Source organism: Dromiciops gliroides, chromosome 1, assembly GCF_019393635.1.
Source record: "Dromiciops gliroides isolate mDroGli1 chromosome 1, mDroGli1.pri, whole genome shotgun sequence".
NCBI classification, from domain to species: Eukaryota; Metazoa; Chordata; class Mammalia; order Microbiotheria; family Microbiotheriidae; genus Dromiciops; species Dromiciops gliroides.
Genome location: NC_057861.1, coordinates 692294216 through 692366304, shown reverse-complemented (window position 1 = coordinate 692366304; position 72089 = coordinate 692294216). Strand labels below are relative to the sequence as shown.

At 33.6% G+C, this 72089-nt stretch overlaps 1 protein-coding gene across 3 annotated transcripts; it reads right to left on the bottom strand.

Annotated features, from left to right (window-relative positions):
• Positions 1-18212: 18212 nt before the first annotated feature.
• Positions 18213-56103, bottom strand: VSTM2A (V-set and transmembrane domain containing 2A). 3 transcript variants are annotated; one of them, XM_044003866.1, is made up of 5 exons: positions 55501-56100; positions 53376-53542; positions 52371-52421; positions 47160-47496; positions 18213-19343 (listed from the first exon to the last, which is right to left on the bottom strand). In XM_044003866.1, exons 1-5 carry the CDS (start codon positions 55574-55576, stop codon positions 19255-19257), a joined length of 720 nt encoding a protein of 239 aa, XP_043859801.1. In that variant the 5' UTR covers positions 55577-56100; the 3' UTR covers positions 18213-19254. The 3 variants fall into 3 exon arrangements, with proteins under 3 accessions (XP_043859801.1, XP_043859818.1, XP_043859810.1); XM_044003883.1 differs by having other exon boundaries at positions 19202-19598; positions 55501-56103; XM_044003875.1 differs by having other exon boundaries at positions 19202-19465; positions 55501-56102.
• Positions 56104-72089: the final 15986 nt, after the last annotated feature.

Genomic DNA, 72089 nt, shown 5'->3' with positions numbered 1-72089 from the left:
AATATAGCAACACTAAGAATTTCCTCTTATCAGTTATAGAATAATCACCACATATGTTCTCCAGCAATAGCTATCAGATTTACAAATAAGTACTGTGTATTCCACTACATACACTGAGGTTACTTAGCTTTGGGTGACATCTAGCTAAATTACTCCTTTGGAGAAGAAACAGACTATGCTGAGGGCAATTATTCTTCCTCTTATTCATCCCCAACTAATGGCCAAAGCTATAGATGGTTTTTGTTGTTATTTAGTACAACCCTATTTTTTCCTTTGCCAACCTATGGATATTTGAGGAAAGAAAAAATCAAATCAGTGATGTTGCATTAAAATATTATTCTGTTGTTTCATCATGGTGGAGATGTGACCCTGGATTCCTGAAGTTCATATTGGTAGAGTAAATTCTATGATAGGGATTGCTAATCTGTTATCAGCTAAAAGATTTGACATGGCAAAAAAATACCTGTGATTTTCATACAGGAACCGGCTTAGCTAAATGAAGACTCATTACTTAAAATGTACAGACACACACACACACACACACACACACATATATATGTGTATATATATATATATATATATATATATATATATATATATATATATATATATATATTCACACACACAAAGGTAAATAAGAAATAATTTGGAATGCGAGAGTACTAAAAAACTAGAAGATCAGGATAGGTATTCAGTAGAAAGTAACACCTGAGATAAGCTTTGAAGAAAACTAGGATGTTATTGGAAGATATGAAGAGGGAATTCTAAAAATCTAGCCATTTGACAAAGGAATGGAGGTGGGAAATAATTCCCTGAGTTCTAGGTATAGCTAGTAGACTAATTTGCCTTAAAAGTAAAATGCATGAATCAGAGTATATCAAATAAGAGTATATTAGAATGTCTGAAAATATAAGTGTCAGTCAGATTGTGGATGGCTTTAAATACTCAACTGCAGTATGTAGATTTTATCCTAAAGGTAATATGGAGGCCCTAGAAGTTTTTTGTTCAGTTGCATGACAGTTAAGTTTTTTAGAAAAAAAGTTATTTTTTCACCTTAATGGGTTTTGGATCAAAGACTGGAAAGATATTACAAGAAAGCAGACCAATTGGAAAGTTATTACAATGATGCAAGTGTGATATTTTAAGAGACTGAAACTGAATGATGTAAATATATATAAACATGTAGGTATATATGTGTGTGTGTATATACACATACATATATTGCTAGTGAAAACATAACCAGAAATTCTCCTTTAAAATAATAAAAGTTTAAAGGAAATATTTTTAGAGAAGAATATTTCAGAAAGATAGAGACATTTCAGTTTTTATTGTTATTGTTATTGTGTTGTTGGTGGTGGTAGTTTATTTGTTTTAAATTTTGGAATCAGTAGGCTCAAGCTTTTAGCTTTCTTTTATATTCAGTCAATCCTTATCCACAACCAAATAAAAATTTTTGTTGCTATTGTCTACTGATCTCCTGAACATCCTCTTTCTTTCCTTGATGAGTCTAGTGTGTCTAACTAGAGAGTCTTTCTCTCCTGCTCAACTACTGCCCTTATACTAGAGGACATCATCATATTCATTCATACTCCCTCAGAAAGGGGCACTAAGTTTACAGTTCCTTAACTTACTAATTCCATAATGTCTATTTTTTTCATACCACTTCAGGCACACACAATGATGGCCATATCCTTGATCTTACCATCACTCACAAATGAACTACTTCCATATTCATGAATCCTGAAATTTCTAGTGTTACATTCCAGTACTAATATTCTTTCTCTCTGCCTTGCAACCTCATCCCTGTTGTTTTTTGGACACCCTGATCTCCAATCCCACAACCCCTCAGTTCTTGATTTCTTTGGTGAATGAGTTCAACTCTACACTATTCTCTACATTTGAGTGACTTGAGACATCTTAAACTCAACACGCCAAACTGAACTCATTATCTTTCCTCCTAAAATCTCCACTCTTCCTAATACCCCTGATCTTGTTGAGGGCACTACCATTTTTCCAGTCATTCAGGCTTGCCACATACCTGTTACCCTGTTGTAAAAGCTTGTCAATTTTAGCTTTAAGAAATCTTTTTCATATCCCCCCTTATCTCCTCTGACACTGCTACCACCATGATTCAGGCCTTCATCACTTCATGCCATATCATCATTTCAATAGTCTAATGATTGGTCTGACTTCTGCAAGTTTGTCCCCACTTTAGTCAAAACTCCTTTCAGCTGGCAAAGTGATCTTCCTAAATTGCAGGTCTTATCATGTCACTTCCTTATTCATTCACTTCTAGTGGCTCCCTCTCACCTCCACAATGATATATAAAATCTTTTGTCATTCAAAGGATTTCTCTCTGTGTCTCTCTGTGTCTCTCTCACACACACAGACACGGACACACACACACACACACACACACACACACACACACACAGCTTTCCTGTCTTCTTACATGTTATACCCTTCTGTGTGCTTGGCATACAATGGGCATTAGTTTCCTTGATGTTTCTTTTCTTTCTTTCTTTCTTTCTTTTTTTTTTTTGCAGGGCAATGAGGGTTAAGTGACTTGCCCAGGGTCAGACAGCTAGTAAGTGTCACGTGGCTGAGGCTGGATTTGAACTCAGGTCCTTCTGAATCTAGGGCCAGTGCTTTATTCACTGCTCCACCCAGCTGCCCCTCCTTGATGTTTCTTCCACAAGACAATCCCATCTACTGAATATGGGAATTTTTAGTATCTATGTTCCATGCCTGGAATTCTCTCTCCTCTCTGTCTCCGGGTATTTTTAGCTTCTTTCAAATCCCAAATAAAATATCCCCTCCTACAGAAAGCCTTTCCTGAGCTCTCTTAATTCTAGTGATTTTTCTGTTTATTATTTCAAAGGTATTCTTTTTATAGTTTTTTTGTATATAGTTGTTTACATGTTGTCTCCCCCATTAAACTGTGAGCTCCTTGTGAGCAGATACTGTCTTTCCCTTCTTTCCTATTTTTTGGTAACTCCAGCACTTAATATAGTGTCTGGCATATAGCAGGCACTTAATAAATATGTACTGAGTGACTGATTGCTCTATATCTGCCATTGACTGTAATATTTATACCTATGGCTGTAAATGGGATAGATTCAAAATTTGACTGTCACTGTGCTTTTCAGAAGGAGGCAAAGCTCTCTTTTGGGGTCACAGAAACATAACTGACAACCTTTCCTTTTCCTCACAGTAGACTTACATATTTGCTAAAATCTGATGAATTTTCTGTACATTAGCCAGACTGTTCAAGGCTGTCTTCACTATCATGTACTGAAATACAGAACACTCTCCCACTGTTCTTAATCATTGCTGATTTTAGCTCTGTGCTTTAGCTCCTTCAGATATGATCTGACAAGGGGCAGAGTACTGTGTTACTATTACTTTCTTATTCTTGGAAACTCTGCCTCCCTAAGGCAGTCCAGTATCATATTAGCTTTTTCTTTTTTCTTTTGGTCTGGCATATCAGACTATTGATTCATTTTGAGCTTATAGCCCCTAAAATCCTCTACTGTTCATCCCCCAATCCCTCCCCCAACAAAAGAGAAAAACAATATATGCTAACCATTGTTCCATTTTATACTTGTGAAGATAATTTCTAGACCTAAATTATAAGAATTAGCATTTATTCCAATTATATTTCATCTTATTAAGTTAAGCCATGTAAACAAGCATTTATTAAGTACCTAATATGTGCCAAGTGCCATGCAAAACACTAGATTCAACTCAATGTTCTTGAATATAATTTTTTAATGCATTTTCTGTCATCTAACATGTTAGCTATTTCTCCTATCTTTCTCTGGCAAGTATTGTTTATTATTTTTGTTTTTGTTTGTTTGTTTTAGTAATCTCTAATATGCAAATCCCTGCCTTCTTCTTCAGTGACTTCACCATCCATATTAATGGATTTTTCAAAACATTGGCTATACTACACCTTAAAGTTCTCAATTATAGTCATTATATCACTGTCACTTAAGTTATCCCAAGCTAAGGTCATGCTTTTGATCTCATTGTCTCTCAGAAGTGATTTACCTCTAAAATATATAATTCCAAAATTCCACTTTCTTACCCTAGATAGGTTTTATTTTGCCACCTTTTCCATTTCCATATTCCAAGTGAAGCTCCTCTTTTCATTATCCTGAATTCCTATCTTTAGGTACTTCTTGATTATCCCAGGATCCTCCAGGATTCACTTCCTACCATCTCAATGAGCTATCATTTCACTGATAATCCCAGTAGCATCATAGAATCACTAGTTTGTTGTTGTTGTTGTTTTTAAATTTCCATTATATTCTAAATCTGGATAAAATCCATTGTCTTCTTTCTCGAAGTACTCTTCAAATTGCCATCAATTGTGAGAAGACAAAACAAAACAAAACAAAACAAAAAACAAAAAAACCTCATGTAACTATTCCTGAAGAAACTTATGTAACTATCATAAGCCATTCTTTAATTTGTGCTAACTGATATTGGAACCTTAATGATTCTTGGAAAATCAGTTAATCATTTCTAAGTGATTCACTGTCACCTTCTGTATGGTGGCTCTTTTAGATTCAATTCAGGACTTTTTTTTTTTTAAATCCAAAGAGAAGCACCTTGAGATTTCTTACATTCACAGTCTAGTGGAAAGGGAGTATAAAGTGCAGGACAAGAATAATAATAAAAATTGAAATGCGATTAGTGTCTACTGAGGAGGATAAACAGTTACTTCAAGGGTAGCTAGGTGGAGCAGTGGATAAGGCACCAGCCCTGGATTCAGGAGGACCTGAGTTCAAATCTGGCCTCAGACACTTAATACTTACTAGCCGTGTGACCCTGGGCAAGCAAGTCACTTAACCCCAATTGCCTCACCAAAACAAAACAAAACAAAAAACCAAAAGTTACTTTATAGACATCCTCTTTATTTCTAGTTACTCACCAACATAAAAAGAGCTCCACTAAATATTTTAGTGTTGTATGAGACTTTCTCTCCCTTTTATTTATTTTGGGTATTGGCTTAGTAATGATATAACAGAATCAAAGGTTATGCAACATTGAATAATTTTAAGGATTTACTTCTAAATTGCTTTCTAGAATGATTTATTTTGATCAACAAAGTGATCAATCATGAGTTTAGAAGACCAATGAAAAAAATAATTACCCACCTCCTGACACAAAGGTTATGAACTCAATATACAGAAAAAGACATATGTTTATTGGTCATGGCTAATGCGGGAATTTGTTTTGCTTGACTATACATATATGTTGCAAGGGTTTCGTGTTCCTTTCTCTTTTTCATTGGGAGAGGGGAGAGAGGGAAAGTAAATATTTGTTACTGTTTTAAAATTTAATAAAAAAACATTAAGCTATCATTTAATTCATTGTTTTGATATTATGTAACTGGAAGATGATGGTGAAATTATTTTGAAAGGGCACCAAAAGTAATATACTTCATAGTGAAGTGGGAAAAATTGTGGTTGGTATTACTAAATGTTTAATCAAGGTACATAGCAAGTTGTTGAAAATGTACATCATGAGGTGAGCTGAGGGTAAGAATGAGAGAAATAGAACTGTTTTCCTTGATACTAAATCCTACTATATCTCAACAAAGGATTTTGTATTTATTCCATTTTATTGATCAGATTGAAGCTATGAAAGATTGTTCCCATAACTTCCCTCCTCTTCAACTTAAGATGTCTGTGAATCTTCACACACATTTTGTCTTTCCTCTAACTTTAAGAGGGAGAAAAATGTTCCTATTCTCGAATCCTTGATTCCCACCCCCCCTCACTTTCCACATGAACCTTGTATATTCAATGATGACTCTTCTAGCTTGTGTTACTCATAGGCCACATTGCCAAGATTCTTTCCACAGATATTCCAATATTCAAAATGGTGTTCCCTTGAGAATAGTGCCCTTTCAAACTTTTGTATTATTTCTCTTTCCTTTCATCACCAAATTATTCAAAGCACTAGTCAGTATTTTTCCCCCTTGATTATTGTATTCACTTATTTCCTCTTTATCATCTTACCATGTAGATTCCCATCTGACTGACTCTACTATATAAAAATATTCTCTAAAGGAAACAAATCGTTAACTAATCTTAAACTACATGGTTTTTATCTTACTTCTAATTTTCTTTTACTTCTTGGCAGCATTTTATAAAATGAATCAATCTATCCTTTTGAACTTCTATTCTCCCTATACCTTAAATTCAGCACATTTATGGAAGTTTCAAGTCAGTTATTAATTGCCACACAGGTTCTAATCTCAGAATCATTTTCAAAGTGCTAGTCCTCAGAGGGAGATTTCAACCAAATATAAGGTTAAAAAAGATGATAGTATAAACTGAAGGTGGAACAGCCCAAGTGAGATTTGAAGAATCATTTAATAGCAAGGTATTAAATGAAAACTCCAAGTGTAGAAGACAACTGTAGCTTTCAACTCATTAATAAAATCCCAAGGTTCATACTCTGGGAATCTATCAATAGAATAAGGTGCAGAAGTATGCAAAAGTTTTAATATGAAGAACTAGGAATTGCAATCATGGAATTTACTAGACTTAAATGTCTTCTGAATGCAAGAATTATTTAGGCTTATAATTTACTATTTTACCCAGCCTTTTTATACTATGTCTAGAATATCTATGCTTTCATAGATAGAGGGAAATGGGGATAGTTAAAATTAAGCTGAATTTGTTAATTTGTTAGCTATAATTGGCAGTATCCATAATAAAAACAAACAAGCAAGAATATCATGAAGGTTCTTTTAAGAAGACCAATATCATGTATTAAGAGCATGACTAAGAACATGAATGTATCACATAAGTAATTAGTTATTTTTTTGGAGGCCTGAAGACTTCTACTTCTTATAGGAATCTCTGGCAGTAATCTAACAATTTCAAATTTTTCATATGTTCTATATTCCCAACAAACTGGTGTATTTGTTATTCCCTTTATACCACCATGCTTCTCTTATTTTTGTGTCTTTGCAAAGGCTATGCCTCAACCCTCCTCTGGACTTTAACTTCACTTTGTCGTCTCAAAATCACTAGCCTTTTTCAAAGGCATGTTCAAAGGACAATTCCTATATAAAGACTTTGCTAACAATCTATTAATTAATGTATCTGTTAATGCTTCCTTGCCATAAACCTTTCTTGTATTTACTTTGCCTGTATGTTTTATTTATTCATAAGTGCATATGGCATTACTGTCAGTAAAATAAAAATGATTTGAAGGCCTGGACTAATTTATTTTGTCATCATATCCCCACTCCTAGCATAAGTATAATGTTGTTAAATGCTGTTGAATGAATGAATGAATGAATGATTGAATGATTGCCTGAATGAACAACCATCACAGGAACAAAGTAAAAAGTTGCCAGCATATTAGACAAAAATCATAGATTTATTATATATACTAACAAATGTGTTTTCTCATGTAAATATACACTTTAACTAATGTAGAAACAGACATAGTCTGTGTCTACAAGTAAAAAAAAACAACCATAAATTTATGATCCATTTTAACAATATTTTTTTGAACATGGCTGAGTAATGCAACACAATTGACTAGAGTTAGACATTCATAGTATAATAACAATGAAATAATCTATTTTCATTTTCCTGAAAGTACAAATTTAATTAGGGATTAGGGTATTTATTATTGGTTACACTTTGAGAAGAAGTATATCTTTCTTTCTTTCTTTTTTTTTTTTTTTGAAATTGGGCTTGAACCAAATTGAAAATAGTCTTCAGTAAGAAAGCAAGGAACTAGACAAATCAGTAATCCATGTGCTCTCTTTGGCTAAAGAACTAGATTTTTATCATGTCAGTTTGTCATCAAAATTGATGTTTTATAAAGGAAAATGAATTGAATTCACAGTAGCAGAAATGGTTTTGCAAGAACAATGTACTTTTGAAAGTCCAGTTAGCTATTATTTAGGCTCAGGCAGATTAATATCTATGTTTCAGGTTTTACTATAGCAGTTCTCAATCTCAAATTTTTATTGACATTGCCATCTACAATGTCTAATTGAGTGATTTCTTTACATAAATAAGTTTGGTTTTAAGTATGCATATTTTTATTCTAACCCAAAATTACATGGAACTAAATTATTTTTAAGCTAAAACTTACTGGGCTTCTATATGAAAAGGAAGAAATCAAAAGTAAATACTTTCAGGGGGCAGCTGGGTGGCGCTGTGGATAAAGCACCGGCCCTGGATTCTGGAGGACCTGTGTTCAAATCTGACCTCAGACACTTGGCACGTACTAGCTGTGTGACCCTGGGCAAGTCACTTAACCCTCATTGTCTCCCCCCCCCCCCAACACACACACACAAAAGTAAATACTTTCCAGGACAAGAGAAGTTTTGTACCAGTAAAACTGAAGAGAGGAATTGGTTATACTTCAGGTACTTTTTTTGAAAATTGTATCTCTGAAAGATAATATTGTTCATATTCTTTTTAGAGCAGGTTAGACAAATTTAAACAACTTTGTTGATGGAAAGGAGTCATTAAATAAGAAGACACTGGTGGTCTGAATACTAGGAATCTCATGAACAGGGTAATAATAATACAACAAATAGGATCATCTGCTATTTTAATTGTTCTGGGGACCAAATCATTCTAGAAGATGTGACCATGACATGGTGGGGTAGGGAGGGATATCCAGACTTGTAGTGAATTGGATTTAAGTAAGGAAGGGCTGTGCAAAAGCACCAATCTTACCCTATTTTCCAGTCATCAGGGTCCAGTGGCAAGATATGTCAGGAGGACTGGAGGTGAACCCAGATGCACTGGGAGAACTTGGCCTTTTAAGCAAAGGCTTTTCACAGGTCTCAGTTTGCCTGAGGCAACTTCCAATCAGTGATTAAGGCTAGATAAGAAATGAGGCAAAGGAAGTCCTCTTTTACCTAGTCAAAAATAAAATAAATAGGTAAATGGGGGTGGGTGAAAGACCCTCTGGATTTCTGGCTAAAATAGAAACAATTGCTATTTATGCTCATTTCAAGCTATCAAGAGGCCCCCAAAAATGGCCAAATGAGGCCTGGGTTGTAACCAATTGTTGGTCAATCAATGAGAGCCAGAGTAATTTGGGTTTAAGAATTGATCCTTAGAAGAAATCTATCCCATAAACCTCAAGACATCTTGTGGGGTTGTGGCAATCAAAATTATATTCCTTTGGAAAGAGTGCTGACAGGTAAGGGTGTGTTTTTAAGGACCATGGAAGTGGTTCCATAAAAAGAGTATAAGCCACCTCTGGGACTCATTGATGTTATGATTTTCAAAGAGGTAATCCTTCAATTTACTGTTCACAAATGTGATTGAAAAACTCAGGATTTATCTTATACTGGAAGAAATATCATATCTAACCCTCTTATTTTGAGCAGCTAGGTAGTGTAGTGGATAGAGCACTGGGCTTGGAATCAGAAAGACAGGAGTTGAAATTCTACATAAGATACTTCCTAGTTCTGTAACCCTAGACAAGTTATTTACCCTTCTTTGCCTCATTTTCTTCATCTACAAAATGAGTTGAAAAGGGAAATGGCAAATCACTCCACTATCCTTGCCACAAAAAGCCCATAATAGGGTCATCAAGAGTCAAACATGACTGAACAATAACAAAAATAAAACACCTTGTTTTACAGATTAGGAAAATAGGATCCAGAGAAATAGGGTGACTTTATTCAAGGTCAAAGAACAAGTAATTAGAAAAGCTAATTTTCCTATATAAGTCTGCAAATTTTATATTTATTATTATTTCCATAACATTTTGGTTTATCTCACATAAATTAAAAAAAAAGAATAATCAAATGTAGTTGACCAATGCATGCATTTTAGGAATAATGTGTGTTTCCATATTTGGGGCAACCATAACTCAGATTAAAATAGGTCAAGCTCAGCAAGATGTTATGGTGGGAAAATGAGGTACGGGTTGGGTTAGGGATTGGGGTTCTTGGGAATTCCTCTTTAAAGAATTACACCCTCTTGCACACAAAACGTAGTTAGAATAAGGTGATAGTTTATTGAGGAACAAGGGAAGGGAAGGGTGGGGGGAGGGAAACCATGAAAGAAATCCTTAGACTTTTCATGGGGAGATTTGGCATAAAGCACATGGCTCAGAGGTACCAAATCTCCTCAAACAGGAGACTGGAAGGTACTTTTATAGAGGCCTGATGGGGGTGGACCATCTGCCTGTGGAAAGTTCCTTTAGTGAAGATGGACCATCCCCCACTGGTGGTAGCTGGGGGAATTGGGTGAGGAGTGGAGGACCATACCCCACTGGTAGTGACTAGAGGAATTGGGTGAGGGGTGGCTACGGATCCCTCTTCAGAACACAAAGGCCGAAGCCACACCCAAACTTATCTCCCCAGAGTAAGGGAGACCAGAATGAAGGGTAGGAATCCAAAGCTAGCTCAGTCTGGTTTGGTTCAGCTTATCTCTCTAGGAGTTATCTGTCCTCTGGTTTAGTTTCTCAAGGAGAAGATTCCTTGGTGTGCCCCAGAGAACTTCTGGGGTACTCTGCAACCCATGACATTAACTTTGCAAAGCCACCATGTTTACAGTCAATTATCTGGGAAAATCCTGTTTATGAATCTATTCCAAAGTCCACATTATATCTTATTCCTTCAATAGTCAGCAATTTCAATTCTTTTGATTTATTAATATCAAGAACTTATAAATTATATTTATGATAATGACATGCTTATCTATAAAATATTTTATAATTGATAGAATATAAGAATGCTTGTAAGGCCAGGTGTATATACAGGAAGAGAAAAATAATAATTAAAAAAACCAAACAAAACATAACCAATCTCTGTTATGAAAATGCAGTAGTGCCAATAAGATCTTTGTACACTGAAAATTTAAAGAGATTAAAAGACAGCAACATTGGGGCACATTGTCTCAGTTTCTCCTTGCCTTTAAATTCTTGTTTTCTTGGTAACTCAGTTGCTACATCCCCTATGTGGAGTTTTGTTTTTGTTTTTTTCAAATTGCTAAAGAGAGAAATGACTTACATATATTATAGCCAGATTAGGTTATTGAGTACTAGCTCTTTGAGTTCAGAGACTATGATATTATGTTTTTTTTGTTATTATTATTATTAGTCTTTTAAACTCCATTAACTAACACTGTGTTCCACAAAAAATAGCTATTTAACAAACCTTTCCATAACTCAACAACATTTAATAAACATTTCCTGAGTGTCTGTCATGTGAATGGCAATCTGGGGACTTAAAAAAAAAAAAAAGAACAAAAATTATAAGAAAATTCTTGCCCCCAAGTTGCTTAAATTCTAGTATGGCAGGCAAGAGATATATATGTACATACTATTCACACATATTTAAAGTTATTTGAGGTTTACTAACAACAAATTTTCATAAAAGTGTAGAGGAGAAGGTGCCTGAACTAATTCTGGAAGGTAGCTTGGTATTCCAAAAATCTAAGGTTAGGAGGCAGAACAATTCAGACATGGATTCCAAACTATTTAGAGAGTAGCAAGTTAGCTAGTGTAACTTTAAGTGCATGAGAGGAGAAAATCAAAATGTTTTCAAAAAGAGACTTAGTGATTGAAATAATTTGTAAAAGTATACCTTAAATATTTTCTTTCTCACCTAGTCATGTTTAACTATGCTTATGAGGCTGATTAACCTTTATCAATCTATATTAGAGAAAATGTGATTACACTGGCAGATCTTAATTCCTTTAGCTCTGTAAACAAAGGGCAACATTTTCAAGTAGTCTTGTCATTCAAATAAGATCACCTTGTGCTCTAAGTCACAAGATGCTTACTCTTAATCCTTTGATGGTTATACAAATTCATAGATAGCAATGTAAGGTACATGCAAATATTTCTTGTGAGGGTTGGAATAATGATCTTAATTTGATGAAAAGTCAGAATGTGATTAATACTTATTGGGAGAAAAATATTGACTCAAGTTCCACAGTGTTACCATTTGGTAAAATACTCTTCTACAGAACTTTGTGCTACTGTTCTGAAAGAGTTAATTTATATAACAAGGGATGTCTCTTTCAAAAAAGAACTCTGTTTATCTATATAAATAGAACAATCTATTTTATTTCAATATACTAATTTGGCTAACCCTCCAGTAAAATTCTTTATCATTATTCCTCTTCATGACTTTGTAATGATCCTTTAATCCCTTGAAATTTAAATGAAACATGAATGATGTGCAAGTTCTGTCAATCCTAGCAATCTGGCAGAGTTTCAAGTACAACCCTATCAATTGTATATATGTCTGTCATTTGAAAACAATCTAGCTAAATTTTGAAATATAAGGAGGATGCCTATAATGTGATAATTTCTTCTGTATACCTTCCCATCCTTCCTTTGTTCACTCTCTCATATAAAATTAAAAATAAATATACATATCTTCCTTTTTCTTGAGACAGCAAAAAAAAGAGATTGATCTTTTTCACTAAATGAGGCAGATAAAGACAAGTTTAGTAATTATTAGCACTTCAAATGTATAGATATTCATTTTACTACAGTTCATGAGGAAATTGTCTCTGCATTTTTTGATGAGTATGAATGAATTTGGTATTATTTTGGGGGATATAACAATAACTATATGCCTTTGGTTAACTAATAAACTAATGTTGACATTTTCCATAGTCTAGACTTGCATTGAAATCACTTTGTCTATTTAGGTCATCAAATTAAAATGGATATTAATGCCATTATATTTAAAGTAACTAAAGGTGAAAATATTAAATCTACTTTATTACTAGTCAACCATCCATTTTCTATGAGCTTTATATTATATGAATATATAATCTTTCTCCTATGGTGTTTTGTTGAATGTTATAGGTTTAGAATAATAATTTCTTTAATATTCCCTATAGTGCACATAGATTTTTTTTTCCATGTGCCATTACTTCTCACCAAAATATCTTAGAACTTAGGGCTTGACAAGATCTTAGGGATCACTTAGTTCAACATAATTTATAAGTAAATCAAGACAAAGAAAAAGGAAATATTTTTCTAAGGTTACAAGCTACTAAATTGCTAGTCAGAATTTGAACCCAGATAAATATTATTTTCACTATATCATAATTCCTCCATGTATATTTAACAAGGTTTTTACTTTTTTTTTCCACTTAAGTATCCTATAACACTAAGGCCAGGCATAGGATAACAATATATTTATTAAATATATCCAACCAATTTAATTACATTGAAAAGATGCTTACAAGCTTCTTTAAAATTCCAAACTATGAAAACACATTACTTTCCAAGATTATCCTATAAGTGACCTAAAGGAAAAAAATTAATTTAATGAATGCCTTTCATCTGAGGTAAGAAGATATTATAAAAGAACATTAGTGAATAGTTTTAGAACAAAAAAATAATTCCCAACTTAATTTCAAGTCTCAATAGAATAATATTTGCAGTTTTGTTTTTAGTTTTTCCACAGTAGACAGTGGGGATGTGTAGAAATGATGCATACTTTGTTCTAGGACTAGGTGTTTTTATTTGTAATATTGAAAGAAAGAAAAAAAACTTTGCATTCAATTTGTAATAGTTAAAAAATAGGAGAAAGAAAAAAAACTTTTAATTGTGAGGCAGTTGGTGTTACAGTGGGTAGAGTTCTAAGTCTGGAGTCAGGAAGAGGAGTTCAAATATGGCCTTTGACACTTACTATGTGAACCTTGGAAAGTCACTTAATCTGTTTACTTCAGTTTCTTCAACTATAAAATGGAACATTTACCTTACAGGATTGTTGTGAGGATAAAATGAGATAATATTTATAAAAGGGAATAACACAGTGCCTGGCACATAGTAGGCTCTATATAAATATTTCCCCCTTTCCTTCATTTAATTCTATAAATTAAAAAAAAAACTATTCAAAAAACAAAGTCAAAATTAAATTCAATGGGGCATTTTCAGTTTTGAGCAATAGAGGATGATATTTGTATGATATATGACATATTCCATATATAATAATGGGTAAATGACATTTTTCTCTTCATTTTCACTGTTTTCCTCTAGCAAATGAACAATTGTTTGTTTTTCTGTTTGGATAAGGCTACTTCATGAAAATCTTGTCCTTAAGATGTTTATATTTGGTAAATATATATGATAATAATAATATAACAAAAATGATTTAAATGTTCAATAGTTATTGAACATAATGCATTGGATCCCTCTTTTCTTCTGATCTCTGAAACCTTTATTAGCTTTTAAAAGAACATTTATTAACTACCATATATAAGGCACTGTGCTGGTCACTGGAAACATATTGAGAAAAACAGAGTCCCTTCCATCTAGGAATTTACTCCTCCTGTTGGAAGTGCCACATAAAATTCTAAGTATATACTAAATTCATGCCAAGTAAAATGTGGTTGGAGGGATGTTAGCACCTGATGGAAATTAGTAAGGAATTCATGGACCATGTGACATTTGAGCTGGGCTTTGATGAAATCTGGGAGTTCTGAGATGAGGACATGAGAAATGAGTGCTTCTCATGAAAAAAGAATAGCATATACATCATGTACAATCCTTGCAGGCCAGAGATGTATTGTGATGTTTAGGCAGTAGTAAGTAGATAGACTAGATGGAAAATTAGGTGCAGAAAGAAGAGTAAACTATAAAATAGCTAGAAAAATAGTCTTGAGTCAGTTACTAAAGAACCTTAAATGCTATTCAGAAAAGTTCATATTAAATCCCAGAAACATTGAGGTATTGAAGATATTCGGTAAGGAGGGGAGTGGTGACATGTTTAGACATTTTCCTAAGCAATATCAATTTTACCATGGTGCAGAGGATAGGTAAGAGGAAGGTGGAAGAAAAGTAAAATGTATTAGGAAGCTCTTATGATAATCTAGGTGAGAGATAATGAAGACAAGAAATAGAGAGGTGATAGAATGAGCCAAATGTAGATGTCATAGAGTTTAAGTCCAGGAGACGCGACAGCTGATTAGATATATGGGGTAAAGATGAGTAATTAAGAAGATGAGTAGAAAAAGATTAGAAGATGAACTGTCATGCCTGGAAGGATGATATTACCCTCTACATTAATAAGAAATTATTTAAGAGAAGTTGTTGTTTCTGTTGTTATTGTTATTGTTGTTTGTCGTTGTTGTTGTTTTGGGGGAAAGTATATAATGAATCAACTATAATTTCCAGATTCGATGATATTACAATCATCTGTCACTTCCTTATTTCAAACACAGTTAAGGATTAACTAGGAAAAATTTAAATTATTTTGATATCCTTTGGACTTATTCTTTATTAGGAGGTCCATTAAAGCTGTATTATCATATATGCAGTAATAAGATGGCTCCCTGAGAAGCCTAATTACTTTTTTTCTTTTCATAAGTGTTAAATAGGAATTCAAAGAGTTTTAATTTAAACATGGTGGAGTGTTTGTTTCATCATTTTAAAAATACTTTCTGTTCCAATATTTCTAGATTTGCACACCTACTCCCTCCAAAAAGTAACTGAAAACTCCAGAAACAGTATTTGGGCTAGTAATTGGTTTAGGAAGCATTAAATTAGTCTTATTTTTGCTGGTTTTACTTAGTAATTTATATTCACAGTCAAGTAGAGAAGTTTATTTAATGGGAGATATAAACCAGGGGATAAAAAGAATGTAGTTTCTTTATTATCTTGAGAAATGTTGAACAACTATTTCTCACTGAGAGACAGAGAGTTATTTAGATTCTCTCTATGCTATCACTGTAACAAGTTAAACCATGAGAAAACAAATCATGCATAAGATCTAACCTTAGTTCCTTTTATCATGAAATGCCTTTACCAAGTTAAGGCCATTTAATATTATGTACTAATCATTCAAAGATAAAAGAACTTCCCATCATAACACTCATCCTCCATCTTCCTTAAAACTGAAATATTGCCAGTCCCGTGATCCAACATGCTTCAGACAAGGGGAGGTTCCTTTAATCTATCTTTTGTTGCATACAATACCAAGAGAATATTTCATCTTTCCTGATGGATTTGCATACTTGATTTTTAAAGGATATAATATTTTTCCCTTTTTGATTAAGGAATAAATAAACTTTATGGCAAAATTCAGGCTCAAAAATTATAATGATAAACTCATGTGATTTTAGGGGTACTTTATTCTAATTTTTCCCTTATCTTTTCATTATTCACCAGTCAAGTTTTATATCACTGCTTCATCACATCATAAAAGGCACTCCAAGTTCTCAAAAGCTATGAAAGTAGATAACAATCTCTGGTGAATCCTAGAAAACTAAAGAAAACAAAAAAGGAATAATCCCTTTATACATGTATCTATTAATGGACTGTATATTAGCCATCTGAAAACCAAGTTCACTAAATGGTAAGATTATCCCCAGGATATTATTCACAAGGTAAATAATTTGGGCAGGAGAGGAGTCATAGCACCTCTTACAGATTGATTAGAGTATGTATCTGAGTAAGTAGACACAATATATATAGTCATGAAATGATGGATTTTTACATTGTTGTTATAAAATTAAATTAGAAGCCAACTTGAATCCTCTTAGAAACAGATACGGGATAAATATCCAATGAAGAATCCAAAATAAAAAAGTAATATAAAGAGAGCATGTGGGCAAATATATTTTGAAACTATTATCATTCCCTTTTATTGAAGCCAACACATGACCTCTGAAACCAATGTTGAGAAATTCAGATAGCAATGTTTTTCCAACCTTTATTTGTATTGCCATAATTATGGTTACATACAAAGTCATAGTCCCAGAAGGACACAATATGAGGCATAAAATATTTGAAGGCTTCCTTAACAAATTCTAGTCTCTATTACAATGTTTAAGATAGTTAATTGATTTTTAAAGGTTGGGACCACTATATGATGTGCAAATGATCTTTCAGGTAAAAAGGACCCTCTATAAGTGAGTAGTAGAGCTGATTTCACTAGATTTGGGCAAGGACAGAGTTATTTCTATTACTAAGTCCTTCCTGACTAGATAGCGTCCCTTGACACTAAAAACAAACATTTTAAAAAGGAACAGCAGTTAGGAAAATTACAAGTTTATGGGCTTTCATTAATCTTGACTAATCTCAGGGCTTGAAATTCCAAATAACATTTAAGTGTAGGGTTAGGGTAATTCTCCCTGTCCCCAATTCATTCATGTTGAATTGCTGAGCCCAATTCTGCATGGCTGGGTTTATTTATTAATCTCAGAGGGAGACTTAGGTGAGCATTCAGCAGAAGCTTTGGTCCTGTTTGTTTCGGGTAAAAACACATTTTCTTCTCATCTTTCCAAGACTTTTGTAAATGTAATTTTAAAGGAAAATATATTTCTGATAAATAAAACCTCCTAAAAATACCATTGTTCTTTTCTGTACTGGTGTAAATAAAATCTCTGTTTCTTTAGCTTTTCTTATTAGACTTTACAGGATCAAAGAACCAAGCAGATCAAGAAAGGAATAGAGAAGAAATGCATGGCACAAGACATAATTTTTCAGACAAACACATTCAAAACATTGAATCATGTTGCATTTTTCAGTATCCAGTCATAGAACCAGTCAATGCATTACCTGTAAACTGAAACATCCAGTAATTGAAAAACTTCAGCTCAGGTCCTCTGACTAAGAGTAGGAAGTGATGATAGTCCCTCTTCACAGGGAAAGAAAAATTGAACCACCAATATGGAAGGAAAGCTCCCATCATTCATATCTTTTTCCTGACACATATTCTAGAGCTTACATATACACAATTACAGTCATACCTATCTTTTTCCAAGAGAGAAACTAGGTACTGAAGAAGAAAAAAAAATAAAGAAGCAAGTAGGATACTCAGACATTCTCACTTCACCAAAGAAAGATAGACCCTCTACCTTCATGAGTCATTTTGATTTATCTTGTGCATATTATTTCCATACAATAACCAAAATTAATTTTTACTTTGGAGACAGAAAGAAATTTCATTAACAGCATATGACTGGCCAATGGTGCAATGGATATCCATGTTCAGTTATAGAAGGTAAAGTTCTCAGTGAACTTCAGAAATCAATGTGATCAAACTCCCTTCCCCATGGTCACATTACAAGCAAATCTTTTTGGAGGAAACAATTACTTTCCTTCCTTCCTTTCTATGTATATTCTGTGTAACAAAAAAGCTTATATTCTTCTGGGAAAAAGTCCCCCAAACCAACATAATTTTTTTTTAAAAGGGCACATATTAAACTCCAACACATTATACACACAACTGAAATAGTTCATTTTTCAGAGACCATTACAAATTTTAATGTGCATTTTACAGAAATTAGCAGACATCTGCAAGTGTCAAACCAGCGAAAGTGAATTAATGTATTACAAAATCCACACAATACTAAATTACAAATTAAAATAGTATGCTTCATCAAAAAAGGAAATAAAGATGTTTGTTGGTGGCACGACATACAGATATAGATATATATTATATTAAAAATTGGCTTGCATGAGGATCATATTATGCCTACTTTGAAGTTATATCACATGTACTGTAAGCAATTTACAGAATTTATGTCAGCTTTGCATATACAGGAATTGCAAAATTAGATTAAAAACACAATGAAATAGAGGACACTCAAAAAATGTATTTATAGAAACCTCCACGCAGTTAACAGGGATTGGCCTTAATCAGCACTTGCCACCATTGAACAAGAAATAGAAAGAAAAAGAAAAAAAAAAGAAAGAAATGAAAAAGAACCGCAACACAAGCGAAGAAAATTCTTTTAAAAAGTACAAAAAAATCACTTCATTCTTGTCCATGTGTTTATTTTTTTCTGCTTTAAATTAATGTTCTATACGTTGGCTTGTCATGTCAAAATTTTTGTTCCTCCCCATAAAGGCAAGTTTTAATTGATGTTTAAGGATATACTGTAGGATTCTATTTATTTATTTATTTATTTGTTCATTTATTTTTTTTTTTTGGTCTCTGTTTGCCTCCAGTGGAGAAACGGTGTTACCTAGTGGAAATCAAGGATATCCGCATCGAACACTTATACTGATGACTTACAGGCCAACCCCTGAGCAGTCAATGATACAGTGCTTCTACTTGCCGAAAGAAAAGGAAAACAAGTCTCGCCGTTACAAAATGTCCTATCACTTCACACCAGTCCTCTTGAACTAAAAGCTCAGTGGTCTGCCAAAGAAAATATTATTAATAAAACGTGGACAATCCTCTTCTTTTTTTTAAACTTTTTGTTTTAGTTTTTTTGTTTAATTTTTTTTTTAACTTCCTGAAGAAGGTGCTCCTTGTGTAGAGAATTAGAGTACATTGGGTGCAGAGTGGTGGTTGGAGTTTAGGGTCAACTTTGCTGTCCGCTCCGAAGATTTTACAGGCGATTTGCTCTTTGCTTTAAGAAGAGAAAGTGATATTGGAAAAAAGTCAGCACTTTAGATTAAAGCAAAGCACCCTTCACAAAGCCACAAACAAGAAGCAGGACAGAAAGTCCATGGCTTGTAGCTATCCTCGCACCTGCGGAAGAAGTTATAAGATATTCGCTCATCTTGCAGATTTCCAATGCTCCTTATTAGGCTGTTTTAAACACATACATATATATACTTAATTAGCTCGCCAGCTCTGGTGCTCATGAATGTCTTGGCATGCACTGCAAATAACAACACATACAAAGTATTTCAGTCCCATGAAGGCTGTCTTGTTTGTTTGTTTTGTCTGTTTTCAAACAATGTAATCCCATGTTCAGCACACAAGGAGGGCTAGATCAAAAACCTTTATCCTCTCTGTGCTCCTTGAGGAATTAGCCCTGAAGTCACTTTAGGGATTGCAATAATGCCAACTCCCAAATGCATCCCCCTTTTAACTAGCACAAGCATATAAAGACAAAAAGCAAGCTGAGAGCCATGGGCTCTGAATTGCTTTAGAGATGTATGCTAGGGACTTTATAGCTTAGTTTATATGTATATCAGCATCTGGTTTCCCTAAATAATTTTCCTTCTTTGAATCGGGGATTATAAAAGTGGCCCTGCTGAACCTATGAAATAGCAATTTTGGATGAACCCCTGAGCTTTATCAGTGGAAGATGGGAACTGTACTTTGTACATGTGGTCATATGATGAAAATCCACTTCAGGCCTATGAATCATGCATTAATGACAACCATCAGCAGGATGTTAAGAATTAAGGGCATATTAGATATGTCTTTTCTGGAAGTCATTTGGGTAGGGATTCTTATATTTTTATCTTCTTTTTGGTCTTGTTTGAAATTTTCAGCTTCTTAGAATGTTTTGCAGATTCATACAGGCCACATAGGAAATAGAGCTAACCTACATGTACATTCTGAAGAGAATGTAACTTCAATAAGGTCAGGGATATATTTTTTTTCCTTTGTAGCTCCAATACCTTCCACCTATGCCATGCACTTAGTAGGTAATTGAGTAAATATCTGTTCAATCAAATTGAATTGAAAAATGATCTTTATTAAATTAATGTCCTGCACTATGCAAATAATGGGTTTCTTATTTTCAGTTTCTCTTTGTGTTTGTGTCTATGTGTGAAAACTAGAAAATATTGTAATTAAATTTTCTATTTTATGCTTATGTGATACACATTTCTGACAGTAGAAAGACCATCTCCAACCAGAAAGAATACATAATGGGATGCTACAAGAGTGGTCATGAGCGAAGCTCAAGGAAACTGTTTGATTTTGGTTCCATCTTGGTTGTCATGAGTGAAAGGAGTCAAAGGTATAGCAAGACTGGAACCATTCCTCTGAAGATTGTTTAAAGAATGTTTTTGTAGCCTGTAAAAAAATCATGCCCCAGTTTCCCCCAAGTCTAAATACTCCATCATTAACAAATGAAGGTAATTGTTCTCAACCAAAGGCATTTTGGGATAGTCAAGTTCCTTCCACAGAAGGGTAGCTGAATTGCTGATGACATTAGGGCATTGTTATTTTGTTTCGTCTTTGGTTTTAGGTTTAGGTTTTGTTTAATGTCTGAGGTGCTGATGTTAAGAAACAAAGCAAGCAGGTAAAATAATTCACCCTCAAAATATGTCATGGACATTTTTTTAAAAAGTAGCAGTTTCCCTTCTGATGTCACCATTTCTTTCTCTCCCAGAAATCACTAAAGATTCAGATGATTTGGTTCACCATGTGGGATGCAAGGGCGTTTCCATATATCCACTTCCTGACACAAATTCTTCACTGAGAATGGCTCAGCTCCATCCCTCCCCACTGGATACTTAGGTAGCATCATCTCTGACACAACATTTTGTATAATATAATATCCAAAATGTGCAAGTTAAAGCAGAGGCTGAAAAAATGAGATCAAGTGTGGACATATACAACTATAAAAGTGCAAGGATGTCAGAATGAAACAAAGAAAAGGATTATGAATCTATTTAAAAATCTAAATTCCTCTTCAAGCATGTAGGACATCATTTAGTTCTTCTCAGAGGCATTTCTTTTTAAAATAATTCTTCCTGGCCAGACACATTTCTAATTTTTTTTTTTAGTGAGGCAATTGGGGTTAAGTGACTCTTTAAAAAAAAAAAAAACAGGATTTTTCCTTAAGTCCATATTATTTCATGTCAGATCTCCTTCTTTGTGTTTGCATGTGTTTGTTTTGAGAAAATATTATATATATATATACATATATGTAATGCTAATATTGACAATTTTTTCTTAATAATTAATGATGATGGCTAGGATTTATAAAGTCCTTGCTATGTGCCATGTACTGTGCTAAGTACTTTGCAGTTATTATCTCATTTGTTCCTCATAGCAAGTCTGGGAGATAGGTACTATTATTATCTTCATTTTATAGTTGAGGAAACTGAGGCAAAAAGGGGTTAAACCACTTGCCCAGGGTCACACAGCTAGAAAGGTCTAAGCCTGAATTTGAACTCAAGTCTTCTTGACTCCAGGAGTAGGATTTTATCTATAGATGAGCTGACTCTTTTAATACACAAGGCTTATATGTATTCTAGGTTGTCCATAATATATGTTATTAATACAAACTATTTATGTCTTAATATAGAGGTAGCCAGATGATTGAGTGGATAGGGTGCTGGGCCTAAAGTCAAGAAGACTCATCTTCCTAAATTCAAGTCTACTCCCAGACACAAGTGTGTAACGCTGGGTAAGTCACTTAATCATATTTGCCTCAATTTCTTCAGCTATAAAATGAAATGGAGAAGGAAAAGTTTGACACTAGTATTTTTTTTTTTTTTGCGGGGCAATGGGGTTAAGTGACTTGCCCAGGGTCACACAGCTGGTAAGTGTCAAGTGTCTGAGGCCAGATTTGAACTCAGGTACTCCTGAATCCAGGGCCGGTGCTTTATCCACTGCGCCACCTAGCCACCCCGACACTAGTATTTTTGCCAAGAAAATCCCAAATGGGATAATGAAGAGTTGGACATGACTGAACAAAAACTAACCGTGACAAAATAGCCTTCTTCTCATAAAGAGCATGAATGTTTCATCACCAAATTTGTGATTCATATCTGTAAAAAAACCAGTTTTCTAAACAATAGTCTCTGCTGTTGCTTTTAGGGCCCACAAAGACTGTCATTCTCAGTGAAGATGGAAATAATCCCTCAAGTGGCTTTGAAACTAAGTAAGCTATTGGTTGTTTGCAGCATACTTCCTGTTTCCACCTTGAAGGAATTAAAGCAATGCTGCTGTGAAACCTAGGAATTGTTTCTTTGTTTTTACTAGGTAGAGAAAATAATGTGTTACAAAGGTATGATGATGAATAATAACAGTATATAATAACAGACTTCAGCGAACTTTCAGTGGTGAAAATTAAACACACACACGCACACACACACACACACACACACACACACACACACTAGACACTCTTACATGGGAAAAACAATAACTATGGCAAGGCCCAAATTAGGTTGCAGTGATATTTTGAAAATATCTTTATATCTTTTCATTTAAAGAATCTAATTTGACCAGTTTGTTTTTGAGTAACCTATGAGCACTCAAAACAACCTGAATTTCACTGGATAAGCATGGCAGTGATAGAAAAGCACAGTTAGCAGTTTGATCAAATAGTTACATCTTCTTGAATATAAAATATTCTAAATTAATTTTATCTTTGAGGAAATCAGACATGAGAAAACGTGTCCAAAATAAAAGTCAAGATAGTGAGATTCAATTTCTCATTTTTCTTTTTGGTTTCTTTGTCATTTTTCCAGAAATATGTCATTTTCATCTCAGATTCTTTACAGAGGATTTGTGGCATGATTTTCTTTATCTGTCTTCTTCAATCTCCAATCTCGTTATATGTTCCAACATTAAAAAAATGAAGGTTAGGGAACTATGATGAAATTTCTGTATTTGTGTGTGTGTGTGTGTGTGTGTATGTTTCACAGTTTTGTTTTTCAACTTCAGTATACAAAGTAACAGTCAATAACCTAAATTTTAAAGTAAACTAACCCCATTATATGAAAATCAAATAGCACCCAAAGGTATTTTACACGCTGAACAAAGTTTATTTTACTTGATCTCTTGTCAAAAGACCCAGTTTCTAATCCTCTATCTGTCTTTTACTCCCTGTATGACCTTGGACAACTTATTTTCTTTCTGTAGGCTTCATTTTCTTTATGTATAAAAGGAAAGGATTTTGTTATTAATTATAAGGTCCCTCAAACCTATAACATTTCTTGAAGATTTTGTCTTAGAAACGGAGCAAATAATAAAACTCTTAGGATATGTGTATATTTTTATATATAGAAGCATGTAATTTGTATATCTTATTGGCATATATGCACACATCTATTACATATACCCACATAAATATGTCTATACATATGCATTACTTTTATATATCATACATGGGGAGTTCAATAAATCTCTTAAAATGTTTCACTATCTTGGCTGAAATATTTTGGCATCTATCTCTTAGCTTGGCTGTTTGCTTTTAAATAATTCATTTACATTTCTCTGCATATTTGTCTGGTCTAAACTGCAACTGCCATCTGTTCTTCACTCATCAAAATCCTTTAGAATTCCAATCATTTTCTTGCCTTTCAAATTGAAGACAGAAGGCTGAAAGTTATACTCACAAATCCCTGAGCATTTTGGGGAGATGGTATTTGTCATTCAACCTAGGCTTAATAAAATATATTATCACTCATTAAAAAAAGGATTTCCTTTCTGGGACGATTTTCTTTGGTTGAACTCTGTGATTTATTTTTCTTGATATTATTTAGTTAGTTTTGCCAGCAAAGTTTAGTGGAAAGGGTACTAGATTTGGAGACAAGAGAGATAAGCTTGAATACCACTGCTAACATTGATTTAACTCTATGACCTAGGGTCAATTATTCTACTTTTAGTAGTGGTAACTCACAGGATTACCCTGAAGTTTAAATGAGATAATGCATGTAAAGCATTTTACATGTTACAGTGGATAGAGGCATCAGGACTCCAAGTTCTGGAACCTACTACCTCTGACAGATTCTGGCTACATAATTCTAGAATGTCCCTTATTTGGCTCAATGTCCCAAGTAACTCTCTAAGACTATCATTTATGAACAAATGCATCATCCATATTGGTAGAGGGAGTGTGCTTCCCACGCTTTACAAATGAATGTCAGTATCCATCCACCTCACACACAAGAGCTATATATAGATATGAACTACTATAAATAGCTGCTATCTCCTTTATACCTGCTCCAAACATTTAACTGGACTTATGATTTCATTGGGAGAAGGAAGATCCTAATGAGGAACTTACTCTAAATAATATAGATGGGGCTGTTCTGCCTTTTACATATACTCTTAGAGATTTGCCTGGGTCAGAATGAGACTGTTTAAGAGCCAGGACTTGAAGCCAAGGTATTCCTGTCTGTGAAGTCCACGCTTTATCTGCCATATCACGTGGCCCTCTTGACAACTATTCTTTTTAGTACATCCAATGCATTAGGAAAGTTTGTCAATTAAAATACTGTGGGACTAGGGCAGCTAGGTGGCACAGTGGATAAAGCACTGGCCTTGGATTTAGGAGGACCCGAGTTCAAATCCGGCCTCAGACACTTCACACTTACTAGCTGTGTGACCCTGGGCAAATCACTTAACCCTCATTGCCCCACCAAAAAACCAAAACTAAAAACCAAAAACAATAAAATACTGTGGGATGGCACTGAGATGATATATGAGTGTAGTGTCTTCATTATGAAAGTAATTTTCACAATTGGGCATCAAATGATAGTGTTTGTGTGTTTCTGTGTGTGTGTGTGTGTGTGTGTGTTTTCTTAAAGGAGTTAATTCTAACCCAGAAATTAAGGAGAAGATAGACCTTGGCCAAACTACCAAATGTTACCATTCACAGTAAAGTAGAATCTAGGAGCCCACTGACAGAAGTATGACTTTTGAATTCATATGGTGACCAACAAAAGCTATCATTAAAAGATTTTGAGGTTTGGACCACAAAGGTCATCTAATTGATCTAGTTTTTTTTTTTATCTAATATAGATAAAGATGTCTTTGATTTTCAACCATAATGGCCATGATTGACAAAAATTATCTTAATAATTATGAATCTTACATTGTTATAAAATCTTAGAGAACTCCAAATTTTCATATCTATTTTTATTATTTCAGCTTCACAAAAATTTTATCAAGTAATCAAGGGAATGGCATTAGCTCTATTTTACAGATTAAAAAAAAATGTATGAGAGAGATTTAGTGATTTTTCCAAGGCAAGTGGCAAACATCAGATCTAGTATCAGAGTATCTATCTTTCTCTCTCTCTCTCTCTCTCTCTCTCTCTCTCTCTCTCTCTCTCTCTCTCTCTCTCTCTCCATCCATCCATCCATCCATCCATCCATCCATCCATCCATCCATCCATCCATCCATCCATCTATCTATCTATCTATCTATCTATCTATCTATCTATCTATCTATCTATCTATCTATCTATCTATCTATCTATCTATCTAACTATCTATCTATCTAATCTAGGTACATATAGTGATGTCTATCTACACACATGCACATATGTTTATATATGCATACATGTGTATACATGTATATGTATTGCCTTCTACTATTGTTGTTTTCAACATGAAAACAGAGTAACAACTACATTATGAACAGAAAAGCTACATACTAAAGTACAACAATAGCCACACACTTTTGGGATATTGGAAAAATTAGAATTTTTTCAAAAGTTTTGTTTTGTTTTAAATGTGTTCCATTTTACGATGATTGGTAAAATGCAGAAAACAACAAGTATTATTGGGGATATTTTTAGTGTTAATATACCTTATGTATGTGAAATCAGAATGTGGAGTATTATGTTGGATGTCATTTCATGAGACCTTTGTTTTCTATGAAAAGGCATTAGATTTATTAAGTCTCATCTTCCTCTTATATTCTATGTTTAATTGCTCCTAAATTCACAGGAATTTTGTTAAGGCCCATTGTTTTAAGTGAAAAGAACAATGGCTATAGAATCCAAGGATGTTCATTTAAGCCTGGCTCTTCTATTTACTACCTAAATGACTGGACAAATACCTAAATTTTCTGGATTTCATTTTCCTTCTCTATAAAATGAAAGGACTGAACTTGAATTGTGATGTTAAACTAAAATACTAACAGGTTCATTGTACATAAGGATTCTTGTGGGCTGCATATGGCTTTAGAAAACCACATATTATTAGTGTGTTATTGTATTGTCATTAATTTTGTTAAATATTTCCTAATTATATATATATATATATATTTTGTTTCCCTTTTTTTCTTTTCTTTCTTTTTTTTTTTTTTTTTTGCTGGGCAATGAGGGTTAAGTCACTTGCTCAGAGTCACACAGCTAGTAAGTGTCAAGTGTCTGAGGCTGAATTTGAACTCAGGTCTTCGTGAATCCAAGGCCACTGCTTTATCCACTGTGCCACCTAGCTGACCCTTCCTAATTATATTTTAATCTGGTTTGAATTGCACTCCAGAGTGTTGCAGGTCTCAACAGGTACATATCTACCATGCTAATTTACACTCTCATCACTTCTCACCTATATAAGTGTTATGTTTTCCTAATTAGTCTCCTTCCATATATATTGTCCTTTTTCCAAGCTTAACTCAATAGAGCTCCAAGAAAACAATTTTCATAAGGCATAGGTCTGACCATGTAACTCCTTTCCTCAAAAAATCTTTGACTCCCTAATAATTATAGGACCCAGACACTTTCAGTCCATCAATACCTTATTCTCACCTACCATTCATCCTTATTTCATACAATTTTATCCACATCTCTATATTTGAATGAAATCAAAATACCTGTTTTCTCCTGAACTTCATAGTCCCTTTCTTACCTAATGATATTACAAAAAAAAATCTCTAAAATGTACTCAGTTCTCAACTCAGAGTCTCACTACCCTTGATTTTGTTAAAGTTCAGACCAATTACCATCTTCTCTGTGAATTCCTCCCAAATCCACTCAGTCCTTGGGTAGTCCTCATTCTGGATCTCCAATGTACTAGACTTTTTATGTTATATGTTGTATTGCATTTATTTTTTGGAATATAGGCTTATTCCTTGAGGGTGATGGGTATCTTTTTTATGTCTTTGTATATACAGAGGCTAGCATTGTGCTGGGAATTTGGTAGGTGCTTGATAAATGTCTCCTTTTGAACTGAATTCACTTCATTTTCTACCTAAATTCAAACATTATAAATTTATAGCCTTCAATAGGACCTTTTGATGAGACTGCATGAAAGGATAATCAAGACTGAAATTGGGATAGTTTCTTCAAGTTGTATATTCAAAAAATATATCCAGTTCAAAGCTAGAACAAGATTTGGGGGACTTGGTTTTGAACAGGAATATATTTCCATATTTATGGAAAACTACTCTAAGTATAATACCTATAAGTGCCTTGCACATTGTTTTGTACTTAGAATGAAAATGAGAGGTTATAAACTACAAAATCTTTCTTTCACAGAGGAGGAACTTGAAGCCCAGAAGTGGGGAAAAGACTCGTCCAAGATCACACACTAGTATGTACCTGAATTGAGATTAAAAACCTGGTCTTCCAATTTCAAACATAGTACTCTAAATTGTGCTAGTTTGCAGATAATATGAACTGATTATTTCTTACAACATATTTTAAAAATGTTTTAAAAACATATTTTCTTTATTTAAAATAGACTTTTAAAGTTTAATATATTTAATTATGTATATATTATATATACTAATTATATTACTTTTAAGGCATTAGTATAATATCTGACATTTTATAGCCATTTTAATTTTGCAAAGAACTTTATATTTGATCCTTAGAAGAACAATTCTATGAGGGAAGTGTCCTTGTTATATAAATTCTTTTTAGTGTGTGAGGCAATTGGGGTTAAGTGACTTGCCCAGGTTCACACAGGTAGTAAGTGTTAAGTGTCTGAGGCTGGATTTGAACCCAGGTCATCCTGAATCCAGGGCCAGTGCTCTATCCACTGCACCACCTAACTGCCCCCACTGTGCCACCTAGCTGTCCTATGTCCTTTTAACAAATGGGGAAACTGAGACTCAGAGTGAATTGACTTGCCCAAAGTCTCACAGCTATAGTAAATTATATAAAATTCTTTCTGAATCTAATATTAGCATGTTATCAACTCTGTCATATTACTGGACTGATTAGGAAATACAGTAAGTTAATCCATTGATTTAAAGGAGGAAAAAAAGAACATTAAAGTTTGAAGTTACCTTGGACACTATATAATCTGTCATTCTCATGTTTCTATTGGGAGTCAAGGTTGGGTAGTGAGTTGATTGGGAGCCAAGGTGAGTTGATTTGCCAAAGGCCACCATGTTAAGAGTAGAAGCAGAGCTGGAATGATTCCTTTGATTACTACTAATACAGGACAAATAGAAAGCTCATGTAACTAATTTAATACACAAATTGAAGAATTTGGGAAATTATCTGGATAACTGAGAAATAAAAAAAGTTCTATTTTCCAGAATTCAGAATGTACATTGAGGTCTCCATTCTGCATTGGTTGTCTAGTCTAGATAATGTTTTATTGGTGGTGTTTGTTTGGTTGTTTGTTTATTTGTTTGTTTTCGGGGGGTTTACCTTTGTTTTTGGAATTCTCCCTTAGCTTGAATTAGGCACTTTTAAAATAATAATGATGATGATGATGATGGCTTCAATAATAACATATTTATTTACAAAGAACTTTAATGTTTGCAAAAGTTTTTTATATATTATCTCACTTAAACCCCGCAACAAAACTGTATTGAAGTATTTTTTTTTTAATTTTACAGCTGAGGAACCTAAGATTCAGGTTAAATGAGTTTCCAAGGACCACATCTAATAAATGCTAAAAGTACAATATGAATCCAGATATCCAGATCTCAAAGTTCACAGGTTTGCCCACAAGATCAGTACTTTGGGACCACTCTGTCTTCTTTCTCTCCACATAGCTTTTTGTTGTTGTTGTTGTTGTTAGTTTTTTGTTTTGTTTGTTTGTTTTTTAACACAGAGCAGAGTGGAAGATCTCTACAATTCAGTACATTTATCAATCTCTATTTTCCTAATTTTAACTGGCAACACCTTTCAGTTTTTAAAACAGCACTGGGTACATGGTTAGCAGCAACAAATGTGATGCAAATTCCCTACAGTTCTCTAAAGCTAAAGTTGAATCCCAATGACACAAGTTAACAAGTTTCCAAGCTGAGTAGATGTGTGCCTTTCTACTGGCATATGGGAATGAATGTAAGCATGAGTAAATGGTGGTAGATGAAAAGTCCATTTTCATGTATTGGTCCTTTAAAGAAATATTCATTTTAAAAAATGAAAACAATTGGGAAGGAATAGGTCAACATCTTTTTATAAAATTTTTATTTGATTTTTATGTATGCTAATTGATTAATAAAGGTGGAAAAGAGATGATAGCATTTTTCTCAAAATTATCTAAATAGAATATAAATGCATATATTGAAATATCATATATATATATATAATTTTATAATACAATTCCTAATTACCAAATTTAATTTTCACAGACTACCCCTTTTAAAGGAATAACCTTCATTCTGAATAATTCTATGAAAATGGAATATTTTTTACTATGGTTGAGCAATATCAATTAAAATGTCCTTTACAATTTCTCTTTGATCAGTAGGTCTACACCTTATTCCAACAAGAAGGCCCTTTTAGAAAGGCACAAGGTAAAGTGTGGCAGACCTATAAAAAGACATGCGTCCTGAAGAATATGGAGCATATTGTTCTCAACTGAGAATAATAAAAACATCCTCCTTTTTTCCCACAAACAAAATCACCAGGACATTTGTTTAATGTGCTTTCTTCTCTTTTTAGATTCCATAGCACTAAAAAATATTAGTGGATTAGTGGAAAAGGGGATATCAAAGATTTTCTCTCACAAATATTTGACATTGCCACATTGCATTTTAAAGCAAATTATTTATTTTTATAACTCTTGTAACATCATTAAGATCTGATCTCTGCAGGAGATGTGATGCAGTCATTTAGTTCTCGTGTCTGGCTATAGCTTCTACATTAAATCAAAGCTTTTTAAAGTGTGGGTCTTGACCCCCAGATGGGGTCATGCAACTAAATGTGGGAGTCACAAAATATTTGGCAACAGTAAAAGGTTATCTATACCCATTTTATATACCTATTATAACCAGGGTCATGTAAAATTTTCTCAGGCAAAAAGGGGTTGCAAATGGAAAAAAAATTTAAGAAGCCCTTTATTAAATTACCTCCTTCTGCTTAAAATTATGAATGGAAATTGCACTGATCTACATACTTGCATAGGAAGAAGAGAGAGAAGACTATCTAAATTGGTGAAAACTCTGAATTAGAGACTGTTTTAAAAGAAATGCTATTTTATTACTTCCAATACATGAAATAATGAGGCTAATGAATAAGCAAGAATGATTTATAATTAGCACACCAATTGCTTCTATGTAAATAAATGGTGCTAAAAAGCTTTGAAACAGTTTGTTCTCTTAAATAATTTAACTATGCTGTCTGAAATCTTGTTTATGTGATTAATTATCTTAACAAACCCTTTCTTCATTTCCATTAATAAATACGGGCAATGGAGTTTTGCAAACAGGGTCATAACTACCCTACTAGGGTATTTGGAGGATGGGATAGTATTTCCCCACTTAGGGATACATAGACTCCTGGTGGAATTAAAAGTCTCCTACTCCATGCTTTCATGTTTCCTGTCTAGTTTTCTATTCTCTAGTCCAACATTATTAACTCCCTATTGTATATTTTAAATTGGATGTCTTTTTTATCTCACATCTGATATAAGCAAAAGAGAACTCATCTCTTCCCCCCAAGAGCCAAGCCAATTCCAAATTCCTCTGTCTTTTAGGATCAACATAGTCCTTCCAGTAACACAGGTTAACAACATTAAGGGTCTCCACACACACACACACACACACACACACACACACACACACACACACACACACACACACATTGTCAGCTGTCAAATGTTATCAAATCTCTCCCATCTGTTCCATTGTTTCTGTTCACATGACCATCTTCTAGGATAGTACCTGACACATAGTATTAATTAAAATACTTGCTGATTGGTTGGTTGTTTGAGTTCTTGGAGTCAGGCACACCTGCATATGAAACCTGCTTTTTTCACTTAATGGCTAAATAAAAATGCACAATCAGTAATCCTATATGAGCTTTAGTTTGCTCACCTAAAAGATGACAATAATGATAAAAACTACCTTTTAGCTTGTAATAAGCATTAAATGGAATGATGTATGAATAATATGTTGTAAAACTTAAGGTGCTTTATATTTATTTAGTATTATTGATAATTAGCTGACACCATTTCTTCCTCTGATATCACAACAATCTAATGAATTATGCTTCTTTCAGCTGAGAGTTTAAACAAGAAAAAGATGCAAGACAGCACAGGGAGAAGAAAATAAATAGTAAAAATGGGAAAGGTTGATAAACCTGTTCATTGTAGTGGCAATTTGGAGCAAAAGGAGCATGAAAGAAATTCAGAAGCATTTTATGCTGGGATAGCTCCTCCTTCTTAGTAGTACATATAATGAGATTCTAGACTTCAGTACTTTTAGGAAGTTAGCAGGGTTTGCTGAAAAGTGTTCTAAATATATAATCAAATGACATGGGTTTGAATTATAGCAAGCAATGTATTCTGAGGTTCATGAAAGCCAGCTCAACAGGATTGCAAAAGCTGATTGTTACATATTCAATGTGAACATTCATGCATGGAAAATTCAAAAGAATAAAAATTGTAGAGCTCGATTTATTGTTTTGTTGACTGTCTAGACTTAAGAAAGTGATGGAGAATGTTAATGCAGATTGAACTGAAAAAAAAAATCTGCTATACATACACACATATACATATGTATAAATTTACACATATAAATATGTATTTATTTGTTTACATATACATGTGTATGTATTTGAGGCAGATTATTAAACTTTTATTCTGAATGAACCACCTGTGTAACTTGGCAAATAAATAATTAATTCTCTGGTCCTTCATTTGCCCCCATGTAAAATGAATTTAAACTACTTCAATTAATTGGCATGAAAATGTCAAACTATAGGTTTATATGATAAACCACTTAGTGAAAATTTTCTTTTCACTCCTTAAAATTGGAGGGAAGAATGTTGGAAAAAACAATTGTTGGGCTGAAATTCATTCAATGGAATTAATAAATCTTTTCAAAGAGTTCCTAGCTATCTTCTCAGCATGTTCTCCTACATCGTAGACTCTTTACCCAGCATTCCTTACAACATAGACAGCAATCTTAAATCATTGATCTCTAAGAAGGCTGGAGTAGTTTCTAGAGAAGAATGGTAAGTAAAGTGAGATAAAACTAAGTAAATAATTTCCCATTCCAGATAATGATCTGTAGTAATTTAAAAGTAAATATTTAGACAAGACTGAGTAATTTTAAAATAGTTTTCCCTCTATTTTTTTGGGTGGAGCAAGGAGGGTTAAGTGACTTGCTCAGGGTCACACAGCTAGTAAGTGTCAAGTGTCTAAGGCCAGATTTGAACTCAGGTCCTCCTGAATCCAGGGCCGGTGCTTTATCCACTGCACCACCTAGCTGCCCCACCAAATTTTTTAATTTATTTACCCCGCCAAATTTTTACTTAACTTAGTTCCTTATCCTCCCTACAATTTTTCCTCCTTTTGGGATTTTTTTGTTTTGTCTTCCCTTGTTAGAATGCAAGCTCCTTGATGAGAGACTTTCTTTTTGCTTGATTTGTATTCCCAGTGCTAAACACAGTCTGACATAAGATAAGCATTTAATTAATAATCTAATCAAATCTGATTTAATCTAAACTTTAACAAATAACAGTCTTTGAAAGAAAAATGAAAGAAAGAAAAGAAAAAAAACTATTGAATTAATTTCACTGCATTTCATAGTAACAAGCAATGGTATTTGAAATTTCTGTTATAAATAAATATGTGTGTATACATATATATATATATACATATGTGTAAATATACACACATACACTGCTTCAATATTCATCTATCTACATACTATGTTAGTGTAATATGGAATCTATTGGTTTGACATATTGAAGACCATTGTCAGTTTAGTTTCAATATCATCATCACCTTTCCCAGCCCTCAAACTCTTCCTTTCAAACTATATGTATTTATCAGAATGCTTCCTAAATTTTATTTGAAAGCCTGCAAATATCAATGAATTTTTCTCTGTTCATATATGTTAAATTATTCCAAGTTCTACATCTGAACTAAACTTAAGTATCTTTACAGCTACTGAGTTTTGTAACAAACAGAAAGGGGTTGTAAGAAAGTTTTAAGCAAGCTCATGTCCACTTGATTTCTGGAGATGGAGAGCAATTAAAAAAGGCAATAACAAAGTATTTAACTCTCAATTCTTGGATAAATATGCTGTGAATATACATATTATTTTCATAAGCTGAGAGATAACATGGCATGATGGATATAGAGTAGGGCTTGGAGTAAGGAAGACTTTGGGGGTATTACATCTAACATATACATCATTTCTGTCCATTGGCAAGTCACTTAAGCTCTCAGCTCTGTAAACAAGTCTTTAAGATTTTAAATTATGGGGGAGGTGTCAATCTCTATCTAGGGAGGGAATTTCCATACTATGAGTTCTCCAATTAGAGAAAATCAGGTATCCAGACTCTCCTCTTCCTCACTCATCACCAACAAAATAAGATATTAATATGACACTTACTTGGGAAAAATAATAATTTTGAAATAATTTTGTGACAGTAATGGGTATATGTGTGAACTTCTACTGACATTAAATTGCCTCAAAATATATAGCACTAACCAAATCAATTTAGATTGAGAACTTTTCCCCACTTTTCATTATGTCTCTGTCAGCTGAGTCATGGATTTCATGCTATATAACTGAATCTGATGGCTCTCTCTTTTGTTTTTAATATTGTGTATTTTAAAAATGAATATTACTCTCAGGACAGGTGAAGAACTTGGAGCTCTTAAAGAGTATATTTTAATGAGTGTTAGAGATATTACCATTACCATTAGTTTGAAAAAGTCAAGTGTTTCAAGGTTTATTCATGTCTAAAGTATATGGGGATGTTTTTCTTAAGCATAATGAAATATTTAGTCACATATAAAAAATAATTTCAAGAAGTGGTAAACACTTGCTACAAAACACCTTGGTAAATCTTAGAAAGCAAGAAAAACTTTTGAAAGGGACTTAGCATTTGAAAAAAAATACTGATTTTTTTTTTACAGTGGGCATTCTCAACCTGGGTTGTCCATGGAACCCAAAGGTAGAGAGCCCACAAACCTGGATGAGAACAAAATATTTTAGTTATCATTAAATTCTAATAAAATTTAGTATTTCTTTAATTAGGATTAAAAATATAATATTGTAAAGTGGTCAATGAACATAACCAAAAGTGTCCATGACACAAAAAGATTAAGAAACCTTTTTCTAAGACATCTTGAAATGGGAAGGACAATGAGAAGAATATTTTTATTAAGGCTGTTAACCACTGTTATATTGAAAACATTTGTTATGATCATGACAGGAAAAAAAAAAGAAAGTATTACTGCAGTTTTCTTATGGGTAATTTTTGCTCATTTTATCATTCAAGATTATTGCTGTCAAAAGTTCAGATGAACATGTAAAATCTGGTCATTTTACTCATAGTGTTAAATATACATCCTAAATATATTTTGGAGATTTAATTTCAATGGACTTGGAAGACTTGAGGGACCATTGAATTGTCATAAATATATTGATATAGAAAGAGGAGAATTTTTCTAGAAGGAGAATATTTTCCCAAAGGAGAAGAAATAATGCAACATGACCTTATATCATATCACACATCAGGGATAGTTAAAATGTATAAAAAGATGCACATGAACACAGCAAAATTTTGTGGAAAATAACACTTAAAGTGTGAAGTGATAGGTGATTTTATGATGAATTATAGAATGTTTCAAAGTCCAGTGAACTGAATACCAAATAAAAAAGTGATTGAAGTTAAAAGAGGAGGGCACATTTCATAGTAAAAGATTTTTAAAATTTTTTAAATTGTGAGGTTTATTATGTACGTCAAAATTTGCATTGCCCCCAAGTAATTCACATGCTGCTATTTATTAGAATTGTCACTGATATGGCAATGTGGCAAAAGAAAAGACATGCAGAAGTCACTTTTGTGTTTGTTTTTAAAGCATCATTAGAAGAAGACTATATTTTTGAGACTGAAAAGTTTAATTAAAGTAAAATGCATATGTTTATTGTATACATTTTAGTGTAACCATAAAATTAAACATAGTTCTCAATATTGGAGAGTATTCTGAAAGCATGTAATATTTTTCTCTAGCTACAAAATGCTTTTGAAGCATAAAGTAATTCTATTTTCTACTATTAACCCTCAGATACAGCAACTTTAAATTTGGTATTTATTATACTGGGATAGGGCAGATGAGAATCCCTACATTTTATATATTATAAATTACCTTCTAATGTAAATTACAAGCATAAAGAAGCCAACAGAGATGTCATGCTTACCAAGCTCATGAGTCCATTATTTCAAACTAAAATCTAAATAAAGCAGTCATTCACACCTGCACATGCTCTTGTGGAATTTTAGATCAATTAGAATTTGTAAGCGCATTTTATTTTGTAATCTTTGCAAAAATGTCTGTTGCTGTATGGACAAAGTTATGTGATGACAAATTTGATTACTACGTATTATCTAAATGTTAAAAAAAAAAGCTTCTTCAACAAACAAGGAACAACTGATTTCCTTGTATAAGAACTTTGACTACAAGTCTAAAGTGTCCAAATGTTTCTTTGATAATTTTGACAAATCTGCATATATGTTCTTTTTTGTTTGTTGGTTTTGGTTTTGGTGGGGCAATGAGGGTTAAGTGACTTGCCCAGGGTCACACAGCTAGTAAGTGTCAAGTGTCTGAGGCTAGATTTGAATTCAGGTACTCCTGAATCCAGGGCTGGTGCTTTATCCATTGTGCCACCTAGATGCCCCCAAATTTGCATACATGAAGCACCATAAAATCTGTCATTGTAGGTACCATTGGAAATGGAGATAATAATAAGTGAGCAGAATATGTATTAGGTTTATATTCATGAAATTTCAAAATACTTCAAGTAAGACCCCTATATATTCCAGAGTCCCTTTGGTAGATTTATGGCAATACATGTAAGAGTATCATAGCATGAAAAAGCATGGACTACTTATGCTCTCAAACTTTAAGAAGGAACTTCATCAATTAGTTCTTGGAACCAATTTATTATTCATACCTTATGCACTGATACGTTCAATTAGCAATGGTTTATATATGGTAATAGACTAGCTGGGAAGAAGTTAGCCTATATAACATTTGTTTTTTTATGCAGGGAAGAGTCTAAATTCTGGCAAAAATCCTTTAACAATAACACAAATAGCCAGCATATGTATATACATACATATGTATATATTTATATATAAATTAATGTTTGTAAAGTCTTTAAATTTGTTATTTTATCTCAGTTGATCCTTGTATGAGGTAGTTTCTATTATTATCCCCATTTTCAGGAGAGGAAACTGAGGCTTAGAGAGGTTAAGTGACTTTCCCAGGTCCACACAGCTCTAAGATATAACTTGAACTCAGGTCTCACTAATTAAAATTTTAGCACATCATTGCTTATGCCATTTAGCTGTTCTCTAAGATATTTATTTAAAATGTGTCTTTACTCAAACATAATTCTTATTTACAATATTTTTTAAAAATTTTCACTTTGCTTTACTCTAAAAGACAGAGCCATTTCTGCTTTTTTCCATCTCTCTGTGAATAGGCCACGATATTACTCAAATTTGTGCATTTTGAATAAAATGACATAAACAGTATACTAATTGCTTTGTAATTGCTTCCATTTGCTGCTGAGTTACCTTGTAAGCTTCATCTCTTCATTGAGAATTATATAACTGGACATTTATCTGTGTAAATTTCCCTTTCTGATGAACTCATTGTCAACTCATAAAACTGAATATTCTCTGAAAGGACTATTTTTTTTATTTGTTTCTTAAAGAGATAATATCATATTAGAATTTCCTAGGATCAGGTATCTTGAGCTGGAGTGATCTTAGAGGCCACCATGTTTAATGATATTATTTTATAGAGGTGAAACTGAGGTCAAAAAGGGGACTAAATTATCCAACATCAAATGATAATAAGTGACTGTGATAGGATTTGAACCTAAGTACTGCAACCCCATATCTAGTGCTAGTTCTTCTTTAAGATTTTCTATTAAAAAACATGTAGTGGTTATGAACACTATGTATCCAAATGAAGTAAGTAAATATATTTTTATTTCTATTCATCATCAAGTAACTCAGTTATTTTTTTTCCTCTTCAATTTGCACTAAATCTATTCAATATGGTAAGCTTGAGGAGCCAATGTGCTACTTTTTAAGAAAACTTAGTCAATAGATGCTTTAATATCTTGATAGAAATTCCAAACCAAAGTATTGACCTATATATCTGCCCTGGGAATTTAGTTAGTATACTGGAAATGAGGAAGAACATTCATTAAATTAACTAAACATATTTTATTTTTTCATGTTTTCTTATGAACTATTCTATAAAGTATATTAATATTTATTTTTTAGTTATTTTGAATACTAAAATATATTTGACATATATAAATGAAGATATGAAGCTATCTTTCAGTTGAATTTTCCTGGAAAATGATAGTCATGATATAAGGGAGGAAATGGTTCTGTTAGATATTTTTTGTTTAATGTATTCTAAAAATTAACAATTATTAAAGATATTTTGTCACTGAATTACAGTAGTGCCATTTTGCTAACAGTGCTTATGAGATGTTAAAACATAATGCTCTGTTGTTGGTTTTCTTGTTATAGAGAAAAATGCAGCTAATTCTTGAAAACTTAAATTGATTAAAAGTCAAATAGCTCCACTGGGTAATATTGACCTCTTATCTGCTTTGATTATTCAAACAAGAAAATACAATTTCTCTCCCTTTTTCCTGCTTCTCACTTCTCTCTCTCTCTCTCTCTCTCTCTCTCTCTCTCTCTCTCTCTCTCTCTCTCTCTCTCTTTCTCTGGAACACACGCATGCATGCACACAAGAAATGCATCAGAAACAACAATAACAACCTTAGGATTTTATCTCATCTTGTTAATATGATTCAGTGATCACTTTTGGCAGTGAATTACCATTAGTGTAACATTAACATGCAGGGAAAATATTTGCTCACTGAATAAGGAAAAGAAAGTGCTAAAAAAACTCAATCTTCAAAAAATTATTATGGTAAATTTTGGGCTCTCTAGATAGCTATTTACCATTCTTTCCCCCTTGCCTTTTATTGTCCCACTTGGGTCAGGCTCAGTAGTGATGCATGATTAACAAATATCTCCTGTATTCCTTTCATCCCCAATAAAATACTGCTACTAAGTACCCCATACTAAATCTGAGTGATGGTGCTGGTACTACTAGTAGTATGGTGGAAATGGGACCTCTCATCTTCATTTTAAACTTGTTCTAGATAACCTAGGAGGTTGGGCTAAGACTACATAAAAAAAGTCTAACAGTGTCTCAATTATTTTCTCTTTCAACTATCTCTTTGCACCTCAGGTTCCACAGTAGCAATGGGAAAAGGTTTAATTAGGTGGCCTTTATGCTGCATTTTACTTTTAAATCTATAATCCTATGATTTGTAAACTTTCTCTAGGAGTAAACATGTATATGAAAGATTATATGAGGTTAAAATGCTAGCCTTGCATGCTGCAGTCCAATGTAATTTCTATATAGATATAATGAAATCATTTGGTTCCAAAGAATCCATTCTGCAATTCAAAATCTCCATCTATCATTATTATTGTTTATATACCTGGAGGTTGTCTGTACAAGAGTTGGATGACCTGTTAAATGAGTAAAATGTAAAATCTGACTGGATATTGCAGATTAAGACAGTGGATATTGAAGGTTAAGACAACAAATGACTTCATAAATTAAGTGGATGGAATTTTCTGGTGACTTTTATCAAGTACAGTCACTCTGAATAATTCAGGCCAAGTATTACTTGTTCAGATTTTCCAGCCCAAATTATCCAAATAATTGCCATTGACCAATTATCCATAGCCACAGACTTCATTTACAATGTACTGCAATAAGAACTATTTTGGTGATAATTCAATGAACTTAGACTATAAAAGCAGACAAAATTAATTATTTGCACAAGGAAAAACAGCTTTAGATTTGGGCTATCCAATATCTAATCAATACATAAAGTAAACTTAAATTTTTCAGCATAGTTTTAATTTTCTTATTATAGCTAGATTACTAAATCTAGATTGCTCATATTATTTTCATATTGCTTTAATGCAATACATTGGTAATGTTTTTCTTCCCTTTTATGAAATAGAGAACTTGAAGAACTTTACACATTGGCTAATTTTTTTCTAGAGTAGAAATGTATAAAATAGATACCATACAGGCATATATGTAGGACAGCTATGTGGTACAGTAGATAGAGTGCTAGGCCCGGCATCAGGAAGACTCTTTTCCATGAATTTGAATATCATCTCAGTCACTAGCTGTGTGAGCCTGGGAAAGACACTTAACTCTATTAGCCTCAGTTCCTCAACTGTAAAGTTAGCTAGAGAAGGAAATGCAAAACCACTCTGATACCCTTGTCAAGAAAACAACAAATGAGGTCATGAGCAGTGATGACAAAATGAGACTTGCATATTTATTCTTCCCCTTTCTAATTTGGCAAGCAAATGTGAGCACATTACTTTCCCCTATCTCTACCCTCTTTCCATTCTAACCATCATGAAGCTTCCAGATTAATCATCTATATCTACAAATGTCACCACCTGCTCAAAACTATTTCATACCTATCCATTTCCTACAAATTAAATTCTGGGTCTCTTGTAGGCATTTAGGTGACACAAAACCATGCTGTGCTTGGAGATTGGAAGACCTGAGTATCCATGAACAAATCATATAACCTCTCTTGGATTCAGTTGACAAAAGGAGAAGTTAGTCTTGATGGTATCTCTAAGTTACTTTCAAACTCCAAGTCTATGATCCTATGGCCATTGAATTCCTACCTACCTTTCCATTCTTTTTAAATACTATTCCCACTTGTAGACTCTATTTTAGTCAATCTGGATTAATTATTGTCACAAAACCAATGACTTTCATATTTCAATGGATTTCAGTAGCCAAAAGTTCCCCCCCCCCATAGCTGAACAAGAATGCCCTCCCTGAAATGAATGACAAATTATCATCCAGATTTTATTTGAAGATTTCTAAGGAAAATAAATTGACTATTTCCTGAGGCAGTCCATTCTTTATTTGTAAGGTTTTTATTTTTAGAAGGTTTTGCCTGACATCAAGGCAAAACTTTTTACCTTTGTACTTCTCAGCTTCCCCAAAACATATTTCTTTTTCTTTCACTGTGTCCTTATTTGTGCAGAACCTTATGACTGGAATTACCACTCAACATAACAATTTCTGCCCCCTGATATCATTAACCTTTGCTATGAAGCCAAGCTTTTGTATGACTTTTTAAATGAAGTCTTCTCTGATATTTCCCCTGAACACTAAAAATTAAATTTACTTTATCTGAATTGACACTTATAATTTTTTATTTCCTATTAGTTATTGTAGATTTCACTCTTCTTGGTGTTTAACACAGTGCCATGCAAACCAGGTTCAATAAATGTAAAAAAAGTTCAACCCCCCCCCACACACACTTTTTTTTCTTAATTCTTCTATAAAATCATTCATGGCATTTATGACAGTCACCATAAAACTGCCAAACCCCTTGGTAGCAGAGATAGAACGTTGAGCTCCTGGATGTTGGCCACATCAGCAGCTGTCACCCATCCCCAGAGCCATATTGTTTGTGGTCACAAACATCACAGCCTAAAAAATAACTATAGCCTCAACCTCAGCCAGCTGTCTCCCAGATGTTTATCAATTTTCACAAAGGTTACCAGGTCAGAGGCATGAGTGGATCAGCATAAATCACTTCTCAAGATTAGTGAAAACAACTAACCACAGAATGACAAAACAACAAAACTTTAGAGTTAGAAAAGACCTCCAAAACAATCTGATGCAGTCTGCCCAAGAATCTTTCAATCTTTCCTGTAATTTCCTAGTGAAGTGTCATCCAAACTTTACTTGAAGATCATAAAGGTAGAACAATTAACTACTTTCTCTTCCCTTCAACTTTTGCAGCTTTATGACAAAGTTATTCCCTAACACACACACACCATACATGTACAGAGGAAGATTAAATCTGATTCACTGAAATTCTGCCCATTTCTGCTAGTTCTGCTATCTGAGGGTAAAAAGAACAAATGCAATTCTATTCACAAAGACTTTTACATGTACAACATCAGATATTAAATCTGTTCAAAATCTTCACTTTTCCAGTATAATTTCCTTAAAGTGATCTATAAGTAGTATGTTTAACTCCTTAAAACATCCTCTAATTTCAAACTTTTAATGATCCTCCTAAAATATGACACCTATAACTTAACACAATACTCAAATATAACCTGAAAGATAATAGAATACAATAAGATATTATCAAAATCAGAATTCTAGAATTCTCTTATTTGAGCTGATGTTTGTATGTTTTTTGAACATTTTGATGATAGACTCATACCCATCTTGAAGTCCACTAAAATCCCAAGAACTTCTCTTTCCCCTATGTAATCTATTTTCTTGTCATTCTATAGCATCTAATATTACTAAAGTTAATTTTCCACCTAAGAACATGACTTTTCATTAATTTCTATTAAATTCTACTTTAGGGGCAGTTGGGTGGTGCAGTGGATAAAGCATCAGCCCTGGATTCAGGAGGACCTGAGTTCAAATCCGGCTCCAGGCACTTGACACTTACCAGCTGTGTGACCCTGGGCAAGTCACTTTGTCCCTCATTGTCCCAGAACAAATTCTACTTTATTTGATTTGCACGCTCATTTTATCCAGTTATTTTTGCATTAAGATTCTGTCTCCAACATGTTACCTAGTTTTACAAAGTCAATAAGCATACCATGTTGAGTCAGAGAATGTGATTTGAAATTAAATCTCTGACACTTGCAACCAATGTAGATTCAGGAAAGTTACCTAACTTCCCTAGCCTCAGTTTCATCTCAAGAATGAGGGGAGCGAACTACATGAATTTTGACGTCATCTCCAATCTACACATGCTCTTATTATTGTAAGATCCATCTATGTGTTTTCCCAATTAATCTATTAAAAACATTTAATCAGCACAAGGATTAAGACAGATCCCTAATTCAATGTATATTTCCCTCCAAACTAGAATTATACTGTTTTGGGTGGTAGTAGAGTCACAGTCACTAAAGGTCATCAAATAATAGTTGGATAACCATGTTGGAAGGTTATAGAAACATTTTATGGAGACATTTTTTATAGGTATGGAGGGTCCATATTGTCTTGGAAGTCTCTTCTGTCATTTTGTGAGATTGATCTAGTCTTATTGACAATTCTAAAAAACAATATGAATTCAGCTATAATATTGTTCTAGCCATCATTTTTTTAATCTTTCCACAGACTATATATAATACTTTCAAATGTTTTGCTGAAATCTTTATAAAATTTATCTTTACCTTTTCACTGATCTATCATTCTACTAATTTTTCTCCCCCATCCCAGAAAAAAGAAAATGAAGTTATTTTTATTTTTGATGAAGTCATGGTAACTTGCATAATCAATTCTTTTAGTAGATGTTTCCCAACTGTTTCTTTAGAACATTTCAGAATTTGCCATAAATCTGTCAAACTCACTGGTCTATAATTTGCAGATTCATCACAGTTTTCTATTTTTTTGAAACTTAGAACAAAATGTGCTCTTCAGTGGTCTTGTGGCACTAGTCCCATTTTGCACAGACTCTCAAAAATAACTAATACTGGCCCAGCAATCACACCTGCCAAGTCTTTCACTACCTTGGGAAACTGCTTGACCTTGGTGATGACTCACTGGGGGAAACTAAGTGAACTGTTGCTGTCTAATTGATTGATTGCTTTTTTTAAATTATTTTTGGTGAGACAATTGGGGTTAAGTGACTTGCCCAAGGTCACACAGCTAGTAAGTGTTAAATGTCTGAGGTTGGATTTGAACTCAGGTACTCCTGAATCCAGGGCTGGTGCTCTATCCACTGCGCCATCTAGCTGCCCCGATTGATTGCTTTTTAAAAAAGTTGAATCCATACTCATCACCCTTTTTTTCCTGTCCTTTCTAATCCAAAGACTGTTCCCATGTTAATGAAGATAAAATTAAAATAACTTTTGAATTATTATGGATTATTTCTCTTTTTTGCTACTTATAGCCACAACAACTCTAAGTGGTCCTACAATGATACTCTTTCTCCCTAAGGTAATATTAAGAAAAATACTTGATTTTAAAAGTACATGCCCTACCCAGCAAGTATGGTCCAATCTTGATTTTATTGCTTGTCACAGGATTTTGAGCATGTCACATATCTTTCCTAAGGTTCAAGATTTTCATCTGTAAAATGGGCATAATAGTATTTCCCTTACCTGCTTCACAGGGGCTACTGTGAATACTGAATGGAATAATGGATTTAGCAAGTAATACTTGAAAGATCACTGCCATTGGAGCCAGAAGATTTAGAAATTTTTGCAGTAGGACTTGAGATAAACGATTTCCATTTTGATATGTTTGAAATTGAGTAAACAGTAAAATCTTATATGGGGCTATTTATATATTTAATTTATCAGATTTCCCTTAGATTATTTAAAATCTCTAAAGGCAATTTTAATAATCTATGTCATTGTTCTGATTTATTCTTAAGATATATTTAAAATATTATTGTCTCAACTCTTTTCAATTATAGAAAGGATCAACTATGCTGTTTCTTTGTTTTATTAAAGAAGGAAAAACTTTCCACTCTCACAAGTGTTCAAACCTGGAGACTTTGGCCTCTTACCTCTAGAAAAATATAGCATTGCTGTACATACCTAATACACTATGTACTGAAAGTGAAAGACCTAAGTAAGATTTTATTATATGCTCAGTGTTAACAAATTTGAGTACTTAATTCTGTGACTGCCTAAGTTGGAGATAAACATTTGGCTTATTATGTCAAATAAGCAATGTGTTAACGAAGTTACATAAAGCCAGGCAAAATACCAGTCTTCCATCTCTATTGCTTGCCTTTAGGAAGTTTCATATGTTGAAGTGGGAACTTGAAATATTGGTTTTTATTAGACGTTTGGAAAAGAAATTAATGGATGTATGTTAAAATAGAACAATATTTGTTATCTTAGTCATTTTGGAAAATAAATTTTCTTTTTAAATAAAGAAAAATAATGCTTTGATTTACCTTTCAAATTTGGTAACAAAAAACCTTGTTTTCACACAATTGTCATGACAGAGCTTCCATTAAATTGCAAAAAAAGGAAAATAACATTTTGGAAAATTTTGGTTGAAAATTATATCAATTGTCATCTTGTCTTCTCAAAGAATCTCTTCACTAAAGCTATGCAAATGTATACTATCTTTTGCTGTTAATTTTTTAGTATATGGATAGTATAATGTAGGGTTTTTTTAGAGAAATTATCTTTTATCATCTATCTTGAATATTTAATTTTAGACTTGAATGTATTAGAATTTCTAATTTTATTGCAAAGAAAAAGAATAATGTGGAGTAAATATGCATGAATTCAGAATTATATTTGGGAATACTTTTCTTTTTTGGGGGGAATACTTTTCATCAAAACTAGTTGATCTGATCAGATTTTATTACCTATATTTGATTTATGAAAAGTTATTTTAACATATAACTTTGCATGTATGTTTATATATGAATGCAAATATGTATATATATATATATTACAAAGATTGATATGACTATTCTGATGTAGAATTATTGCCTAATTTTTATATTTTGATATTAATTATCTTCCTCCAATATACTAGATCTTTAAATGAAGATTTGAGAATACTAGTATATCTCATTTGATGACAGAAAGGAAAAGTCCATTGTTCCAAAAGATAAAGGTGAATTGCATAATGTTGGCAAACAGCAGCTATATGTTCTGGGAATTATATTCATATCATTAATTCATATAGCATAAGAGAAGATGCATAATGATCCATGGTTAGGCAATGTTGATTTTCAGTGAGTGAACTGAGTTACCAAATACCTTACATGTTTATTCCAGCTATCTTTTCAGGCTAATGTTTTTGTCATGTTCAATATGGTCTTCACTCACTTTAGATGGTCCAAAAATAGATTTAAGGTTTATAATTATTACAGCAATGAAGAGGTGAGGTAATTGTGTCTTGGTGGTAGTAGATATTAACCAATAACAATGGGGTATTAAAAAGCAGGTGTTGTTTCATCATGGCATAAATGTCCTCCAAACTTTCTGAAGGCTATGACAGTGGAATTTAAGCCTTGCTAGGTGTTATTAAACTTTGAAGTCTTTGTATATGGGCATGTGATAATACATTTATTTTTTGCCTTCTAGACTATTCATGAGAAGATTGGCCACTGGTTGTTTGTTTGTTTTTTTCTTAGCTAAAACTAATCAAAAAAGCTGTCAAGAGAAGGGTAGAGTGGTTGTCAACCACATCAATAGAGTAGTACCCCACTGATGAAATCTGGATCTTTCACTTATTTATTTATTTATTTCAAAAGAAAAATTTAGAAAATGTTCAATCTTTAGGTGTAAGAGCTTCGAAGGACTTTGAAATGTTTTCAATGTATATTTCTATGTCAATGCTTATAGGAATTATGCTTAGATAATTTTGCCTATCAAAATGTATAAAGAAGCAAAGAACATAGAATTCTATCATTTTTTGTTCTCTGAATAAGTTACAAAGTTGGCTTATGGATATTTTAACAATGAAGGAGATGTGCTAAATTGTGGATTATCACAAAGAGAAATTCATTACTGTCATCATGCTAAGGCTAACACCTCAATAATTTTTCATTGATTGAAGTGATAGAACAAAAGTATGCTATTCAGGGAAGCTTTAACTTGCACAATGGATTTAAGAGAACATTAAACTATAATTCCAAATCAACATTCCATACCCACTGTTGGCAACTTTTTTCTTTTCTTTTTCTCTGTCTTTTGTACTTTCTTCCCTTTCCTTCCTTCATTTCCTTCCATTAATATATCCATCTCCTGCACATGCAGAGAAATGTCCATTTAATAATCAAAAGCCCTCAGAGGAAGATCATTGTTTAGATGTAAATGGCACTGAAAACATACATGTTATTTATACATATATTTTTTTCTTTTTAATTGATGTGAATTTTTAAGTATGAATAGACTTTTAAGAATAGGGAAACTTTTTTATAAAAAATGAACATGCATTTATGGTATCACCCAAACTTCATCATTTATTATTTTGAGAACATGTGAAAATACAAAAAAAAAAAAGAGTCCACTTTTATTCACTCTTAAAATGAAGCAATGTCAGTGACTACAGTGGCTAATCTGTATCCTCTGTAAAGCCCCTCCTGATGCCTAGGACATGTATCTTATTATTTGTTCAAATTAAACTATTTCCCCTAAAACATTGGACATCAATCTGTCCATACTTTCCTCGGCTGAATAATTATGTCTGGTTTATCCTCAGGTTGAGAGTTTTTCATTGGTAAAAGGAAAGGCTCAAAATGCTTTTTATCATACCTGATTGTGGACTTTGTTTGGGGATTTTGGCTGCAGCTTGAGGGCTGGAGGTGGAACGCATTCGCTGATTAGCAGAATTATGGATGCTACTGGGAACAGCTGCAGAGATATTCTTTCTGGGTTTCATGTCTTGTAACCACATGGGAGAGGCTTCAAAGGCCTGCATTCTCCGAGAGTGGCTGTTTGCATTGACTTTAAGATAGGCTTGGGCCTTGTATTCTTGAAGATCTCCATAGTTGGCATCTGTCACCCGGCACTCATATAAGCCTTCATCCTTTTTCCTTACTTTGGAAATCTGAAGCTTGTGGGAGATGTCATTCCCTTGTACTTTTACTGTCTATAAAATTTTCAGAGGAAAAAAAAAACATTGTTATGTAAAATTGTTTAAATTTTTGTCAAAACTATATGTGCTTACATGGAAAATGGAAAAAAAAAGACTTGGGGACATAGGGTCAGAGAACTTTAATTTTCAAGCAATTTTGTTAAAAGTAGATTCTCTTTTTCATCCCCTCATGTAATTCAAAAATTATATTCAAAATCCTAAATTTTTCAATGCACTTTGATAACTAGGAATAATATGCCAATATTAGATATGCATAAGGGTCATACATTTCTAATTCAAACTATTTATCTCCAGCTTGTTAGTCAGATGATATCTAGTTCTAAAATTAAAGTATCTGCTCCTATTATTATCTAATTGTTGACCAGTTACAATTGTTTATGTCTGTCCATAGTCTCTCAGCATAAACTGACAATCATAATACACTTCCCAGAACTAACCATCATATGAGGTCAAAGAAGTGTCAGTTTATTCTGAGTTCATAGATCATTCCAGTATACCATGCAATTTCAAATAGACATTTTACTAGACCAAAGGAAGAGCTGGATGAGAGATTATGGACAGATTTGAGCAACTGTAACTCTGATAAGGTGGAAAGAAAAAAAAATTCAAAGTGCAAGTACGACCAAAGTTCTTGGAATATGTCCTAAATGAAATAACTACTAGTTGAAATTAAATGCTTGCAAAGCACTTTCCATGATATTTCATTTGATCCTCACAACAATTCTGTGAAGTAGGCACTATTACTATGCACTTTTATATATACACACACACACACACATACACACACACACACATACATATATATATATATATATATATATATATATATATATATATATATATATATATATATATATATATATATATATAAACTGAGTCTGACAGAGCTTACAAGTGACATGTTCAGGGTTACACAGCTCATAAGTATTTGGAATGGGATTCAAACTCAAGTCTTCTACTCTCCAAGTCCATCACTCTATACACTATGCCACTTAGGTATCTCATTCATGTAATTTGTGTATTGTTTGGATATAGTCTTTTCTATTGAGAAAGGCATTTGTTTTGTGAGCTTGATTCAAGTAAAATACAATGTCCATAATAGCATTCAATGATAAGGATGAATGGTTTTATAAACTTGACTAGAGCCAATCATATGATTCTAAGATTGGCTGCCATATATTTTCATGACCTGCTTTTGACACAAATTGGCTATGTAACTCTGGGCAAGTCATTTAATTGCTCACAGCCCCCAGGCAAATTTCTGACACTGTAAGGTACAGAGAAAGTACTGTTGTGCAGTGGTAGAAAGTATTTCCTCAATGAGAGTTCCTCTTCATACCAATGAAATTACAGGAAATTACAAGTCCAGATCATACAGTTGTGTGTATGTTTCTATGAGTATGTATATATATATATATATATATATATATATACACACACATTTATATGTATATATATGTATTTCTGTGTGTGTGTGTATCACAGGATTTGAGTAGAGGAAACTAAAGCTCTTTAAGCTTAAATATATATGGTACATAAGAATGTGTATATGATATACATGTATATGCATATACATATGTATGTGTGTACATGTATATATTTGGTCGAAGCTCAGATCTATAGTCAGCAATACCTGGGTTTAAATTATGTTTCTGATATATACTAGTCGAGGTTATAAAAACAATAAATTTGAATTTATGGATGGAGTTTCCACACTGGGCAGTTCTCTAAAAAGATGAAATTATAAATCAAGACCTTTGTAAATTTTTATCTGTACCCTTATGTGTAAACAATAACCATAGTTCTTTTTTTTAAATAACCATAATTCTTAACAATTGTTTAGGCATTTGGGACCTTTAAAGTTTAATATATACCCTATTGGATCCCTAGAACTAACCAGTAAGATAGCCAGGTAACCATTATAATAGTTTTGCAATGATAGAAACTAAAATTCAAAATATTTCATTGAATTTTCTGAAATCATACCATTGGTCAGTAGCAGAATTGACCCTACAACCCAAGTCTCCTCTTAATCCTAGTGATCTCTATTAAATTATCTGGATCTTTGTTTTCATAAATTATCTTTGGATACAGTATAGTAATATCTAACTAATTTATAATCTTTGGTATGTAGTGTAGTAATACCTAACTAATTTATAACAAGTATAACTAACATTTTAAAAGTTTGCAAAGCACTTAACTTTAAAACAACCCTGCAAGGTGAATACTACAGGTTTTATATATCCCATTTGACAAAGGTAGAAACTGCTGCTCCTGTAAGGGAAGTGACTTGTCCATAGTCATAAAATTAGTGTCAGAGGATGGATTTGAATTCATTTTCCTGATGCCAATTCCACAATTTTGTCTATAATGCCATAAATGTTTAAGTGTGGGAAAGTTACAAGGTACATATTTTATGAGTCACTAAGTTTTGAGTTACAGATATAGAAACAAAGTCAGGATGATTGAACATACTAGCTGCATATATAACTTGAATTTTTATTCATGTCAGTAACAATTGTTATATCTAATAGTAATGAAATGTTTGATGGATTTGGAAAGAGAAACTGAGGCTTCTAATTCTGTATCATCATCATTTATATAGAAAACTGTTCTTTATGGCTTAAATTGTTTACTTTGATCACAATTTTTTTTTTTACTTTTCCAATTCCCTCAACATACCCATATGAAATCATTTGTCAAGTCTTTTCAATTCTACTTAAATGATACATCTGACATTTGACCATATCATTCTACTAACATAGCCACTAGCCTAGTTTATATACTCAGTAGTTATATTCTGCTGATTGGTTTCCTTGCTGTCTCTCTATTTTCTCTAAACAACCCTTTGCATAGTTTTCAGGTTATCTTTCTTAAGATACTATCTTCCCACATTTCCATGATGAAAAACTATGGTTGCTCACTACTATCTCTAGTATATAGAGACAGAAATAGATAGATAGATAGAGAGAGAGAGAGAGAGAGAGAGATAGAGAGAGAGAGAGAGAGAGAGAGAGAGAGAGAGAGAGAGAGAGAGAGAGAATTTCCTTCCAGCTTTTAAAGTCCTTCACAATCTGGTTCCACTTTCCTTTTCAGAGTTATATGATTACCCAACTTTATACACTCTACCTTACATTCACATCAAGCTGACTTATTTTCTTCCTTTCTTTTTTTAAATTTTTTTTCTTTTTTCTTTTTTCTTTATGGGGTAATGAAGGTTAAGTGACTTGCCCATGGTCACACAGCTAGAAAGTGTCAAGTGTCTGATGTCAGATTTGAACTCAGGTACTTCTGAAACCAGGGCCAGTGTTTTATCCACTGTGCCACGTAGCTGCCCCTAAACTGCCTTATTTTCTAAGATAGACATTCTTTTATGTGCTTGGAATGTATTCCCTTCACACTTTTTAATTTTTTTCCCCTCTTAAAAATTTTTGCTTCTTCTAAGGCTTGGTTTAGCTGTCATGTCGTAATAAAATAATTTCCTTTTTTTCTAGTTCCTTAATGTTTCCCCCTTTTCAATTTTTTATGGATTTGCTTATCTTGGGAGATATTATTACTCTCAGGAAAATGTAAGCTGCTTGATTGCAAAGACTGATTATGTGGATGAGAGTGAAGGATGCCTTAATAGCACCAAATACCTAGGCATAGTGCTCTGCACATAGCATAATAATAAAATGTGTATTAAATGTTTTAAAATTAAAGAAATTCAATGTGTTTATTTTATTTTTTGTAATTTAGATAACCACACCTGGGGAAAGTGATTTTTCACTTAAATTCTCACAGCAGGATCATAAACATTTTATATAAAATTCACTATCTATAACAGAAAATAATAATTAGAAGTATCTTGACATTTCTGTATAAAAAAAGTTATATGAATTTTTTAAAAGCATTAACAAAAGTTTGAATTAGCTCAATTCCAAATCAAACTAATTTTATCACTCCCTAATTAATATACAGTTATGCCCTTGAAGACATAAAGATCATTGCTGTTGTTTTTACAAAAACAACATACTAATAAAAATTCAGGGAATATATAACATAAAGGGCCCATATATCTTTAAAATGACAATCTTCATCAGTTTTAAAAACCTCAAATAAAGAGCCTCATATTTCAACATAAGTTCATGAAGCTTAAAATTGATGTTGCTTTCAGAAAATATATACATCCTAAGGTATTTTTGTACATCATTTTTATATCCTGGACCCAGAAAACTCCTGTTCCTATATAGTAATTGTTTAAGCCATAATGATATTCTATAATTCAAGTACTTTTTGAATTATCAATGTAATTTAAACTTAATATTTATCATCAATTATTAAAATCCCACTGAGATATTTTCTACTACTCAATAATTTTTTTCACCTTTATTTTTAATTTGCTGGGAAAGGAAGTTATTTTCATTCATAGTTTAAAATGACCAAAACAAGTTACTATGCAGACTGGTATCAGCAATATTAAAAGGCAAAATTGTTGTCCTAAATTTCTTTTATTCCTGGATGGTTTGTGATAGAAGGTACTTAAAAACCTATAAATTAAAAGTTATTATTTTATTATTTACATATCATTATTTGAATTGTTTCATGTATGAATCAGACAATATGCATTCTGTAGGGAAAACTGAAAATAAAAAGTGCTTACAGTTTTTTGTCTAACATTGTTTAATTCTATTCCCCTACTTTATTCAAAAACATTTTTTTAAATTAAAATTAAAAAATAAAGAAATTCATAATCAAATGATATTCATAAGTAAACCATAGACTAGTATTAGCTAGAGGCTAATAAGTGGCAATGCTAAAGTTAAATGATGCAAATGGGTTGGGGGGTAGTTTTATCTCTCCTTTCTAACATTCTTGAACATACTTACACTGATTTTTGTCCCATCATTATCTAGGTCTCTTTCTGGTAAGAGCTCCACCTGTTGGAGAAAGATAACATTGCTTTAAAAAGGCGTGACTGAGCCTTGTGTTTTAGAGTATTGCTGGAAAAGCTCACTAAAGCCAGAAGCTCACTCGCATGCTAAGTGTGCCACCTATAGGCAGAACTCCATTTTTCCCCTTCTGGAAAACAGGGATTTCTGCTTTGCAGATAAAGCTTTTTATTCATTTATTTTACAACATTTACATTTTTTTCTTAAAGGAAACCAAGCGAGTCCACTTACAGGACAGCCAGATTTAAAAAACAAAAACAAAACCAAAAAACAACCCACCAGTTTCTTCTTTTGGAGAAGTGATGTGCAAAGGTTCAGTGACATAAGGGATAGAGTCCAGCAAGAATTTTTTCCCCTCCAGGCTAAATCATTAGCGGCAATTAGTTCTTACACAGTTCCCCTTCTTAATCTTTTATTCCAGTACTGGCCCATTTAAAGGTGTCTGCACAGGAATGCTATTTTGTAAATCCTAGATCTTCAGCTGAGTTGATACTGTGACTGTGACAAACTATCTTCTCTCTCTCTCTCTCTCTCTCTCTCTCTCTCTCTCTCTCTCTCTCTCCTACTTTATCTTAGGAGTGGCATGGCATATATAAAACAGCTATATAATCATTGAAATAATCATATTTTGTTGTAAGACCCAATGCTGTTTTTCTTACGAACTGGTGAACTGCCATTAAACTCCCGTTAATGGAAGAAAGATTCTTAAATCTGATGTGACCTAGGGAGAAGTCCTTTTAAATAGTGGTCTATGTAATACCAGTTATTCCTTAATGTAGATATTGCTTGTGGCTTAAGCTACAACCAAGCTCTGAAAGAGCCAGGCATGCAATTGTTCCACGACACTCCCTAGAGCTTTAGACCTCGCTTTCTGTGACTGGTTTCTTGTAGGAGATGGGAAGGGGATAAAGAGGGAAAGCCTGTGGCTGGGTTGGAATATACCTGAGTCCCTGTCACCTCTGCTCCAGTGTCCTGATCCTCGGCTGCCCGCAAAAACCACCACTGGATCTCCAGGTAAACTGAGGCAGAACCACTCTGGAAAGCACATGACATTTCCACATTCTGCCCCTCAGTTGCTGTAACATTTCGAGGAAACTCAGTAAATTTTGCTGGAAAAAAAGATATGATTTGAATTTTATTCCTTTTATTATTCTTACTTTCACATTTCTTCTCACTCACCTTCTTAAAAAAAATGACCTTTATCATGTTTACCTTTCTTTTGCTTTCTCTCTCAGTTCCCTTCTGACTTTTATACCATTTCCCGTAACATGCTCATATCACTTTATTCTTCTTATGACCAAATAATGGGAAAGCTAACTAGCTTACCAATCATTCCCTTGGGCTGGCCAAGTTGCTTATAATTAAATCCAAGGATCCTTTCAGTGGAATGCAGTATTTCACAAAACTCATGAGGGATTCAGTGCAGAGCAATTTAAAAAATCAGCTTAGTTGATGCATTATTGCATTCTGGAGGTGAAAGTGTAGCTTGTGAATCATTCTGGACTATCTCCTAACCGAAGTACATACTACACATCTTTAATGTTTTAAAGAGGGTTTATCATTATGTATCAAGATTCACATTTCAGTCACATAAATAAAGGATAGCTATTTTCCCTTCCTTACAGTGCATTACATGCATCTGCTGTTCCTTTTAGTGAACCAAGTTACACTGGTTCTGACAAGCCTAGTAAGTACCTTCCTCTTCAAATTAGCCTTCATTTTTGTCTCCAGCTTTTTATTTGGCATTATTCCAGCATCTAAGAACTAGCTCAGAACATAATTGCTGGTGTTTTTTGACTGTGGTGATTTCGTTGTCCCCTTTTTTTTCTAGTCATCAAGATTATTTTATGCCTTTTTCTTGGCTCTATACTTGCCAAGTACTCTGTGGTAATCTGAACACCTGACATTTAGGTAACTCACAAAGAACACTTCCTTTAGCCTAAAGGCACACATTTAACAGAGAATAGTAGTCATAACTTAGTTGCAAACAGAATTCATCAGATAGTTGTTTATCCCAAACCCAAGGAAGAATTTATGAAAGGCAGTTACTTCCTTCCTAACAGTTCTTTCAATCTTATTCCCTAAAGGTCATCTTCATAAGATTTGGATGTATGTGAGGCAGGAACAGAGGTGCAGGACAGATTATACAATTATAGAAGAAGGGGTCCTTCCTGGGCTCACTTTTTAAGTGATGGCACCATTACAAGTTATTTTTCATCAATTTACTATCCCCCACCCCTGTTAAAAAAAATGGCTTCTACAGATCTCTATTTTAATTTAAAACATGAAGTAACATATCCAAATAGTAGCTTCTCAATAATAAATGAAAGTCTCTCTCTCTCTCTCTCTCTCTCTCTCTCTCTCTCTCTCTCTCTCTCTCTCTCTCTCTCTCTCTCTCTCATAAAGGCAGTCTTGGAATACTACTTGGATTTGCAGAGGCGATGCAGTAATCAACTCAGCAGTGGCTTGTGATCTGTCCACAGTGCTGAAATGATCACTGCAGCCCTCAAAGTTCCAAACAACTGGCTTTTCTTTCCTGCAGAGCAAGGCTGCTTGTAATGCAAGTAGCACCTCTTATTGGATCTTCAAAAGAATTGGTCTTTTGTCAGATACACATACAAATAGGATGGGTTAAAAAAAAAAACCTATGGAGAATAATGGCAAAACCAGGGAAACATGCGGAAGGGGCTTCAAAATGCATTCTGGCTAAAATGTTCTCCTACAAGTAGTGTTTTAGTGAACCCATTGCCAAACTGGTGAATGTTTGAAATTATTTTGTACGCATGACTGATACCTAATGCATGTACACAGATAGCAGATCAGCACAGTTTACTTATGCTTTCTCAGTAACACACATCCTGGCAAGAAAACCAGGTTTTCTTTAGAATTCAGTAGGTTTTCAATTTAACTTAAAATAACGAAGCCCCTAAACAAAACTCTATCCACACTTCCCAAACCCATGGAATGTTTGTTGGGGAACTCTGACTATATTTAATCATTCAGTGATTTTTCAGTCTCACTTTCTATGTAGGGAACACTCGCGCGCACACAGCCAATATCGACTTACCTTGAGAAGAAAGTCCTTGCTGTATATATAAAACAGAAAAGAAAATGAATCCAACATAAGCCCAAAAGATCCCCATTATTCCAAAACTGAAAAGAAAAGTCACATCAGGTTAACTGACACCAAAATGCCCTGGACGAAATCCGTGCAAATCTATAAAAATGCTCTGCGTTGTCTCCCTGGATGCGACACTGAAAGCATTCTGCTCCTACTCAGCGGGTGGATTGTCTTTGGGGAAGGGTATTGAGAAGCACAGAAGGAAAAAAAAATGGGCTGACTTGGACGCTGTGAAGCTGTAAGTCCAGATCCAGAGTAGAAACGGTGAAAAGTGGATCTCGGCTCCCTTCCTTGACTGTTTTCAGATACCTGGCAGCTCATCCAACGTCAGCTTGCTGTTCAGGACTGCGTGATCACTGCTCTCCCTAAACACTAAACCAGCCTGAGGAGTGGGGAGTGGGCAAAAGGGGAGGGCTGTAGGACTCCGCTGTGCTTGCATCGCTTCAACTTTTCCCTCTAATGGCTGTGATGATGCCTTTAACTCTTTACCTGCCAGACAGATCCTGCTGTGAACTTGCACTGGGAAATTGACTAGGAGGGAGATTTTGGCGCACTGTAAATCCAATCCTTCTAAAGGGCAGGAGGCTTGTCTTTCCCTTTTACCCTTCTTTTCCCCCCTTTCCTTTCCTTTCTTTCCTTTCCCTTCCTTTTTTTTTACATTGATATATTCTATCCTGGCTTCGGATCTGTTTATTCAGTGACAGAGGGTAATGCAGATTTTCCATTAGGGGTATGTTGAAGCTGGAGCAGGGGTGGGGGTGGGGGTTATGCGATGGAAGACTAAAGGGATTTGAGAAGGGAAGTTAGGGGAATTGTTTTAAAAAAGAGGAATATATGCATATGGAGGAATTGGGTAATATGTGTATGGTAATAATTTAGAGTGATGTAAATAGTTAATATAAGAAAGTCAAGTTGCTTAGTAGTTGTTAAATGTTTTGACTAAGAACATTCATAGGTTATGACTATGACTTTATTGCTGGTCATTGTCCAACCAAAGAGAAGCTGAATTTTTAAAGATGATATAGTTGATAAATGAATACCAGAAAAAAAAAGAGGGAGGAAGCAAAGTACAATGTCTCACATTACCAGAAATTTCTAGAGCTAAAAGAAAATCCTTTCATTGAAATATCTTGATTTTCCAAACACTACTATCAACAAATGCACGGGGCATGGGGGAGGGGGGAACCATAAGATTGAGGAGCGTGGACAATCAATCTATCTATGTATCTAATATACATATTATATATATATATATTTCATAACAAAGTGCTTATATAATATTCTTAGGAATCATAAAAACAAGCTATACTATTGTGGAAAACACACTAACCTTGAAGCTTATGGGTTGGAGGAAATTTTAAAAAATATATCATCTGTCCTAGAGGAAGTAGATGATTAACTCCTAAATATATGTTGTTTCTTACCAAGGATTTAAACAGTAGAATATGTCATCGTAAGAGACGATACTATGTATTTTCACAAGAAGGTCAGGCATTAAAGCAAATTAATTTACACATTTCCCCAAAATGATTTTTCCATCCAAACCAGTTTATAAAGATTTTATATCCATTATGTCTACAAAATGATATAACAAATCTGAGCTGATATTTGCAACCATGACTTAATCCCCACAGTGCTCTTTCAAGAAGTCGATGCAGCATATGCATTCTCATTTCACAGATAAATAAATTGGAGCAGAGAAAGTAGGTTCATGCTTACACCAGCTGGACAAAATAACCATTAAAATATATACTATGCTTCTCAAGGCTATTTATTTGACTGCTGTTGTATTTTCTTTCCACTGGCAGCTAAAAATAGCACAAGATTATAAAACTTGGGTAGGGTATATTCCACAAAAACACTGTGCTCATTTTTTTCTCTGTAAATTTAGAATATGTGACTTGTAGAAAATTGTGGTGGGAATTCATATAAGGATAACAGTTCAGGAGAAGCTCAGCATTCTTAACACTAGATCTTCCCTTTAGCTTTGATTCAATCATCTCAGTTAAACCTTATGAAATTTAGATCATTCAAAGGAAAAGAGCTGTTTTCTTGTCAAAACTTATTTCGATGGAAAAAGTGCCCTTAGAAGGATAATTTGCTCATATTGGCAGATGGAATTCAACCAATGCCATCAGTTTCTAGTGTCAAACTTATAGTTCTATCAACTGCAGTGTTTGCTAAGATAGCTTAGCATTGTGCTTTTATGAAAACATCATTAATTTTTGTTCACATTTGCATTACCTAAGACCACTTTTATGTATCAAATTAAAAACTGGGAACAAAAGTAACATTTTGATTCTTATGTAACTTAAACCTTTTTCAAAATTTGATAAAACCCATGTAAACTTCATATGAGAATTTAACCAAAATAGACTGCTTTTATGAAAAAGTTAATGATTTGAACTGTTCAAAATATTTCTTGAAAAATGATATAAAATCTCCTTAGAGGTTAACCACCTACTAACAGGTTAGGAATATCTGATATTTCTCATTATTTATCATAGTTATAAGTATAAGGCCAATACCTTGTGATTCTGATTAAACCACAAGGTTATTTTCTTTCATAAGGAGCAGTTTTCAATTAAAAAAATGAAAGGCTCACATTTTAGTAAAGTGACAAGATGAAGTATATTTTTCTTTTTTATTCCAAAAGCTATATTGTCTTTAAAGTCTACATAGTATTAAAAAGAAAGACTAATAAAAGTTTGAATGTGTCAGTTAAATCCTAAGACTATTTACAAACATTATCCATAAGATTTGACATGGGATAATGAACCTGGGTTGTTTGTTTTCTCACAAAGATCTTTAGATGGACACATGTTATATGTCTAATCATGTTATTGACAGTGTTGAGGTTGGTGGATCTCTTGAGTTCAGGAGTTCTTTGTTACTATGGAACTAAGCCAATCAGGTGTCTGCTTTACATCCACTACTGATATTGTGAGCAGGAGGCCATGAAGCTACCAAGGGAAGGGCAAACCTGTTAAGGTGAGAAACAGAAAAGTTTAATGCTCCTATGTCAGTCAGTAGTGGGTCATTTAGTAATTGCTGCCTTTCCTAGTCTAAATATAATTCCAGTTTTGGCATTTTGAAACCAAGGTAGTGTTAAGGCTAAAATTCTAGCTAAACTGTCTAAAATATCTAATGAGTGGTCGCCAATAAATTATAAGCTTTAGCAAGAGTTAGACTTTTAAGCATTTATTAAGGAGAATAAGAATTTGGTAAAGAGAGAGAGAAAGGCCTAGATTTCTATCTATTAAAGGGAGAGCACATTTTTAGCTCCCTTCTCCACCAGAGTCCAGAGGAAAGAGCCCCAGAGTCAGCGCCAGTCTCTTCCTTCCTCCTCCCACTAGTCTGCGTCACTTCCTCCCGCCAAAGAAAAGACTCCTGGTCTTGCCCTCAAAGACCTTTGCTTCATGGGCAGAACTCTTCTACAGTAAGTATCCAGCAGGTGGCGTCATTCCAATCGTTACAGTCCCCCCTGTTGTTCCTCAAGAAACAAAATGTTTCCTTGACGGAACAGTAAAAACAATATAATAACTATTGCTAACTAATAATATGTGAACAACAATATAGAAAAGGAAGAGAGGAAAGTTTTGTCCAGAGGGGCGATTTTTTTTTGTCCTCATGAACCGACGCTTTGACATTAGTCTTGCAAAGGGAGGGCCTCTGCAGAGAATACATGTTACAGATGGTGTATATTATAACAGAAAGAGAAAAAAACAACAAAAACAACAAATCAAAACTGTTCATTTAAAGTCTCTGAAAGTCTTTTCTTAGATGTCCTCTAGGTGTAGTCATGGAATGGAAATCTTTTCAGGGGTTGATGTGTAGATGCTGGTAATCAGCCAGGAAATTTTCCTACAAAATTGAGCTTAACACAACTTTAAAATAGCTTTGTCAATAATCAAATCAAACAATGAAAGTTCTCAAAAACATGTCTAAGGGAATTCAGAATCTTGGTTGTTACACATGAAACATATAATAAAACAAAAATTGAAACATTCTTTAAAATTATAATCTTACTATAGTCCCCCCTTATGGAGGGTAATTGAGAAGACAATTGCTGCAATATTAATTATTAAAAATAATTTTTATCTGTTTCATCACTTTTTGCATCATCTGCCTAATTATCCTCATGCCATTATGAGAAATTTAAAAATCTAATATAATTGGTAACAGGTGTCAAGGCCAAATTCAACACTGTTATTTATCATGACACCTGAGATAATTATGGGGGTTACCATAAAAGAACAGAGAAATGATGGGATATGAGCATTCCCACACTTGAGCAATATATACTGCCCATGCAGTATGCCAGGCTTAAAATAGGTGGATGGAATATATGTCCATGCCACTGAACATATTGGAGGAAACTGAGTCAGACTTAATCAGATGCATGGGATTGAGATGGTCCATGGCACCAGGCATATAGGAGGGAGCATAGAAGCCAGGTGTAGAAGTGAGATGGGTGGGATCAATACTTCCAGCCATCTGTACAATATTGTGCGGAAAAATAAAATAAAATATTAAACCAAGAGAATCCAACCTCAACATTTGTCAAAAGCCGTTCCCTCGCCCATACCTTGACTTCATGCATGTCTCCCCTCATGTGACAGTTCAGTGTCTGCTCTTGCATGTATTCCTCTTGTGATTGGATGGCATCTTGGCCAACTGGCATCTGATAACTCAGAATAAAGGCAATTAACGTCTTAAATGATAAGTTCCCATAATCCAAGTCTCATATGGATTTAAAAATTGAGGATAATAAATGATTGCAAAAAATGTGAATACATCTTGACTCAGAACACAATATATAATTATGCAACAATTTCAAATAATACCCCTTTTTTTTACTTAGTATACAATTACTTTTGTGAAAAATCAGAACATATTTGAATAGAAGTTAAAGCACAACACAATCTCAAAGACAACTTTTACAAATGTTCCTCTCTTTTTTTTTTTTTTGGAATATGCTTATCAAAAATAATACTTCTAGAATCAATTTACACTTGCCACGGCAAACAATTTGCCAGGGAAATGCTTTAAAGAGTTTGATCAAATAATCAGTTGAGAAAAAATAGCAAAAACAAATAACTCAGAATATGGGAGCACAATACTCCTAGAATTAACATTGTATTATGAAATCAAAACCATGTTTCAAAATTAGATAGATGAATGAATAAAAGAAAATACACGTGGAATAATAAAAGACAATGAAATTCAAACTAGGGAAATCTAAATGAATATGAACTTAATATTAATAAGAGTATTACAAAATATAAACTTGATCGCATGACTATAAAAAGCTTTTACAAATATTCTCCTTGTTTTAGAAACTAAGTATAAGACACAATCTCAAAAGCATTAAAATCTCTATGAAAATAAACCTATACCATTAATTCCAAAATGTATATGTAATAGCATAGAAATCCTATGTAACCTCTGAACTGACATTAATAATCTGAGTGAATTCAGAACACTCTTGATTCCGATATCTAAAATCCCCAATACTCATATCAATACCTTGCTGCTTACTTCTACATTTCTGTAAAATATATACCCTTCCATGGCAAAAGAAGCAGAGTCTTGAACTATGTTGATTGTCATTCTTATTCAGCTTAAGTTTTTCTTCTTTAACCCCTCTATATTGTCTGTCAGCCTTTTCACCATACAAATGCTTTATAAGATTACTAATTAAAGACAAAAGCAGGTTAGCAAAATTATGAACAAAATGAGCATATCTGGAATTTAAAGAGTTTTCTAAGATTGTCTCAAAAGCACAGGCAGGATGTGGAAGGGCTGAGCCTGAAGCTGCAAATGTAGTTAGAGAAAGTTGAGCATGCGCATCAGTTCTCTGGACTTCCCAGGCCAGGAAGCAATGGGCTTGGCCATGGGAGGAGTAGAGGGTGGGGTCTGGAGAGGAGGGGAGGGACCAGCTCAATTTGAATCAGACTTGATTTTGAACTCAGGCCTGGATTCCTCTTCCCCCACTTTGCCTCCAGGTGCTAGGGGATTAAAAACTTTTAGAGGGTGGGTCATTGCCTCCAGGCATGCAAAATTAGAGCAACAATTAGTGTTAGAACTGGGAAAAGCTGCAGGAATCTCTTCAGGTTTCTCTGAAAAAGCATGGTTGGGAGAGGGGGAGATATTTCTTTGTGTGAGTACATTGCTGGCTCTTCTAACAAAAATAAAAAGAAAAATAGAAAATCCACAAAAACAAAGCATTAACATGATCTTATCCCCCATTTGTCTGGTTAAACAGACTAAAATCAAAAATAGGGTAATTAGGGAGTTTAAAAGGTCCATTCAAAAAAATTTAAAGGAAAACACAGCCAGTACACCAGTACTTAGCAGTTAAAGGGAGAGGGAGGGGAAATTTCTTACCCAACCAGAAGATCAGAAGAAGACTGAGGTTTAGCTTTCCTCTTCGTGGTCAGCCATCTGTTAAGGGTTAAAATTCTAGCTAGTCTGTCTAAAATATCTAATGAGTGGTCGCCAATAAATTATAAGCTTTAGCAAGAGTTAGACTTTTAAGCATTTATTAAGGAGAATAAGAATTTGGTAAAGAGAGAGAGAAAGGCCTAGATTCCTATCTATTAAAGGGAGAGCACATTTTTAGCTCCCTTCTCCACCAGAGTCCAGAGGAAAGAGCCCCAGAGTCAGCGCCAGTCTCTTCCTTCCTCCTCCCACTAGTCCGCGTCACTTCCTCCCGCCAAAGAAAAGACTCCTGGTCTTGCCCTCAAAGACCTTCGCTTCATGGGCAGAACTCTTCTACAGTAAGTATCCAGCAGGTGGCGTCATTCCAATCGTTACAGTAGATATTTTCTCTTAAAAATTTCTGAGAGGCAGCTAGGTAGTGCAGTGGATAAAGCACTGGCCTTGGATTCAGAAGGACCTGAGTTTAAATCTGACGTCAGACACTTGACAATTATTAGATGTGTGACCCTGAGCAAGTCACTTAATCCTCATTGCCTTGCAAAAAAAATTCTCAGAGTTATTTTGGCTTCGGGAAGCTGTGGCATTTAAGTGCATTTATATTACCTTATAAATATTACATTGTTGGGGAAGCTAAGTGGTGCAGTGGATAGAGCACCGGCCCTGGATTCAGGAGGACCTGAGTTCAAATACACTTACTAGCTGTGTGACCCTGGGCAAGTCACTTAACCCCAATTGCCTCACCAAAATAAAAAAAAAATAAATAGATAGATAGACAGATAAACAAACAAACAAATAAACAAATAAATAAATAAATATTGCCCCTTTAAAAGCTAAAATTATATTTTGTATTCAAAAATTTAAATGGTAAGAAAATACCAAAAAGCATATGTTCTTTATTATTCTTCAATTAAATGAGGAATTAGTAAAGTGATATGATTGATGATTGAAAATGAACATTATAAGTCTGCTTAATGTCTTTCTACTATTTTAAGTTCATTGAAGAGAGGAATTTTGTATATATCCTTTGGAAATGGGAAAAAATGTCTTGGAAACAGAAAGTATTAAATTCTTCTTAGTTCAATTGAATTTAATTCTTATGTTATTATTTTTTCTATATAGGGTCAATTATGATTAAATGCAATGTGGTACTGTATACAAAACACAGGACTAACAGTCAGTAGAGACCCGAGTTTGAATACTAGCATGGTAACTAGCTACTCACCTCTGGGGGAGAAAGGAACATTTCACTAATCCATACCTATTTTTAATTCTGTAAAGTTGGAGTGATGATGTATGCAATTCCTAACTCATGGTTTTGTGGTAGGTGAAAACACTTTGTAACTACTCTAACTGGTTCATATTTGGGTGTCTTTATTTCTTTTCAACCACCTCTCCAACCTATATTTTTATGTTTTTCACATAATCCATTTTATTGAAAATGCAATGCCATTTTTCTCTTAAAATCTAAATTAGCTAAGAATGAGAAAAATAGCATGACCATTTAAATTCAATAGAGGAAGAGGAAAATGAAATAAGTACAAGTAGATAGCCCCCAAAAGAGGAAGAATATTAAAAGAAAACCAACAATAATCCTAATCCCATCTTTCATAATATCTACAAATCATTTCTAGTGATAAATCATTTACAAAGCTAACAATTTGAATATGTAATTTTCAAACTTACTCAACCTTCAGTTCTAAGTGCAGAATCTCAATTTAATGTCTGCTGTCTTTTATTATAGAGAAGAAAATCAAGAGATGGATTATAAGGATTGTATAGAAAGAGAGTTATATTATTTCTCCAAATTCTGTTGATTTGCTATTGTATAAACAAACAAACAAACAAAACATGGTGACTTTCTTCTTATTTTTCACTTTTTATTCAGCTAATTTATCATAACATAGATTGAAAGTCATAATTATTTGATAATACAAACCCTAATACTGACCATTCTTTTTCTTATTTCACATCATGCTGATCTAACCTGTTTGAGCAGAGCTTCTTAAACTTTTTCCACATGAGATCCCTTCTTACCCCATATTTTTTTTTACCCAATAAATATTTACATGATCTTGAGTACATAGGTTTATGAAATAGGTATACATAACCCTTTACCGTTACCAAAATTTTCATGGCTCCCACATTCAGCTATGCAACCCACAGTTTAAGAAACTTCATGTTAGAGTACTGGCACTGATTCATAATTTTTCAGTCCCATTTCACATTGTGTCTGTGGTCTACATCTTTTTTTTTTTTTTTTGGTGAGGCAATTCGTGTTAAGTGCCTTGCCCAGGGTCACACAGCTAGTAATTATCAAGTGTTTGAGGCCAGATTTGAACTCAGGTCTTCCTGAATCCAGGGCCGGTTCTCTATCCACTGCACCACCTAGCTGCCCCTGTTGTCTGCATCTTGAAAGTCTCTACTATACTACTAAAAAAAATCATCTCTTATCTTTGACACAATGACCTGCTTATTAATTATGCTCAAATCCATTACTTTTATGCTTATTTCATGCTGTACCCTCTTGATTTTTTGAGCATTTCAAAATTTATCCATAGTACAACCAGGTATCAGCTCTTCCAAATATGCCTGTTATAATACATTGCCACTCTTAATTTTTAAAATCACCTTTTTTTTTTTTTTTTGGTGGTGCTATAAATGTTAAGTGACTTGCCCAGGGTAGTAGGTGTCAAGTGTCTATAGCTGGATTTGTACTCAGGTCTTCCTGAATCCAGGCCTGGTGCTTTATCCACTGGGCCACCTCACTGCCCCAAAATATCCTTTTAAATTATGGTTTACATAATGGCCCCAGGAGATCTTCAAGAAGATTTTGAAAAGAAAAGTCACTTTCATGCTACCTATTTGACCTGTGATCTCACTAGTCTCTAATTGTTTGTGGAAAACTAATATAGATGTTGAAAAAGCTACAAAATACATAGGAAAACCTGTTTTCTGAATTATTATAATAGCCTCCTAGTTAGTCTCCCTGACTCTAGTCTTTCTGTCCAATTCATCCTACACATATGCTCAGAATTTTGACAGAGATATCAAACTAATAATCTTACTAAGGTATATGAATTACAGTGTCACTCAAAAGGGTAGGGGATAAAATAAGAAGAGATTCCAGATTTAAACCTAGAATTTTTAAAGGTTAATGCAAGGTTAATCTAGGGCTAATTAAAACTCCCTCATTTTACTGATCAAGAAATTGAGGTCCAGAGAATTAAAGTGACTTATCATTCATGGTTATACAGGTTTTAAGTGAATACTAATTTTTAGTAATAATAGTAAAAATTTTTGCGTGTAGGTATACACAAATATACACACACATATATGTATATGCTTATATTTAGTTTTAAGCATTGGAAAGATTTTTACATATAGTATCTCATTTGATCAGTTACTAGATGTCCCTCAAAAATATATTACAAAAATACATTATGCCTTCCATTTTTGTGTATTTTGAAAAGTTATCCACCATACTTTAAGTATACTTATTTCTTCACATGTAGGAATATTGATTTTCTTCTTCCTTCCAAGATCAGTTTGGGTTCTCCCCCATTTGTGTATCTTTATGTAATATTTTTAATCCACCATGTATCTTAAATTTGCAGGACCATCAGCTTCCAAGATTTGAGGTAGAAATAAGCTTAAGGGTTAATTAAGATGTCCTCATTTTACTGATAACAAAATTGAAGTTCACAGAAATTGTCTTATCCATCATCACAGAGATTTTAAGTAACAGAGCTGGGATATGAACCCATCTTCTCTAACTATATTTTCACTGTAGTACACATTATCTCTACTACTTTGCCAGCTACTCCACATCCCCCAAATATGAGATTCTTGGAGGCAGCAGATATTTTGTGCCTTTGTAATTTGTGTGACACACTTCGGGTATTTTCCCATAGAAAGTGTATAAAAATGTCTATTTAATCTAATTAATGTTGAGGAAACTAAATTTCTGAAGCCTTCCTCTTTCTCCCAGATATTGCAAAGACTATGGCAGCAGAACATAGACACTTATAGATCTTGGCACACTCAAAATCATTCAATCACAGTCCAAGCCATAATCATAGTCCATGCATGACATTTGAGAAGCAGCTTCAGTGAATTAAGAAAGGTTCTTGAGGGGTAGCTAGGTGGCGCAGTGGATAGAGCACTGGCCCTGGATTCAGGAGGACCTAAGTTCAAATCCCACCTCAGACATGTAACACTAGATGTGTGACCCTGGGCAAGTCACTTAACCCCAATTGCCTCACCACAAAAAAAAAAAAAGATTACTTTCAAAGAAAGGTTCTTGAAAAGGGTAAAGAAAAGGGAGGGGGTGATAAAAAGGGAGAGAAGATTGGGGGAGGCAGGGGTAAGAAGCAAAATGTTGGTGAGGAGGAATACAGTGAAAGAAGGGGGAAAAGTACAAAGGGGGTAACTAGAATGGAGGGGAATAGACAGTAATAAAACTGTGAATGTGAATGGGATGGACTCTGCCATAAAACAGAAATGAATTGCAGAGTGGATTAAAAACCAGAGTCCAACAATATGCTGTTTACAGGTAACACATTTGAAGCAGAGAGATACACACAGAGTAAAGGTAACTAATTTCATTCTAAAGAATGAGTGGGTCAAACAACAAATCATAGAGACAATCAATAATATTATCCAAGAGAGTGACAATAATGAGACAACATACCAAAATCTATGGGATGCAGCCAAAGCAGTGCTTAGGGGAAATTTTATAGCTCTAACTGCTTACATGAAAAAAAAGAGATAGAGGAGATCGATGAATTGAGCATACAACTTAAAAAGCTAGAAAAAGAACAAATTAGAAATCCCCAATTAAATACTAAATTAGAAATCCTGAAAATTAAAGGAGAAATTAATAAAATTGAAAGCAAGAAAACTATAGAATTAATTAATAAAACTAGGAGCTGGTTTTATGAAAAAAACAATAAAATAGACAAACCATTGGTTAATTTTATTTAAAAAAAAGAAATAAGAAAAACAAATTACCAGTATCAAAAATGAAAGGGTTGATTTTACCATCAATGAAGTGGAAATTAAAGCAATAATTAGGAACTATTTTGCCAAACTGTATGCCAATAAATTTGACAATCTAAATGAAATAGATAAATACTTACAAAAATACAAAGTGCCCAGGTTAAATGAAGAGGAAATAAAATCCTTAAACAAGCCCATATTAGAAAAAGAAATTGAAAAAGCCATTAATGAACTCCCTAAGAAGAAATCCCCAGGGCCAGATGGGTTTACAGGTGAATTCTACCAAACATTTAAAGAGCCATTAATTCCAATATTATACAAATTATTTGGAAAAATAGGTGAAGAAGGAGTTCTACCAGATTTGTTTTATGACATAAATATGGTGGTGATACCAAAACCAGGCAGAGCAAAAACAGAGAAAGATAATTACAGACCAAATTCCAAAATGAATATTGATGCTAAAATCTTAAATATGAATATTGATGCTAAAATCTTAAATAAGATATTAGCAAGGAGATTACAGCAAGTGATCACCAGGATAATACACTGTGACCAGGTGGGATTTATATCAGGAATGCAGGACTGGTTCAACATTAGGAAAGCTATTAACATAATCAACCACATCAATAAGAAAACTAACCAAAATCATATGATTATCTCAATAGATGCAGAGAAAGCTTTGGCAAAATACAGCAACCATTCCTAATAAAAAACACTAGGGAGCTTAGGAATTAGGTGGAGCTTTCCTTAAAATAATAAGCAGTACCTACCTAAGACCATCAGCAAGCATTATATGTAATGGAGATAAGTTAGAGGCCTTCCCAATAAGATCAGGGTTGAAACAGGGATGTCCGCTATAACCTCTATTAATTAATATTGTACTAGAAATGTTAGCTTTAGCAATCAGAGAAGAAAAGGGATTTAAAGGAATTAGAATAGGCAAGGAGGAAACAAAACTGCCACTCTTTGCAGATGATATGATGGTATAATTAGAGAATCCTAGATAATCAACTCAAAAACTACTTGAAACAATTAACAACTTTAGCAAAGTAGCAGGATATAAAATAAATCCACATAAATAACCAGCATTTCTATACATGACGAATAAAGCCCAGAAGCAAGAGATAGAAATAGAAATTCCATTTAATGTAATGGTAGATAATATAAAATACTTGGGAGTCTACTTGCCAAGACAAGCCCAGGAACTCTATGAACACAATTACCAAACACTTTTCAGAAATCAAATCAAAGATATCAATTGCTAATGGATAAGCTAAGCTAATACAATAAAAATGATAATTCCAGGGGCAGTTAGGTGGTGCACTGGATGGATAGAGCACCAGCCCTGGAGTCAGGAGGACCTGAGCTCAAATCCTGCCTCAGACACTTTACACACTTACTAGCTGTGTGACCCTGGGCAAATCACTTAACCCCAATTGCCTCACCAAAAAAAATGATAATTCTACCTAGATTAATTTACTTATTGAGTGCCATACCAATCAGACTACCTAAAAATTATTTTATAGAGCTAGAAAAAATAATGACAAAATTCATCTCAAAAACCAAAAAGTCAAGAATATCAAGGGAAATAATGAAATAAAAATGCACAGGAAAATGGGTTAGCTGTACCAAATCTGGAGCTTTACTATAAAGCAGCAGTCATCAAAACTATCTGGTACTGGCTAAGAAATAGTGTTGAGTATCAGTGGAATAGGCTAGGCACAGGAGACACAGTAGTAAATGACATTAGTAGTGTTTGATAAACCCAAAGACTCCAGCTTCTGGGATAGGAATTCAGTATTTGACAAAAACTGCTGGGAAAACTGGAAGATAGTATGGCAGAAATTAGGCATAGACCAACATCTTACACCTTATACTAAAATAAGGTCAAAATGGGTACAGGATTTAGACATAAGAGGTGATACCATAGGTAAATTAGGAGAAGAAGGAATAGTCTACCTTTGAGATATTTGGAAAGGAGAATAGTTTATGACGAAACAAGAGATATAGACTTTTATGAATTGCAAAATGGATGACTTCGATTATATTAAATTAAAAAGATTTTGTGCAAACAGAAGCAATGCATCCAAAATTAGAAGGGACGCAGAAAGCTGGGAAAAAAATTTATGGCCACTACTTCTGATAATGGTATTATTTCTAAAATATATAGTGAACTAAATGAAATTTATAAGAATCCAAGTCATTTACCTATTAAGAAATGGTCAAAGGATATGAACAGGCAGTTTTCTGATGAAGAAATCAAAGCTATCTATTCCCATATGAAAAAAATGCTCCAAATCAGTATTGATTAGAGAAATTCAAATTAAAACAACTCTGAGGTACCACCTGACACCAATAAGATTGCCTAATATGACAGAAAAAGAAAATAATAAATGTTGGAGAAGTTGTGGAAAAATTGGAAAATTAATGCATTGTTGGTGGAGCTGTGAACTGCTCCAACCATTTTGGTGAGCAATCTGGAATTATGCCCAAAGGGCTATAAAGCTGTGCATACCCTTTGACCCAGCAATTCCACTCTTGGTTCTTTTTCCCAAAGAGATCATAAAAAAGGGAAAAGGACCCACATGTACAAAAATATTTATAGCTGCTCTTTTTGTGGTGGCAAGGAATTGGAAATTGAGGGGTTGCCCATCAATTGGGGAATGGCTGTACAAGTTGTAGTATATGAATGTAATGAAATTCTATTCTGCTGTAAGAAATGATAAGGAGGAGTTCAGAGAAACCTGGAATGACTCACATGAATTGATGATGAGTGAGATGAGCAGAACCAGAAGAACATTGTACACAGTATCATCAACATTGTGTGTTGATAAGCTGTGATGAACTAGATCCTTCTCACCAATGCAGTGGTACAGGAGAGTTCTAGGGGACTCATGATGGAAGGGGATCTCCAAATCCAGAAAAAAAAGAAATGTGGAGTATGGATGCTGATTAAACAATACTATTTCTTTTCTTTTTGGGGCTGTTGTTTTTCTATTTTGAGGTTTTTCTTTATTGCTCTGATTCTTCTCTTATAGGGATAAAAAATTTGAAATTGGGAATCTTATATAACCAAATGTTGAAAACTATCTTTACATGTAACTGGAAAAAACAAAATACTTTTATCATAAAAAAGAAAGGTTCATGTATGATCTATAAAATAAAACCACTGGATTAAATGATCACCTACAGAGTGTTCTGCGTATATATTTATGTTTTTTGGCTAAATCAATTCATGGTGAATAAACATGTAAGAAATAATTTCCTTTAATGTAGGGTATAATCCATACTTGCATTGTGGGTTTTTAAAGTATCATAATAAATTTTTTAATCTAAGTAGAATTTTTTTTATATCCATAAGATTAACTTATTCTTTTTTTATTCTCACAATACTTTTTTATTGGGTAAAAATATTAAACTACATCACCTTCAAGGACCTCAATGCACATTCTGTACATAAATATGAATGTACTGTATACTCTTGTGATACTGTAGTTATCTGGTATATTCTACATTTCTAAGATAGCCAACTAAATCAATTTATCTTAATTTGAGCTGTCCAAGTAGAACTAAGAAATGCATTCCATAAAGTTGAGATCCTCTACTTGTTATTGGTTTAAAGATATAGTCATCAGAGACACGTGAACTTATGTGCTGCAGAAGATCATAAAAAGGTTGCGTGTTGATTTACACATAAAGGGTAATAGCATAAGCAAATTAAGATAGCATGCAATAGTTTATCAGTTTATGGACAGGGGAAGAATTTAGGACCAAAAAAGATGTAGAGATCATTAGAAAATGTAAACTCAATAATTTTGATTATATAAAATTCAAAAGCATTTGCACAAATAAAACAAATACAACAAAAATTATGACAGCAGAAAATTGGTAAAGAATTTTTGCAAAAAGTATCTCTAATAAAGGGTTCAACTGTGTCCAATTTACAAAAAAAAAAGTCATTCCCCAATTGATAAATGGCCAAAGGATATCAACTGGCCCTTTTCTAAGAAATCAAAGTTATCTATAGTCATATCAAATTCTCTAAATCACTATTTATCAGAAAAATGTGAATTAAAACAACTCTGAGGTAATATCTCAAACCTATCATTGTGGCACATATGACAAAAAAGTAAAATGTTGAATGTTGGAGAGTATGTGGGAAAACTGGGACACATTCATTGTTAGTGCAGTTGTGAGCTGATCCAACCATTCTGTAGAGAAATTTGAAATTATGTGCAAAGGGCTATGAAACTGTGCATATCTTTTGATATGGTATTACCCCTGCTAGGTTTATACCCAAAAGACATCCAAAAAATAGAAAAATACCTACTTGAACAAAAATATTTATAGCAGTTCTCTTTGTAGTGGCTAAGAATTGGAAAAAAAAAAAGGGATGCCCATAACTGGGGATTAGTTAAACAAGTTGTTGTATATAAGCATAATGGCATACTATTAAATTATAAGAAATCACAAGCAGGATTATTTCAGAAATGCCTGAAAAGACTTATATGAACCAATGTATAGTGAAATGAACAGAACCAGGAGAATGTTGTGCACAGTAATAACAATATTATTTGATGAATAACTGTGAATTAATTTATTTTCATCAATACAATGATCCAAGACAATCCCAAAGGACAAATGATGAAGCATAATATCCACTTCCAAAGAAAAAAGTAATATTGATAGATCACAGACTGAAGAATGCTATTTTCCCCCTTTCTTTCTTTCATTTTTTTCTTTTATTTGAGTCTTATACAAAATGACTAAAATGGTAAATTTTTACATAATTGTACATGCATAACATGCATGTGATTGCTTACAGCCTTTGAGAGGGGGCAGGAAAAGGAAAGAGGGAGGAATAGAATTTGGAACTCAAAACTTTAAATAAAAATTCCTGTTAAAAATTAAAAACTGTGTGTGTGTGTGTGATATTAGTTGACTTCAAGTATGTGAAAATTTGTCACATTGAAGAGAAAATTAGACATATTCATAGAGGCCAGATTAGGCTTAATGTCAAGATAAACACAAAATGACCACGACAACAAAAACCACAAATAAGGACAACAATAAGAACAGCTTCCTTAACAGTA

What these genes read in the sequence shown, in the direction of transcription:
- VSTM2A (XM_044003866.1), bottom strand. Translation starts at nt 55,576, where the DNA reads ATGGGGATCTTTTGGGCTTATGTTGGATTCATTTTCTTTTCTGTTTTA. An exon ending in GCAAGGACTTTCTTCTCAAG is followed by an intron (nt 53,543 to 55,500) that starts GTAAGTCGATAT and finishes CTTTTTTTCCAG; the next exon opens with CAAAATTTACTGAGTTTCCT. An exon ending in CAAACAAAGTCCACAATCAG is followed by an intron (nt 19,344 to 47,159) that starts GTATGATAAAAA and finishes CTCTTCTTAAAG; the next exon opens with CAAAGAGCAAATCGCCTGTA.